Below are 72089 nucleotides of genomic sequence, written 5' to 3' on the forward strand. Positions count from 1 at the left end.
CTTTCATCTGCTTTGCATAAATGCTTTCAAATGCACATGCATCGCATAAACGCTTTAAAATTTACTACATAAATGCTTTACACCATGAATCATGTTGGTTTGAAAAACCTCATTTTCATCAATCATTGGGTTTTAAAGGAAAACCTCATTATGTCAGCTTAGAAAGCCTCATTTTCATAAATCATTCGGTTTAAATAACCTCATCTTCATATCTGGTTTAAGGCCTCATTTTCATTAACCATCGCCAAAGGCATCATTCTCATGAATCATCGGCCTAAAACCTCATTTGCATTAGCCTCAGCTAAGGATATTTCACATCGCTTTACTTCCGATATTTATTTTACTGATTATTTTATCTAGTTTAAGTTTCGCAGGATCTTTAAGCGCAACGTGGAACTTTTTCTTCAGCAGTGAACTGGGGCAATTTGTTGGGAAGGATAATCAGACTTCCCGACAAGGGTCAAGGGTCTACCTTGAACGCTCGTCTCTAACCCAAATATTCCGCTTGCATTCCAACACATTCATATTTCAGAATTCTCAAGTTCGATCGTAATACCCAGTGTCATCATAATTCGACACTGGGACAATATTTTTTAAAGACTCGCACCAATCGGGACTCGTTATTCATTGGTGTCGTAGTCATCCCAGAATTACACACGGCCTGATTCTCGTGCAGCCCGGGATATGTAGGCAACTCGGAGACCGGAGTTCGGCCACAATCCTCTCAAATTTTTTTTATCCTTATCGTCTCCCAAACTCTTTTAGTCGGGACAAAATGGGCTATTAAGTCAACGTCTTTGCCCGAAAATTCTATCATCATTACCGGTCAAAGAGGGACAAGTTGTTGACACCCAATTTTGTCCCGCCTTCCTTCCAAAATATTTATTGGCATTTCTAATATTTTTAATAGCTTAAGAATAGTCATTTATACTTTGCCGCAATTTTAATTAGCTTTCTATTAATACTGCCGTTTATTATCCAACCATAGTCATTGCCTGTTATCATTATTATTACTGTGATCATCATTACCATTACTATTATGATTTGCATTATGATCACTTTTGGAATTTTCTATTTTACCGTCTTATGCACACACGCATCGCATTTATTTTATGCAATTAAACAATAGCATTTACTTACTGTTAAAACTTTTAAAATATTATCGCACGGATATTACGACGTCGTATAATTTTATTTAGTAATAAATATATTTTATAGTAAGTAATATTTTAGCACACGTTAATATATCGTTAATTGAAGGTCTTTTATTTAAATTTAGAAGCCCAAAGCGGTATGAGAAACGAGTATTTTTAGCCCAAGAAGGCCTTCCATCAGCCAAGATTTGGGCCCATCTGTCCCAATCAATTCACAAACGTTTCGTACCAGTCCATTAATAATTAGCCCACACCCGTTTAAAATGGGGTATAACAATAATAACATTCGCAACATCATAACAATAGTCTTTATTCACCTACATTATCTATATTTCTCAATTCACTTCAAATCATCCATATCCATGGTCATAGCACACTATTACGTTCACCCATATACAATGTTTATCCCATGTTCTTAATGTCATTTATAACATAATAATAATCATAACATATCAAGATTCGTGACTCAATCCAAGCTACTACTGAAAAATATCACTATTCTCACATTCATGACCCATTTCCTGTCTCCTTTTACAATCCAAGTCTTTCAACCTCTCAATACCTTAAACAACATGGAAAGACCATAAAACTTACCTTCGATGGCGTAGGAATGAACCTTGAGTGAAAATACTTCACTTGAACCCAAACCCTAGTTCACCCCCACTTGGATTTTCTTGTCTTGGATGAGCTTTAATGAGTTTCTTACACTTGATTCTCTTGGTTTGATGAAGTTGATCATTAATATCTCTTAAATTCTTATGTAAAAAGTGTGTGGAACTCTCTAGAAACCTTAAGAGAGATGGAGAAGTGTGGAAAATGAAATGAGTGAAGTGGGATAACATTTAAGTACTTGAACTTAACTCAACCCGTCGGGACTTCCACGGACACTTATACGGTCCGTATAACATTGTACGGCCCGTATAAGTGGTCGTGGTTCACCATCAGGCAAACACCATCTCTGCTGGGTGTTATACGGACCCTTATACGGATCGTATAAGTCGGTCGTATAACCCCATTTTTCTTGAAATGATCTCCGTCGTCCGTTTGATCTTTAATCCTCATGGAACCTTCTTAACACTTGTTTAGCACCTCATTAACTATCTAAGGGACATTGTCACTCTTCTCCAAAACATCATTAAGTCGTCATTAACTTGTTACTCGTAAATCTTTCCCTATACATACCGTATACCTTGCCTTCCTTAGCAAACTTTCTTCTCTTACTTCAAATGTCTTTGAAATCTCAATTAGGGTCATCAAATGCTATTTCTTACTCATTGAAATATCGTATACCTCGTGCTCTTCGTTATTCTATTCACTATGCATCAACGGAGAATTTTCCGAGTTGTAACATAATGCATTCCTAGGAATAGAAACCTACGTTCAAATTTAGACATCCAATTGAACTCTTTCAAATTTAGATCTAATATTGAATGCAAACTGACCAATATTTGGCACATAGGAATAGACACCTACATTCTGCTAGAGATGTGAAGTTGTTGGGCTATGTTTTCTTGACTAATGCCAACTTGTTTTGGCTTCTTCCTCTGAAATTGAACGGGAACCTCCGAAGGCTCGATATAAAAATGGGTTGGAAAAGTTATATCAGTGAATCATTCTTAGTTCCTTGCCTAATTATGCTTCATTAGCAGATTTATGTGCCTGTTGGCAGTTAAACATTCCAAGATAAGCCCAAATTTTGCAATGACACATCTCTTTTTGATGTTGTGTTAATGTTAAAGCAGTTGTATGCATCTTTCCATATGGTTGTCCTTTTAAGGAATGAGGTATAATAGATACTATACTCCCGTTAAAGGAAAAAAAAATACTTTTAGCTTCTTCCCGGTAAGTGTTATTCAGAAAACCTTTGTTCTTCCAGAAATTCATAGTACTAAAATATTTTTAATCACTTCCTTATTTTTTTTTAAAGAAAAATGTTATCTTTACGATTGTGTTGTTAAAGAGAATATTGATTGATTTAGGTAGTAAAGTTTGGCAAGTAGTAGCAAAAATCACATGGGGTTTGAGTCCTTGATGCATATAGGAATTGAGATAGGATTCATAATTGTTCAATTTTAGACAGTAGTTTTAGGGTCTTCTTGTTTCACTATTGATATTCTTGGATTATGGTTCCTTTAGCTTATGTTTCTGTAGAAAAAAAGTTACATAATTGAAGCTAGCTATGTGGGATTACTGAAAATGGTACTGAAGATCAATTTAATATCATTATTGTCCTAGTTGAGAGTTATTTTTTATTCAATTTGATCTTCAAAATGATTCTGGTTACTGACCACTTATTCCAAATTGCATATGGGATGGATAAATGTATTTGAGTAGAATTTGCATTTACGTTGCAATTACGATTATATTGTCCAATTTATGGAGTATCTTGCATCTGTTTTATAGACAATTGCTTCATATGTTTGTATTTGATAAGGTAGGTTGTGAATACTTGTAGCTCGTTAGATATTACTTGGGATTTATTTGTTTATTATTTTGAAAATATTCACTTGTGTATAAGTACTTTGTTTATGGCTAGTAATAATGCTGATAAGTTGGTATTTTACCAACTTATTTCTTCTTTAATCTTAGATTGTTGCTATGTTTTGATTGAGAAAATAGTGCATTTAATGTCATTTACTTCCATTTTATAGGTTTATGTGATTTAGAAGTGATCGGAAGAAATCAAGTGAAAATAAAGTCAAAAAGAGGCCAAATTGGACAAAAACTGCACAGTTTTGCAAAACTGTCAAAAGTGGACAGTTTTGCAAAAACGGGACAGATTTGCAAATTTGAAAACTTGGGGCTTATTTTGTTATTTTTGGACTTGGAAGAAGTGGGGAACTACAAAAGGAAGACAAGAGAGCAATTATATTCATCTTTGGCCATTTTCATACAAGCTTGGAGGCTAGGGTTTCATCTACACCATTGGAGGAGAAGATTGGAGCACCTTAATGAGATATTTCTTAAACCTTTCTTCAATTCCTTATTTTGTATTGAATATTTAAGTGTGTAGTATTTTCTTCTTTCACTTGAATCTTGTTTATGATATTATTCATTATCAAGTGTTGGATGAAACTCTTGTTATGCTTATGTATTGAATAATTTTTATTTCCAATGAAGTGGGTTTATTGTTTTTCTATTAACTCTTCAAGCTTTAATGTCCTTTAATGGTGTACAACATTATTTGTGCCTAAATACCCATACTTTGCTTGGAAAAGAAAGTATAGGTTAGGAAAAGAGTTAATAGCAAGAATTTGAGTCATTAAACCCATCTAATAACTTGAGCTCGGAAAAGGATAGTTTTTTTTTTGGTAAGTAAGTTTTTTTATTTACCAAGTGATATTTACAAGCTCAGAATTCTCAAAGCTGCAGAACTGGACAATTGCGTCCCAGCCTTACAGAACAGCTACTTTGCACAACCAACATTCAAAGAAATCCTAATAACTTCATGCTACACAGTAGGATAATAATTAAGCTCTTGTAGTCTTCTACTCAACTTCGGCATTCTAGTTCCTCGACAGTGCACTTCTTGGACAATTTTCCGCATCACAACTACAGCTCCTCGTCATTTTCCTTGAAATACTCTGATGTTCCTCTCTTGCCATATATGGTATATGCTCCCAGCTAGCGTCATCCGATAAATCTCAGCCTGTGTACTCCTTCCTCGAGCATGTGTTAGTGCCCACTGTATTTCCTGCTGCCAATACATGGCATGCCTTGCAATCCCTTTCCATTTTAGTAAACCAGTCCAGATCTGTTTTGAGAAGTTACAAGTGAAGAACAAATGCTCACATCCCTCATCATGAGCTTCACATAGTGGGCATTGGACATCGTCTATACAACCTCATTTAGCAAGTCGATCTTTGGTCAACAATATTCCACATATAGCTAAGTATAGTATGAATATCCATCGGGGAGCTCCACTATTATTGCACGTTAGTCGCCGCCAGGATACTTTAGGAAAGTCCCCTCTTAGCTTTAAGTAGATTTGTTTAATAGAAAATTGCTCCCACTTTACCACCTCGTCTTCCATGATCCCTGCTTGCTCAAAGTATTTGTGCGCCTTCAAGATTTTCCTGATTGCCCAGGAAGCTTGGTCAGTTGTAAGTCCCCATACAGGGCTATGTTTACCATAGTATATGTGGACCCATTGAACCCACAGTTTATCTTTCTTCTTGCAAAGGTTCCACAGTAACTTACATATGGCTGCTTGGTTCCAGAGAGTGATATTTGGGATATTAAGCCCCCCAGCAGAACTGGGTGCACTCAATTGTTCCCAGGAGATTAGTGCTTTCTTTGATATTGTTGCATCTCCTGTCCATAGAAAGCTTCTACAAGTAGCTTCAATTAACTTGATCAGCTTTTTGGGCATCACAAACACTTGTGACCAGAATACTTGCATAGAATACAATACCGACTTTATAAGTTGGACACGACCAGCATAAGAAAGGAACTCGATTGTCCATGATTTAATCCTTCCTAGTATCTTGTCTATCAGAGGTTTACATTGGACTAGCGATATCCTCTTTGTGCTCAAGGGAACTCCCAAGTATCTCAAAGGTAGATTGCCTTGCGAGAATCCAAGACTACTCAATATCTCTCTTTGCGTATGGACTGGTACTCCTCCGAAGTAGATTGAAATTTTCTCAGCATTTGCTACCAGTCCAGAGGCTTGAGAGAATTCCTGGAAGCAAGCATGTAATAATTTGACAGATATTAGGTCCCCTCTGCAAAAAAGTAGCAAGTCGTCAGCAAAGCTCAGTTGGACTATGTTCATTAAAGAGCACTTGGGGTGATAGTTGAATGCTGGATTCCTCCTCAAAGTCTTCAGATTCCTTGTGAGATATTCCATACTGAGAACGAATAAGAATGGAGAAAGGGGATCCCCCTGCCGCAATCCTTTTTGCGCACGAAATGGTGGTCGTGGCTGCCCATTGATAATTATTGAATAGGATACTGTAGTGACACAGATCATAATCCACTTGATGATCTTCTCTGGGAATTGTAGGCTCACCAATACTTGCTTCAAAAATGGCCATTCTACTGAATCATAAGCTTTCTTCATATCTACCTTTAGCATGCATCTTGGTGTTATGTTCTTCCTCCCATATCCCTTGACTAGTTCATGACTCATGAGTATGTTATCACTGATCACCCTTCCTGGCACAAAAGCTGATTGATTCTTGTCCACAAGCCAATCCATCACACGTTGCAATCTTGTTGTGAGTATTTTTTATATCAACTTATAAAGTATTGTACAACATGATATTGGTCTGTATTCGGAGATTTTAGAGGGGTTTTCAACTTTTGGAATAAGAGTCACTGTAGTACAGTTGATGGCTTGGTATAGGTCATTGGTTGAAAAGAACCTCAAAACTGCATTTGTAATGTCTAATCCAATAACTGGCCAAGCTTTCTTGAAAAATACCGCATTATAGCCATCACAACCAGGTGCTTTTAAGTCGCTTATTCCTTGCAGTGCTTGGTACACTTCCCCATCAGTAACGGGAGCAATCAATGACTGTTGTTGTGCTCTGTCTAGCAAGTGCCCATCTTTCATAATAACCAGGTTCACGGCAGGTAGTTTCCTTGCAGCTGAGCCCAGTAATTGCATATAAAAACCAATTATCTCCCCTTCAATGTCCTCCTTTTTATGAAGTACAACACCGTTAGCATTAAAAAGGGTTTTTATCCTGTTTTGGCAGCATCTGTTCTTCATACTTGCAAAGAAGTAAGATGTATTTGCATCCCCCAAATTTAGCCAAGTCATTCTAGATTTCTGTCTTACAATGCTTTCTTCAACATCTAACCACTTTTCCAATTGTTCTTTAGTTGACTTCTCCAGCTGAATCATATTTGTTGGTTGACCAGGTGCTCTCATTTGTTCTTGCAAGGTTTGTAGTTGGTTCCTGCATTGTGCAATCTTTTGCCCCACATTCCCAAACTCAGTATTGTTTAGATTTTTCAGCTTCTGTTTGAGTAGCTTAAGCTTCTCCCATATATCTTTCATAATGTATGTTCCTGTCACTTCACCCCATGTGGTCTGTATAATGTCAAGAAAATCTGCGTGCGCAACTAAGTGATTCAGGAACTTAAACGGCTTAGGTCTTCTATCTTCTTCATCACTAAAAGTGATGCTCATAGGTGAATGATCTGAGCACCCGGGGTCTCGAATTATAGCTTCCAGATAATGAAAATTCAGCATCCATTCCGCATTCACTAAACCTCTATCCAGTTTACTGTAAGTATGGCCATTAGTCCAAGTGAACTCTCTTCCCACTGCTTTTAGCTCTGTCAGTCCAGTGTCGTCAAGAAATTTTGCAAAATCCCTGATTTCTGCTTCTTGAACTGTTCTTCCAATAGGTCTATCTGCCTCTGCCAGAATAGCATTATAATCTCCCATTGCCAACCATGGTCCTTGCATTGAGGTGTGTATATTAGTCAATTCTGCCCACAAATTTCTTCTATCCTCTATGGTGTGGAGGCCATATATAGCCGTAAAAGAAAAATTAAAATTCAAAGCTCTATCCTTGATCAATCCATGAATAAGCTGTGATCCCATATGCAGCAGCTCAAAATCCACTACAGTAGCATCCCACATAATCAATATTCTACCTCGATTACTATGAGTATGGTTAGCAACCCATAGCCAGTTTGGCTGTAACTTCCTCATGACTCGAGCAATGTTATTCTCTTTTAGTTTATGCTCTATCATAGCTAACAAACTAACTTTAGTTATACGAATAAAAGACTTCACTTCCTTTTGTTTATACACCTTATTCACCCCTCTTACATTCCATGTAACTAACTTCATGTGGGTATTAGTTGCAGGGTATTTCCTTTATCCACTCCTAAGCTACTTTGCCCACTCATAGTGTTACCTCCACAGCTGGTTTCTCCTTTCGATTGATCTGCTGGTGTTGATATGTTGAGTACCTGATTACCACATAGGATTGTAAACCCATTCTGAGTTTGGACTTCATGCCCAGATGTCTTTTGTGGGCTTGTGTTCTTACCCTTTGCTTGTATCCACCCCTCCCCCTTCGTATGACCTGGGCTATTTGGAGGTTGGAGCACATCAGCCTTTGTTGTCTCCACTGGTTATGTATCAGGAGTCAATGCTTGTGATTGAACTTGTGTCTTAGTCTTACCCCTGTTTTGCCAAGTTTTTTGAGGAGCTTGCTGTTTTTGCTTTGGTGCAGGCTTAGGCACAGTCTGAGGTTTGGGCACTGACTCTGCAGGCTTGCATTTATGACCAACTATGAGACACGAAGGGCAGAACTCAGGCACCCAGTCATAGGTTACTTCTTGTATAAATTGGGTTCCATTAGGATCCTCAACTTTGATTGCTCGGGGCATGTCTCTGGTGACATCCATTTCAATAAGGACTCGTGCATATGTGATACGATCAATTTGGGTGGTGCATTCATCAGCGTACAAAGGAATTCCCAATCGACTACTGATCCTACTCAGTGTTTTCCCTCCCCAGCAATTAAGAGGGAGACGCGGGAATCTCACCCAAATAGGGATAGTTTGGAACACCTCCTTACTAAAATCAAAATCAGCAGGCCACTTTTTCACTACCAAAGGCTTATTATTCAACAAGTGTGGTCCAGAATACAGTACTTCATCACGATCATCGATACTATTAAACCTTACCAAGAAGTAGCCATCGTTATGGTAGAACACTTTAGGTTTGCCCGTGAAATTCCACTTTCCTGCAATAAATCTCTCCATTGCACCGATAGTTGGTTCTGCCCCTACCACATATATGATTAAGGCTTGTCTCCACTGTAGTGTTTCCTGCTCAATTTCCTCTCTGCATAACGTGACAATCGATTCACCGTCTCTGATTGTTGGTGGTATAAAGCTCAATCCCATGCCTCTCGCAGCTAGTCTGTTCCCCTGAAATAGATTAGTCCATTTTGATTTTTCCGGCGCATCAAGGATCTCCGGAAATAGTTCTCTCCTTTTACCCCCATTGGTTGTATCGCCCGTCTTCTTATCAGTGGGTATAGCTACAATTTGCCCTACACTATCACTTACGTTCCCCGTCGCACCTCTAATTTTCACCGGCGTACTACCCGATTTCTTAGCCCCATTAGTTGTATCACCCGTCATCTTACCAGTGGGTATAGAGACAGTTTTCCCTACACCATCATTAACGTTCCCCGTCATCCCTCCAATTTGCACCAGCGTACAACCCGATTTTTTACCCACTCGTTGGTTTGTCAGTGGTGGCCATTGTTCCAATGAAATTCATCCTGGGTCCGGCGAGAGCGACGTTTGGGTGCCAATTTCAGTCATCTCCACCGGTGTCTGCTCGTTCAATTGAACCTACGCCTCCTTCCTAGGCCTTCCCCTTGCCATTACTGGGTGGCACACGATAGCACACTCTATCGATTAGCATCACAGCCGGAGAGAGAAAATTTATGTTAAATCAAATATATGTAGGAAGAGGATAGTTACTTGAGGTTAAATTGATTGTGCCTAATATCACACTATAAGGCTTGGAAAAGCTTAGAGTGAAACTCATTGATTTGGTTGGAAGACTTTCAATGAGATTTTAGAAATCATTATCTATTAACATAAACCCGTTCTTAGTTGTAAAATCGTGAAATACATTGGATCGTTACTTGAGTGTAATTTCCTTTGTATCCAAACTTGTGGCCATTGATCATTTTACTCGCTTTCTAGGTTAGTTTATATTTTTGCATTAGTTATAATTTTAATCAAAAACCAAATATTATTATCAAGTGTTTGGCTCAGCGTAGAAAGTGATAATTCCTTACTTGTTTAAATCGCCTAGCATATTATTCCCTGTGGGATCGATCCCGAATCATAGTTGGGTAAATTATATTGCATACGACCGTGTACACTTTATCTTTGAGGAGTGGATTTGGACGTTATCAATTTTGGCGCAGTTGGATCCCGGTTCATTTGACCCGTCTGTATTAACTGAACAACTACCCATAGGTCACGAGATATATGGGATGGAAAAGACAATAAGGTTCTGAATACGAGGAGGTGTGATGGAAAGTTTTAGGACCTCGTAAAGAAACATCCCATCAAGCCACAAGTTTTAGAAGTGATTAGATTGTCTCGATTGTACGGTGTTTACAGATCTCAGCGGCCTGTTCTTAACCGTAGTTTGATCACTTCACTAGTGGAGAGATGGCGTCTCGAAACTCATACGTTCCACTTTAGGATGGGTGAGGCGACGATCACCTTCCAGGATGTAGAGGTGTTGTATGGTTTACCCGTGAATGGCAATCCAGTACTTGGGATTGAGCAGACAAGGGACAAAGTGCATTGACAAAGTATTTATGCAAGATTATTAGGTTTTTTTCCAGATCCTGGAGACATCAAATATAGTTACCTTAAGTTATCTGCACTTAATACACATATGCAACTTCAGCTAAAGTTGCCTGACATGGAAACACAGGATATAGTCAATCAAATGGTTAGATGTTATATGTTTTGGTTGATTGCTGGTGCGTTGATGGCAGATACATCTGGCAGTTACTAGAAGCTTGTGTACTTGCCTATGTTCGAGGGAGTTAATGCACTTGGGTCTTACAGTTGGGGTAGTGCGACCCTTGCATGCTTGTATCGCTGCCTTTGTAAAGCCTCACAGGGGTAACCAACATGAGATAGCAGGATTTCTACCACTACTACAGGTATACCTAATAAGTAAACAAAATGTGTTTTATATTTCTTCTAGTTTATAATTACCTAATTATATGTATTTTTTAGGTTTGGGCATGGGAGAGAGTTACTATCCTCAGGCCCCAGATGGTAGCACAAAGGGATACACAAAATATTTTTCCTACTAGTTTACCTAGGGGTCCATATGCTACTAGATGGTTTGCGCGTTTTAGTTGGACCGACACTACCAAGCATGTGTTGAAAGTTTTTAGGGACGCACTTGATTCTTTGACGGAGGATCAGGTACAATGTGGTATTAGTTTGATTTTAATTTCATGTATTTGTAATTGTAAAGACTTATTTGATTTTTTTTCATGTAGTTTATCTAGGAACCATATTCTGATGAATTAATTGAGAGTCTTCCCAATTATTGTTGCGATGGAAGAGACATATGGCGTGCTAGAGTTATAATCTTTTGTCGGGATGTAGTTGAGGTTCACTTGCCTGATCGAGTTATGAGGCAATTTAGGTTGATACAGGAGATACCAACTTCGTTTCCATTTGATTCCACACATTTTCACTAGGATCGTCGGGGAGGGCCGAATACAAATTAGGAGTTAGAGCATGCATAATGGTTGTCTTTAAAGTCACCATACGCCAATTCAAATGTGCGTTGATGTCCAAGCCACGCTTTCTTGTATGTCACTTGATGACCAAATTTCTCGTGAACCTGAGTCATGACATCTACTACTAACAACTTGGGATTTTCTCGACTTTTGTTTAGAAATAAGGATGCAATCAAATTGGTATCTAGGTTGGCATGACCTGTCGTAAGCCCTTAAGTCTCACATCTATGATTATCAACATACTTTCCTATCTTCCAAAGGTTATATCCAACCTTCCGGCCTCGAAGAAACCATAGACAACCTAACAATGATTTCTGTTTGACGTTACCATCTCGAACTCTTTATTTTTGCACAATCTCCAAATCGTGCGGCCCGTTTCAACTCTGCTTTGCTGCTAAAATACATATTTTTTTCCAAGACTTTTTTGGCATCCTCGGACCAAATTGAACAACATCGCATCTCAGATTCCCATGTAGAGATGAAAATATTTTCCTTGTTCTCCAATGTCGTAAAGTAGGGTATATCATGGCATGGAATTTTGGACACACCATGACCAAATTGATTATGAGGATTTACACCAATATTGTTTTGAAGTAAATCTCCATATCACCGATATCTTCATCATGTTCACTTTCTATTTCACTTTCTTCATCATCTCCTAAAAGTTTGTCATCCTCTGAACTTTCAGAGCAAATTTCAACATTTGCATCATTATACAAATCAACGTTGGCTTGAGCTTCTCTGTTGAGGAAAGGAAGAAACGATTGTAGGATATATAAGAAAGTTTTTTCTCTTAGCAGAAAATTTATACGAGTACTAACACATTAAAAGTTAAAAAATGGAACAATTTTGGGGTTTCTAATGAACTTGTTCTAGCACTAAATAATAGTGCAACAATTAAAAATATGTAAAAGTGCAACAGTTGGTAGTACAAATACCTTCTTGGGAGTACATATAATTTGGCTAATTTATTTGTTGAAGATATATAAACCCAAACTATCGGAAAAATATAATTTGTTGCTTTACGTGGCCTCATTTTCGCTGTGGCTACTACTAATATGTCTTTGACTACTTGAGCTTTCATTAAATGATCGATGACCATCCCTGCTAGGACCTGCACCAAATGATTGACGGAAACCATGTGTTGCACTATATGATGACACATTGGTGTGAGATTGATTATAGAAATTTGGATTGCCGTGCATCGGCAATTGCTAGAATGATGGTTGAATAATTGGTTCTGCAAAATGAGGCTGACTGACCATAGCAAATCCATAACTTTGAGCCAACAAATTCATGTGATTACCATGTTGACCACTCATTTGAAATACATTATTTTGATTTGTTGCTTTGGTCTTTACATAAATCTCTAAAATATTTATATCGATCTTATCCACAAATTTTTGAGGTATGGCGAAAAATTGTAGCAAGGACTGGTCATTCTTAATTTTAAACTCAATGAACCTTTTATTGTTACCTTGAAATGAGCATGGATATTTTCCAGATATATCGATTTGAATATTTTCACTATCTGTCCCCATTTTCTCATGCAATAGTTCAACCAATTCAGCATAGTTCGTTGAAATAGACATGCTAACAATCATTTTGGCACCTTCAGTATACCTAAATCCGTTCATTTCAGTAATTATTTCGCCACCCCAATACAAAGCAACCATCACATTATGTTCAAAATTGGCCATCTTTACTCCTACACACGAATATAAAACACTTATTATTATTATTATTATTATGGTTGTTGTTGTTGTTGTTGTTGTTGTTGTTGTTGTTGTTGTTGTTGTTGTTGTTGTTGTTGTTGTTGTTGCTGTTGTTGTTGTTATTATTATTATTATTCATATAACAGAAAAATAAATTAAAACTATAGTTTTATTTTAACATATTACAACATATTTGACTTAATTAACTCATACTTGTTGAATTTTTGAATGTTGTTCCAACAATAGGCCACATAAGTAGAAGCTTTGCTGAAAATTTTTGGAATATGTTGAACATTTGTTTCATACATTATATTTTGTAATGATCTATGATTTTGTTCGAAAAGTATGAAGAAGATGGACTTTAGCAGTCTGTCGTTATTGTGTGTCACATTTTACAATTAAAACATAACTGTGGATATCGTTTTATAGTTAAATCATTCAGAAGGATTCCCAATTTGCAGGATTCTCTGCAAGATTCGATTGCCCGTGCCTAGTTTCAGAAGAAACGTTACTGTCAGTTACGTTTTTAAGATCAATCAATGTCAGATTTCGTAGAAGGATTGTTTATACATGGATTCTCTAAAGTCGTTACAGCCAGTAACTTATTAGTCATAATACGTTACTCACGGTAACGAATTATATTTTAACGACGTTAACTCGTAGCTTTTTTTAATAAAATAAGAGAAAATTACACCTCATGTCAATTAGGGTAGCAATGCTACCAAAATTGACCCATTTTTTAAAATCTTACAAAAAATGACCCACTCCCTCCTCCTTCTCTCTCTGCACTCACTCTCACCTCCATCGCCGTCACTGCTCCACCGATCTAACTCCGGCGAAGCAAGCCATCTTCGGCCAAACAACGCCCAGCGATCTGATTGGATTCTCTTTTTAACGTCGTCACCGGTCTAACTCTGGCAAAGCAAGCCATCTCCGGTCAGATCTATATTGTTACAGATCTGACTGGATTCTCTTTTTAATGTCGTCACCAGCGACTTTTTATTTTTGTTTAAATGTTAATTGTATTGTTACAGATCTGACTAGATTCGCATTTTTTTGGCAACCTCCATGAATGCCGGCGAGTGCCCTTTTTGGTGTATATGGTGGTATATGGGTGTATATGGTTGTATATAGGTGTATATGGTGTTTATGTATATAGGTGTATAAATATGGTGGTTGGTGTTGCTTTGGCGATGACTGGTGCCAGGTGTATATGAGTGTATATGGGTTATAATATTGTATATGGGTTATAATATTATATATGGGTTATAATATTGTATTATATTGTATATGGGTGTCTATGAGTTAAAAGCTTTGCAATGTAAGTTTTGGGCTATTTTTTTGCAATCTAAGTGACCAAATTGTATATTTATGAAACTTTCCCATAAAATAATACCTAATACGTTACTCAGAAATACATTTATGCTAATTCTGTTAACTTTCAAAAAAACGTATTATTTTAGTGAATTGACTTAAATAATAGTTTACTTCGGTCTTTTTGAAAACGGTTCAATTGTTTTCACACAATAGTAAGAGGCCCAGCTCATGACTGAGGAGCCCTTTTAATTTGGACCAGTTTTTGGCCTCGAGGCTCCCTTCCTTTAAGGGTCCCGGCTGAGGTATAAATGAGCCTTTTTGCCACCTCTAAGAACTAGACAACAATGCTTCAAGAATTGTCAAAGAGTAATTAATGCAAGTTGAGAACTTAACTCTATTTTGCAATAATTTGTGGATGAAACACACAAATAGAATAATGTACAAGAAGTTGCATTGCTAGTCAAACATTCGACAAACTTTAGGTTCATCACTCTATTTACGAGTCCCAGAAAATTACGAGTTCTAACTCATAAATAATCTCTTTTATGAAGTGCACTTTTTTTTTGTTTGATGGTAAATTTTCTCAGGATAAATTGAAATTAATCGAATTATAACTTGTTTAGCCAAAATCTTCTGAGAAGTAAAAAGTGTTTCTTTTCTTAAAAAGTGCTTATTTGAAAGAGTTGAGGTGTTTGATCAAGTTTTTAGGAGAAAAAAACTTTTGAGTAGCAACAGAAGTTGATTTTTTGAAGCTAAAAAACGTAGCTTTTTCCTAGAAACACTTTTTGAACCTTGATCTAGCATAAATTGTTGCTCTAATATTGCAAAAGGGCTTTTCAAATTTACTAGCCAGCCATAAATATTTTTTCGCCAAAAACTAATTTTTCAAAAAATACTTCTGACAAGCAATACTTTTTAAAATAAACAGATTTAGAAGCTTAACCAAAGACACTGCAACGTCAACTTTTTTTTTGAATTATTTTAAATAATTATTTATTTATGAAATTAACCTAATATTTCAACTTCAAACTAAAGTTTTAGAATTTAAAATATGAAAAATAAGTTTTAAGAATTATTTAAGTTTTCGCTCAGAAAATTCCGACCTTATTTTCATGTTCAAAAACAACATTAACTTCAATTTTAAATATAAATATTAAATACTATTTTTTCACAAGTCTCAACCGGCTACTAAAATATACTCCCTCCGGTCTATTTTACTTTTCATGTTTTTTACACGTCCCTTAAGAAATCATTAACTAAAAGGATAATTTTACTAAATTATCCTTATTCATACTTTGATTTCAATTTAATACTACTCTCTTTTTATCTCTCCGCATTTATTGAGTAAGAGTAGAGGTGGAAATTAATGTATCTTGATTTTCTAAGATGACAACTACTCCCTCCATTCACTTTTACTTAGGGGTGGGCATAGTTCAAGCCAACTCGAAATCCGAACTTCTTAGATTTTTGATTTGGATTTTTGGATTATGGATTGCATTGTAGATTTTATTTTTAAAATTTGTGGATTTCCTAGTTGATATGGATTTTAGTACTATGAATATTTGGATATCCGAAAAACTGAAATTTTTATAACTTATATTATACTCTATCCATATTATATGTGCCCAATAGGCCAATGATACTAATAAATCCAATTTCGGAAGGTCTCATAGATTAATACCCCTCGAGCCACGACCCTACCCATTATTATTGTAATAAGTCCAAATACAGAACTTTCTACTAAATCAAATATAACATAGGATTTTTCTTACATTCGAATACAATCTTATAATTATTTTATCTTGCATTGCCTAGAAAGCTTTTTGCATGGAAAGTGCCACTATGTCAGCTAATCGAACTAGCTCAACTTATCCAAGAAATTCTTTTCTTTCCCCTGTTTTTACTATTACAAATCAATTAAGATCTAGATTCCTCTATGGTACTCACAATTAAAAATATTCTTGTGTTGAAGTAGAGAAAGATGTACTTTTGAATTTATGCTGAAATTATCTTAACTGCATTGGTTTTTAGTTTTAATTTGGTTTCACATTATGTCAAGACGTGTAACTCGATAACTGGAGCACATGAATTTCGTTACAAATAAGTGTGTTTTAAAGGCTCAAAAGTCAAATCCGAAAATCTGAAATATCCAAAAATCCGAAACCGAATTTGAAAGATCCAATCCAACCTGAGCTTATTTGGATTGTAATTTCTTCAATCTGAAAACCGAAAATCCAAATTAACATTTTCGTATCCAATATGATGGCCCGAACGCCCACCCCTGTTTTACTTGTCCACTGTGGACTTTGCACGCCCCTTGAGAAATGATAAATGAAGTCCATAATTTACCATGATACCCACATTAATTAGTGTATAGTCTTATTGATTTTGGAAAATGATTTGGATTAGTAATTAATGCCAAGGGTAAAATAGGAACAATAAATTATTTTTCTCTCGATCTGCGAATGTGGATAAGTAAAAGTGAAAATTTATTTATAAAAGGGCAAAGGGTCAAATTTACCCTCTAAGTATGATTTATAGTTCAAATTTGTCCTCTGTCAACGTTTGGGATCAAATTTGCCCTCTCCATTAGGATACTTGATAAATTTACCCTGATTATTGATAGAAGTATGACTAGGACTCCTTATCATTCCACATAGGCGCCATGTGTATAAATAAATTTATTTTTCCTTTAAATCTTAGTGTAAAAACCATACTAATTAAATTTTGTCATGTATTTTCTTTTTTTAATTATAAAAAAAAGAATACAATACATAATCTTCTTCTCCGTCAAACCACCGCTTCCCCTTCTTCTTCTCCCCCACTATCATCACCGTCCACCGCCCTCCACCATCAATAGGGATCCTGAATTTTTCAATCAAGAACAGAGATATTTCAACACCCATAAATCCCAAAACAAGAAAAGAAGAGAAACCCATGTAGTATTTCAAGAATTTGGTACACCTGAAGTAGAAAAGTAACACCAAAAGAAATGTAACAGCAGTAACAACAACAACAACAAAGACTAAAGCATTCAAAAGGGCACCTTTTAATTTGTCCCAATTTGAGTCAGAGCTGTTTTCAGTATAGGCATCTGTGGCTATAGAGGGAAATGAAGTGCCTGAGGAATCTGACTCATTATTTAGTACTGAAACAAGAATGACTACCAAGAGCATGCAAATTGAGACTGGTTTTTACATGCAAAGGGCAGTGGACGGTGATGATAGTGGGGGAGAAGAAGAAGGGGAAGCGGTGGTTTGATGGAGAAAAAGATTAGGTATAGTATTCTTTTTTTTATAATTAAAAAAAGAAAATACATGATAAAATTTAATTAGTATGATTTTTACACTAAGATTTAAAGGAAAAATAAATTTATTTATACACATGGCGCCTATGTGGACTGATAAGGAGTCCTAGTCATACTTCCATCCATAATCAGGCAAGTTTATCAAGTATCCTAACGGAGAGGACAAATTTGATCCAAACTTTGACGGAGGACAAATTTAAACTATAAACCATACTTACAGTGTAAATTTGACCCTTTAGGGCATCTCCAACCCATTGCATCATTTTTTGCACCAAAATGGTGCAAATTAACTCCAACCCATTGCACCATTTTTTGCACTAAAAAAAGAATATTCCTTTTATATTCTTCTCTCTCTTTTATATTATATTATTTTATTTTACTTAAATTTTATTTTTAATTTCATAAAAAAAATCCTTTTTTTCCTTTTTTACATATTCATCCCATGTAATTCATAATCCTTTGTTATATAATCATTTAATATAAAATTATTTTATACATAAAATTTTAAATAATAAATTGTAAGCAAATATTATACATTATACATATTAATGGATAATTCAAATAAAAGTGAAAACATTTATAAAATATAATTAAATAAATACTATTACATTAAGGTATAATTTATTTTAATTTCTACATAAATATTCAACTTCCATGATTAGTACGTTGCTCCCATAAATGCTCTACTAATGCATTACGAAGTGCAAAATGAGCATCTTTGTTCTTAATTTTTTTGTGTCGAGCTAAAAATTGTTCAAATCGATAATTTTCATCTACTACCATTCTACTGTTGGAGTTGGACCTTCCCAAGCATCTTGAATTGGTGCATTAAGATCACGCTCATCCTCGATTATCATGTTGTGCAGTATAATATATGATATTAATATATCATGTAGCACTTCTTTTCTCCAAAAACGCGACGGCCCTGCAATAATTGCAAAACGAGATTGCAAAACTCTGAATGCACGTTCAACATCTTTTCGACATGATTCTTGTTTCGTCGCGAAATATTTCTTCTTTTGAGATTGTGGCTCATGAACGGTTTGCACAATTGTAGACCATTTTGGATATATACTGTCAGCTAAATAATAACTCACATCATATTCGTTTCCTTAAATAACATAATGGGCGGGATGAGCAATACCTTTAGCAAGATTGGAAAACAGATGTGACGATTCTAAAACATTAATGTCATTATTGGTGCTGGGCATACCAAAATATGCATGCCATATCCAAAAGTCATAATCAGCTACAACTTCAAGAATTATTGTTGGGGATCCACTACGACCTGCATATTGTTCAGCCCATGCTGTTGGACAATTTTTCCATCTCCAATGCATGCAATCTAGACTACCTAGCATTCCTGGAAAACCACGTTGCTCACCGATGTGAAGAAGCCTTGCAACATCATTAGCTGTTGGTGATCTCAGACACTGCTGGCCAAAAATCTCTACGATAGCTCGACAAAATCTCTTCATGCTTTCAATTGCAGTTAACTCTCCAATTTTCACATATTCGTCAGTGGCATCCGCTGGCAAGCTGTATGCCAACATTCTAAACACATCTGTGATTCACTTGCAAAAAATGTCTACCCGATCTACAGGATACTCTACCAATGAAGATATGGTATTATGCCAAGTTTATTTAGATGTATCTCAAGATCCAATAACGGGTATAAATCAATCTAGAGATAATTTTTGGGGTCGAGTGGAAGATGGGTACAATAGTGCAAAGGATGAGTGTTGGGCGTATCGCACCAAAAGATCGTTGGAATGTCGAATTAAAGTTATTGAGAAGGCTATAAGAAAATTAAATGGTTGTGTACGTCAAGTTGAAAATTTGCATCCTAGTGGTGCTTCAGATAAAGATATTGTGAGTATTTATTTTGTAAATTTTTATACTTTATTTGTATATATTTAGTTACAGTTTCCCTTCAATTTTTTTTTTAAAATATTGCAGATTAACTAAGCAAAATGTTTACTTATGCAAGATCCGAACTACAAAAAAGGTTTTAAATTTGATCATGTGTGGGATTTGATGAAGGATTTTGAGAAGTTTAAAGATGTCGATGCTGGAAGTAAAAACGTTCGAAAGCAAGACTCTTCTTATATATCATCGGAGTCTGAGACTCCTACTCTTGATTCACCTCTAGTATCATCTCCTAACTTATCATCATTTTCACTAAATTTGAATAAGGATGTTGCAGGTGATTCCACATCATCACAACGACCTATTGGGGTGAAGAAAGCAAAATTGAAGAGAAAAATCGAAGAAGGTTTTTCATCTGCTATGCAAATGGTCCAATCAGAAAATAATTAACTTGTTGAGTTATTGGCAAAGTCAGGTGCAGACAGGCAGCGAGATTTGGAGATGAAAGATAGAGCTTTGAAACTAAAAGAATTTAAAGAAGAAAATAAAATTTTATTGTCGAATTTAGATTCTATCGGTGATCCAAATATTCGTGAATTTATTCGACAAGAACAAAAACGAATAATGGATAAAAGAAGTCAACAATTTCAACAGCCACAACCACAACAATCCTCCGCCCCATACACTCAATATTTTAATGATATTGGTGGATCTGGAAACGACCTACCAGAGTACTAAATTATTGTTATAATTTTCTAAATTATTATGTTGTTTAATGTATTTTTAATTTTAATGTATTGAACATTGTTATGTTATTGATCATTGTGTTGTTATTGAACATTGTGTTATAATTGTGTTATATATTTGAAATTATTATGTTTTTGAACATTGTGTTATTTATTAACAACATATTATATTTTATATTTGCACTTTTCATTTTTGTGATGGTTATATTTTTTAATACAATTATAACTTATAATAAAATTAACTTACAATTTTATATAAAATAATATATACGAAAATTAATTTATAAAACTTACACTCCAAAATTAAGATGTAAAATTAATATTATAAGACATTACATAAAAAATAATTAGGTATATTAGGAATTTAAATGTAAAAATTAAAATTTATAATATGTTAAATTAAAAGTGTTATATAATAAAATAATAATAATAAATTATTAATGAATAGTAATGGTGCAATGAATAGTATTACACCAAATTGATTCAAATAATAGTGCGAGCTTCAAAATATTATTTTTTATACTAAAATAGCATTTAATGCAAAAAATAATTCAAGATTGAAGTTAGCCTTACCTTTTATAAAATAGTGAATAAGCAAAAATGAACGGAAATAGTATTTTGAACCATCTACTTCCGCTATAAGAATGAGTGATCCGCTATAAGAATGAGTGAATGACAACTAAAGTAGATGGGAGGGAGTAGATTGTTAAACCAAAAGAAAAAGTGGACTTCACTTATCAAAATGTCCATTATACAAGTGCGCGTGGCAGCGCAACTCACGGAGAAATCGCGTGAACGCAGAAAGTAAATTAAAATTAAACATAAATAAACAGACATATAATTCAGCAAGTACTAATAATGGTCAACGGGGCCTATTTGTGGGCCCACATAGTTACAAAAAAGCACAGCTGACGCTACACTTGAAGTAAAATCAAGAAAAGCAAAACCAATATAACCTGTTCTCACTCTCAACACAATACTACATTTTTTTTTTCTCTGCAAACAAACATAGAAAACCAAACAAATCCCAATTGGCTAAGTGACTAAAAAACAGGTATTTTATGTTTATTTTCAATTGTGTGGGGGTGTTTGTTTGGTACTTAATTAATTATTGTGATCAATGGAAAAATATCTTTTTTGATCTAATCTTGGTTTTTTTTTTTTCTTGTGTGAAATTTCAGGTCCCTTTATTCCCATTTTTGGGTTGGGAAGTTTTCTATTTGACTCTATGAGCAAAGAAAGGCCACCAGAGCCTCTGGATTTCTTCATTTGGACTGTTGAGGTATTCTGTTTCTTTCCTAGTTTAAGATTCATCAATATTCCAGATCTTGAGAGTCACTGCTATTTTTTAATGGGGTTTTATATTTATTTGATGTAGAATGTTATTTTTTCGTTGTCTCACTGTTGTAGTTGTTGTATATAATGTGTTTTTTCTTGATAAATTGATGATGGTAGGTGTGAGCAGTTAAAAAAATGTATTTATTTCATCTTTTTTGCCCTTGCTGTTGAATTTTAGGCATATGATAAATTCTGCTAATGCATTTAGGGACTGATGTAGAGAATTGTACTCTAGGAGTCTAGGTTACTCGTGAAGGGAGTGGGCTTGAAATCAGGAGCTCAAAGAATGTCTATTTTTGAGAGAAATTTAATCCTGAGTGCATCGAGTTAGATGAATTGGTACACCACTGTTAAGATCAGTTGATACTTTTGATTGAAACGAAATAACATAATATGAGGATAAAAGAAGCGGTCTTATATATGTGCAAGGTAGGGATAAGGTCTGGGTACACTCTACCCTCCCCAGACCCCACCTATGGGATTACGCTGGGTATGTTGTTGTTGTTCTTATATATGTGCGAGAAAAATAGAGCCGCTTCTTCCTTTTTTCCCATCAAGCATGTATCAAATTCTACTTGAACTGTAGTAAGAAAATCTAGAAAGAAAGAGAGATATGAGAAAATATTGGAACATTGAGTGTTGGGAAACACTGTTTTGAAATTCCTTTTGGAGAATTTGTGAGACATTCTCTTGGCTAATTGTATGTGTTAACTAGAGTGTTATCTCTAATGTTTTTTACCCTCTATACACTTGATATAGTAGAATTGCTCCTCCTAGCCCGTGGGGCATGTTGGTCGAGCTGCATAAATCTCTATCTCTATTTTCCTACTGCCGTTACTATCTTATTTTGTTGTCTTATTCAATCAAAAGAATTAGTTGACATGTCCACGGTATAACAAATGAATCATAAGCATGTTTTCTTTTCTGTAATTAGTTGGACGGAGAAAGAACATCACGGAAAGGGAACGATAATATAAAATAACCACAAAGAAATAAGTGAAAAGATAAACGTAAGGGGAATGAAGTGAAATGCACAACAAACCACAGTATAAGGAACACCTAATGAAGCAACCAAGGGTGTGATGCGGTGGTCAATGAAATGGCTTGAGAACCATGAGCTTTCGGGTTCAAAACCCAGCGGAGGCAAAAACATTAAGAGATATTTTTTCATTGGTCCAAGCCTTGGTGGATAGAGTTACAAGGTACCTGTGCTGGTGGGAGGTAGTAGGTTTCGTGTGGAATTAATCGAGGTGTGCCGTGTGCCCAAGCTGGCCTGAGTACCACGGTTATAAAAAAAAAAACACTTAATGATTTGGAAAGTAGTGAAACCTTTTTTAGCTCTTCTCCTACTTAAACTAGCACAACCATACATCCATTTGTGCAACATTAAAAGACTTAAGGCCCTGGTATTATTTTAAAGCATAATGTATGCAGGTTGTTCACTCTAGGCCTCTCTTGATGAGCATTTATATGACCATCGCTGATTGGAAGCTCCATCTATTGGAATTTGTTTTCGGGTTTACACGTTTCGTGTAATTTTGCTCTGGATTCTTAGAATCTGCGAGTTATGGGAAATTTGAAGTAAGATATGGTGAGTTTGATATCCCATGTAGTACATATTGCAGCTTGTGGGACTGATCTTCCCTTTGCACACAGAGGCAGAACTAGGATTTGATGTATATGGCTCTGAATTTTAAGACAAGACATCGACCTCAAGCTAATATACAATCATAACTAGACTAAGTTATGAGCATCAATATTCAATGTATTTTTAAAAAGTAACGAACCATTTAAACACAATATGAATATAAACATTGCAATTACAATTGTATTTGATGACTTGTCAGGTTTTGAGAACGATCAGTGATCGCATCATTAGGTATACTTTCAAATACTTCATCCTCTATACCAATCAAAACAAAAAAAAATATTTCATTCTCTATATAACGAACTAAACAATCATTCAAAAAGTTATCACCAATTCTGCTTCTCAAGTTTTTTTAATAAACTTCATTGAAGAAAAAACTCTTCCCATTGCAGTATCGACATGTAATATCAAACTTAATTTAACAAGCAAACAAACAAGTATACATATTTTAATGCATATTTGTTTAAGCCAATGTCCTTGAAAGATGTCCAAGTCCTTGCAAGTTAGAGAAAACACTGTCCAATTCATGCACATAGTCAATATAGTTGTCAAGCACAAAACTGAGATCTCCAAACTTTGAAAGGCTGAACTCATTTGGATAATATGTAGAAGTTTCATGATCCTGTTTTTATCATAGTTTGCAGAAGAGTCATCGGGGCTCAAACAAGTCATACCAAGAAGCAGATTAGTATTCACTTCATTATATAAGTTGTTGAGCTCTTGAGCTCTGAGAGTTGCTAATCAATAACAACATAAAAAACTTCTACACGCAAATGATGAGAACATGTAACACTTGAGCTCTTACACAATTTTTCAAGTATATACTTCTCATCCATTTCTGGGATCACAATATCATGCTTGTCACAAAATGAGGAGACATCTTATAGGTCCATTTAGAATCCCTCATTGAATGCAATTGTCCCTTTGTGAAATCAACAAGCTTCATAGCACTTAAATATCTTGATCTTTTAAGCCATATTAAAATCATATGTAATTGCCAACACTTTCAACATCAAATGCAACATATATACAAATTTATACGATCTTAAGTCGTCCCAGACTTTTTGCCATTGCATTCTCATGATAATTTGAACCCTCGTTTGGAAGAACTCCAAGTACATGAACAATTGACGAGAACAAAGAAATAAAGTTATGCACCGTCTTAAAATGAGATTCTCAACGGATATCACCTGCCTTTTGAAGTCCAAGTTCTTGATTTCATACGCTTCCCCTATGAACTTCACCAAGCACTAGTAATTTTTCTTATTTTTCAGCTTGATCATCTCCCTACAATCTCCAGCAATATTCAAAACATTAGCAAAAATATCAAAAAATTATCAACATTAGAATATTTCATTGCAATAGCTACAAGAGTTAATTGCAATTGATGAGCAAAACAATGTATGCAATATGCCGAAATAGTATCTTTTCTATCAAAGTTTTACGACCATTAATTTCTTCTAGCATGTTGCTTCATCACAACCTTGTCCCCGTATTTGAAATGAACTTGATAAATGGTCTAAACGCAAAGAATAGATTGCTTGTTTTGATGACCTTGCAGATGTATCTTTAACATGAACAACACTAAGAAAGCGCTCAACAAGTTTATCCTTTTTGTTAACATACCGCAGAACAAGGGCCATTTGTTCCTTATGAGAGACATCCTTAGACTCATCAACGAATATCCCAAAATAATCCCTATTCAAGTTTTCATAATTGCTTTCACCGTTTCTTTTGCACAAGAATTGACATTTTAATGAATATTTGAACTCATGGTGTTATTTTTTGGAGCTTTTTCTAATATAATATTTTCATATTTTCCTTCCTATCTGCAAACCACTTTAAAAGATCTAAGAAGTGGCCTTTTCTTGTAGAAGTTTCACTCTCATAGTGACCCTGAAAAGGCATTTCTTCTTTCAAAAGAAACCTTACCATATAAATCAAAGCATTCGAGCTAATTCGATGCTCACTTTTAATTATCTCAGGTTATCGGTCAAAAAAAGTTAGAATAGATTGTGCTAGATTTCTTAAATCCCACATCATCTTAAATAACACCATGCCTTCTCCAGATATTCAAAAAGATAGTGTGAATTCTTGTGCAAAAAAAAAACGATGAAAGCAATTATGAAAGACTTTAATTTGAATTACTTTGGGATATTGGTTTAAGAGCCTAAGGATGTCTCTCCTAAGGAACAAATGACCCTTGTTCTGCGGTATGCCAACAAAGAGGGTAAACTTATTTGGTACTTTCTTAGTCTTATTCATATTAAAGATACATTTGCACGGTTATTGAAACAAACAATCTATTCTTTGTTTGTAGATCATTCATCTCAAATACGAGAACACGTTTATGATGGAACAAGTAACATGCAAGAAGAAATTAATAGTCTTAAAAATTATGATTCTCAAAGATACTTCTTCGGCATATTGCATACATTGCTTTGCTCATCAATTGCAATTAATTCTCATAGTTGTTGCAAAGAAACAATCTGATGTGGATAATTTTTTTGTTTTCTTGCTGATGTGGACAATTGCAGGCTCTCTCCTAGGGTTTGTGACAACCCTATACCCACCTCCACCCCCACTCCTCTTCTTCTCCTATCTTCCTTCTCTTCTTTTCTCTTCTCTCCTCTCCTTCCTTCTCTCTGGTCCGACAGATTCGAGCTTCCCGCCGTGAACAATGATTCCGGCGTGAACAGTGTTTCCTGCGTGAACAGTGATTCCGGCGTGAGCAGGTTCTATCTAACTGGAGTTGGTACCTCCGGTTTTTTTTAATTTTTTTTATTCTCTGTCTTTTATCCTTGCAGCTAATTTGCATTCTTGCATTACTTGTTTCGTTTTTGTCGTAGTAGTTACACTTTCATCTAGATTATTGCTAACTTGTGTTTTAGTATTGATTCCTGCCTGGTCGAGTAGTTTATATTTGCTTTACTGGCTTTGGTAGACGATGGTGGACTAGGGTCATGCTCTCGGACGGGGGTGAGGGTTAGAGGGGGTAGGTGGGTTAAGGGAATCTCTAGTCTGCGAGTAGGGTCTTGGAATATTGAGACTCTAACGGGGAAGTCCATCGAACTAGTTAAGATTCTTATAAAGAGGAAGATTAATATAGCTTGTGTCCAGGAGACTAAATGGGTAGGATCCAGGGCTAAAGATGTGGATGAGTATAAGTTATGGTTCTCAGGTAAGTCGAGGGATAGGAATGGGGTAGGCAGTTTAGTAGATAATGACTTACGAGAACAGGTGGTAGGGGTTAAGAGGGTCAGTGATAGGTTGATGACGATTAAGCTGGTCGTTGGAGGGTTTATTTTGCACATTATTAGTGCTTACGCGCCGCAAGTGGGCTTGGGCGAGGAGGAGAAAAGACGTTTTTGGGAGGATTTGGACGAGATGATGGGAGGTATACCGTCCACTGAGAAGCTATTCATCGGAGGAGATTTCAATGGGCACATTGGGTCAATTTCAGGGGGATATGACGATGTGCATGGAGGTTGTGGTTTCGGGGACAGGAACGGAGGAGGAGTTGCACTGTTGGATTTTGCAAAAGCCTTTGGGCTGGTGGTAGCCAATTCGAGTTTCCCGAAGAAGGAGGAGCATTTGGTAACCTTTCGTAGTTCGGTGGCTAAGACGCGGATAGACTTTTTACTCCTTAGGAAGGACGATAAAGGTCTTTGTAAAGATTGCAAGGTGATTCCGAGTGAGAATCTAACGACCCAGCATAAGCTCTTGGTGATGGATTTGGAAATCAAGATGAGGAAGAGAACGAGGGTCGTGGACGACAGGCTTAGGATCAAATGGGGGAGTTTGACCATGACGGGTGCCCTGGAGATGGGGGAGAAGTTGAGGGCTATGGGAGCCTAGGAGAGCAGTGGGGAGGCGACCAACATGTGGGATAGGACGGCCAGTTGCGTTAGGGAAGTAGCTAGAGAGGTGCCGGGGGTCTCGAAGGGTAGCCGTGGTCGGCACCGAGGGGACTGGTGGTGGAATGGAGGAGTTCAAGAGAAGGTGGAAGCAAAAAAGGTGGCGTATACGAAGTTGGTAGACAGCAAAGATGATGAGGAGAGGCGAACAAATTGGGAATTGTACAAGATGGCGAGGAAGGAGGCAAAGTTAGCGGTTACGGCGGCAAAGACAGCAGCTTTTGAACGCCTGTATGCAGAACTAGAGGACAAAGGCGGGGATAAGAAGTTGTACAGACTAGCCAAGGCGAGGGAGAGGAGGGCGCGTGACTTGGATCAGGTGAAGTGCATCAAGGACGAGGATGGCAGGGTACTAGTGGAGGACGCTCTTATTAGACGGAGATGGCAGTCATACTTCCACAAACTCTTGAATGACGGAGGGGACAGAGATATTGTGTTGGGAGATTTGGAGTACTCCGAGAGGTGTCGTGATTTTGGATATTGTAGGAGTATAAAGGTTGAAGAAGTTAAGGGTGCTGTTCGTAGGATGAGTAGGGGAAGAGTGACCGGGCCTGATGAGATTCCTGGGGAATTTTGGAAGACTGCAGGCAGGGCAGGTTTAGAGTGGTTGACTCGGCTCTTTAATGTCATCTTTAAGACGGCTAAGATGCCCGAAGAATGACGATGCAGTATAATGATTCCATTGTACAAGAACAAAGACGACATTCAAAGTTGCAACAACTACAGAGGGATCAAGCTGCTAAGCCACACTATGAAAGTGTGGGAAAGGGTGGTGGAGATGAGGGTGAGGAGAGGCGTGTCTATCTTAGAGAACCAGTTCGGATTCATGCCGGGGCGCTCAACTACAGAAGCTATTCATCTTGTACGGAGACTGGTGGAGCAATATAGGGAGAGGAAGAGGGACTTGCACATAGTATTCATAGACCTAGAAAAGGCATACGACAAAGTGCCGAGAGAGGTTCTATGGAGATGCTTGGAGGATAGAGGTATACCTGTGGCGTACATTAGGGCGATCAAGGACATGTATGATGGGGCCAAGACCAGGGTAAGGATTATGGGAGGAGACTCAGAGCACTTCCCAGTGGTGATGGGGTTGCACCAGGAATCAGCTCTTAGCCTATTTTTATTCTCCTTGGTGATCGATGGATTGACGCGGCAAATTCAAGGTGAGGTGCGATGGTGTATGTTATTTGCGGATGATATAGTCCTGATTGATGAGTCTCGTAGCGGGGTTAACGCTAAGCTGGAGGTTTGGAGATAAACTCTGGAGTCTAAAGGGTTCAAGTTGAGTAGGACCAAGACAGAGTACTTGGAGTGCAAGTTCAGTAATGTAGTGCATGAGGCTGACGTGGAAGTGAAGCTTGGCACCCAGGTCATACAGAAGAAAGATAGTTTCAAGTATCTTGGGTCTATTATACAAGGAAATGGGGAGATTGATGATGACGTCACACACTGTATTGGTGCAGGGTGGATGAAATGGAGGCTTGCCTCCGGAGTGTTGTGTGACAAGAAGGTGCCACCGAAACTTAAAGGCAAGTTTTACAAAGTGGTGGTTAGACCAACTATGTTGTATGGGGCGGAGTGTTGGCCAGTCAAGAAATCTCATGTTCAGAAGATGAAAGTGGCTGAAATGAGAATGCTGCGATGGATGTGTGGGCACACTAGGAGCGATAGGATTAGGAATGAAGTCATCTGAGACAAGGTTGGAATAGCCTCAGTGGAAGACAAGATGCGGGAAGCGAGGCTGAGATGGTTTGGGCATGTGATGCGGAGAGATGCAAATGCCCCAGTGCGGAGGTGCGAGAGGTTGGCCAACGACGGTTTCAGAAGAGGTAGAGGTAGGCCAAAGAAGTATTGGGGGGAAGTGATTAGACAGGACATGGCGCATTTCCTGCTTACCGAGGACATGACCTTAGATAGGAGGGTATGGAGGACTCATATTAGGGTAGAAGGCTAGTAGGTAGTCGCGTTTATCCTTTCTTACGAGTAGTTATGTTGCTCTATAGTTTCTTGTCTCTTGATTTCTGCGAGTATCTGTTGGTTTATAGTGGCTTATTTACTTTTACTTTCATTGTTTTCATTTTCATAATTGCTTTGATTTGTTTGCCCGTATCTGACCTTTCTTATGCTTTTTCTTGAGCCGAGGGTCTTCCGGAAACAGCCTCCCTACCTAAGGTGGGGGTAAGGTCTGCGTACACTCTACCCTCCCCAGACCCCACGTTGTGGGATTCACTGGGTATGTTGTTGTTGTTGCTAATGTTTTGAATATTCTTGGAGGTTCTTATAAGCGTAGGAGATGATCAAACTGAAAAACTAAAGGAATTACTAGTGCCTGGTGAAGTGTATTAAATAAAGAACTTGGACTTCAAAAGCCAGGTGATACCCGTTGGGGATCTCATTTTAAGACAACGCATAACTTTATTTCTTTATTCTCATCAATTGTTCATGTACTTGGAGTTCTCGCAAATGAGGGTTCAAATTATCATGAGAAAGCAATGGCAAAAAATCTGGGACGACATAAGATCGTATAAATTTGTATATGTGTTGCATTTGATGTTGAAAGTGTTGGCAATTACATATGATTTTAATATGGCTTAAAAGATCAAGATATTGTAAGTGCTATGAAGCTTGTTGATTTCACAAAGAAACAATTGCAATCGATGAGGGATTCTAAATGGAATTTTTTGCTAGAAGATGTCTCCTCATTTTGTGACAAGCATGGTATTGTGATCCCATAAATGGATGAGAATAATGGTCTTTTTTTTGAGACTGGTAACATGAGAATAATGGTCTTGAAAAGTCAAAGCGTAGGAGCTCAAGTGCTTACATATTCTCATTATTTGTGTGTAGAGGTTTTTTATGACGTTATTGATTTGTAATTCTCGGAGCTCAACAACCGTTTTAATGAAGTGAATACTAATATTCTTCTGTCCTTTAACTAGCTATATAAAGGAGAGCTGGCCCTTTTGCTATTCTACTTTTGTAACTACTGTGCATCTACTTGATGCCTGCTATGAAATCTTTTACTTCATAAAAAAAAAAAAAATACTAATATGCTTCTTAGCATGGCTAGTTTGAGCCCTTATGATTCTTTTGCAAATAATGATAAAAATTAGATCTTGATACTTGCTACACATTATCCAATCGAGTTTAGTCTTTCCAAGCTTGAAGATCTCAATTTTGAGCTTGACAACTATATTGACTATGTGTGGGAAGTGGACAGTGCTCCTTCTTTCAAATACATTGGTTGAAACAAATATGCGCAAAATATGGAGACTTGTTTGTTAAGTTTGATATTACATGTCTCTGCCAACTTTTCTTCAATCAAGTTTGTTAAAAATGTTTTGCGAAACAGAATTGGTGATGATTTTTTGAATGATTGTTTAGTTTGCTATATAAAGGATGAAGTATTTGAAATTATACCTAATAATTTGATCGTTTTCAGAATATGACATGTCATCGAGTGTAATTGTAATATTCATATTCATACATTGTTTATAAGTGATTCGTTACCATTTAAAAATATATTGAATAACAATACTTGTTCCTTAGTTTAGTTATTATTGTATATTAGTTTGAGGTCAATGTGTTGTCTTAAAATTATTATTGTATATTAGTTTGAGGTCAATGTGCTGTCTTAAAATTCAGAACCTATACTGTTCAAATCCTAGTTCCGCCTCTGCACCAATGTCTTTTTGTCTACTGGTGAAATTTCAGGCAAGAACTTCCGGTGGAAGGTAGTTGTCCTGGTGGTGTGATTTAGGGGGAGAGTTGGGTTGGAATAAGAGTTCCTAAATTTCTATCGTCGTGGGTGTAGGACTTTCTGAGAAAGAGATTTAATCTAAAAAAGGTGGGGGGAACCAGAGGCGTATCCAGGATTTGCAGTTTGTGGGTTCCCACCCATTTCAAATAAAAAGAGACAACCAGGATTTGAAGTTTGTGGGTTCCTACCATCTCAAATTAAAAAATAAAAAGAGATAAATAAAGGCCTAGATGGTGACAAAGGGTATTTGAACCCTTGACCAAGAGGGTAGCAAAGCTTAAAAGGTTTCTTGTCTGTCACTGGACCAACAACACCCTTAGTTAATGTTTCCCAAGTCATATAACTTATATTTACTGGATTTTTCAACACAAATACAGGATTAGCGCAAAAGTTCCCGGGAACCCCCATCTAAAGCCCTAAATCCACCCCTGGGGGAACCTAAAAAAAGGAAAAGAACTTGGTAAGCTAAAGAAAGGTCCTCCAACGACAAAACTAAAAGAAACATATTTTCTTGTTACTATCTCATCAAAAAACCAATCTTCTTGGAGCTACATCCTATATACCTCATTAGGAGCTAATTTATCAACACTTACATCCTTAATATAGTAAAAATACACGCTGTAACGTTGTTGTCCACTATTTCATGGCATAAGAGCACATATATTTAATGTGCATGGACTTCTTATAATAAGAAAATGCATAGAATGATCAGTTGAAGTAGTGAAGACTTCTTAGCTGGATGGTTTTACTGATAGTTTTCAATTCCAAGTCTTTCTCTTAATGTCTAAGGATAGAATGAACAGGAGGATAGACTATACTCTTGGGTCTCTACTTCATAATAGTGTGTGTAGTTTCTCATGTAAAATTAGAAGATTACAGTATTACACTAGGACCCCTTCAGCCAGTAAGAACATGACTTTACATGTGAAATCGTGATAATAAAGAATGCTATCATGTGTAGATGGGGGTTAGCTGCCTGGCTAAGATACACCAGAAAATTTAAATTCTGATAATCAAGAATGCTATCTTGTAGATACTGGATAGCTGCCTGGCTAAGATATGTCAGGAAATGTAAACCTGTTACCTGCCCAACGTGTGCTACATATTAATCCACCTTTTGGTCTTAGCTAGGAATACATTGAGATGCACACAAGAGATGTAGTCATTTTGGGTTGTGTGAGCTTCTAGATAGCAAATGAGCAGCCCTGGTAATGGTCTTATGAAATAGAAGATAGTCGTGAGTTGTTCATAGGAGAAAAATAGTTCTCTTTGGATCTTTTTTTGGGGGATGATTTACAAAGTTATGCTTTGTACACCAGTTTTCAAAAAAAGAAAAGAAAAAAAGAAATAGCTCATTGGACTTCACCATATAAGGTGGCTTTAATGATGATGTGGTACCACTATATTTTCTAGCAAAATTAGTCGAGAAGTTGGGGTGGCATATAAGATACTTTTTGAATCGCTCAGCAGTTAGTCTAGAGGTTGGCGTATCCTGTACGTCTTTTCCAGCTAAAACTATGTAATATAACATTAGTGATTTTTGTCACATGCCGTCTTTTATTTTTGGGATACAATTTTATCATCTTTTATATAATAATTGAGTTATAATATTCTTCCATTTTCTTCGTATTCTTATAGCATATGAATGTATCAAATTAAATGTGCCTTCCACTTTTAGCTCAGTAAATACTTGTATTTGTTGTAAGGTATATGCATGTAGTTTTTCAACCACGAGTTACCCAATAATTACATACTCGCCGCAGTCTACTTTGTAAATTGGTTTTCACATTTAAAAAGTCTATAGGTGAAATGAAACTAATGTGTGTGATAAAATAGAATTTAAACTTGAAGGTATTACTTGGACTCTGGACTTCGCCTTTTAAATGGTGGAGGCATTAGTAGATGAAGATGGTGATTATTTTTCACTTTCTATATCACTAACAAGAGCTACTTTAGGGACCAACTTCCCCTTCAAGGTTGGTAACTCAAAAAGTGATTTGTTGAACCGCACGTCTCTGCATCTAAATTGTGAAAGACATACTTCGGTAGACCAATGGAATTTGTGGTGATGAGCTGATTCTGGTAGAGTTGTTAATGCAGATGCCCTTATTTACCTTTTAAGTAGTGACATAAAAATCATATGATCAAATTCAAGCATGACAGAAACCTGGATAGGTTCATAGGAGTTTATCATTCTTCAAAGAGGACAGACACATAATTGAATCTGGCTTGAATTCTTAGATCTGCTGTAAAATGCTTGAATTCCAATATATTATTGTGTGTGTGTGTGTGTCTGTGTACAAATACAATCTCCACAATGTCCAATGAGCAGATCGTATTACAATGGAAGTCATAACTCATTTGATAAAGGGGAAGCATTAATGAATATCTAAAGAGATCTGTAGTAATTCATCATTCGTTGAAGAGTAAGCACATAAGTAGGCTAGAATTGATTCCTTGAAGTGTCTGATTATTTATCTACTTGAAAATTGAAACTGACTAAGTGACTATTTGAGTAGATACTCTCCTCATTTTTCAAATCTTTTTGAACAGAAGCCACACCGAGTGTGCTTTGAGCTGATGTGATTAGAACATGAAAAGGAGTGTTTAATTCCTATTGCAAGATTTGCACGCTTTCTCTTGTCCTCTTTCCATGTATTATGACATTTAGGTTTTGTTATTCACAACTTCAACTACATGGAACCAGATATTCACTTTACAATTGCTTTCCTGGGGCTATAATCCATACTCATCCAGTTGATGTAGATCTTGAGAAGGGAATGTATCTCGTTCAATGACTGATTTATGTTGTTAATTTTGTTGGCAGGATGTTGGTTTATGGTTGGAAGAAATAAATCTCGGTGGCTATCGTCAGATTTTCAAAGAGAACGGTGTTAATGGAGAGTACTTGGAGGGTATGTCTATGTTCACGACTGAACAGATACTACGGTTTATAAGAAGATGTCACATGAAATGGGGAGACTTCATAACACTGTGCAAGGAGCTCAGGAGGATAAAAGGTGCATCTAGTCCCCTCCCCCTCCCATCTCTCTCTCAATTTTATCCGTAATCTTCTCAGTTTCTTGGTGCAAAGTTTTTCCAGTGCTTTTCCACTGTCTCCTCTGCTTGTCCAACAATGCGATTGAATCTGCTGTTGCGCTAAAGGATGAGCATAATATTATATTTTGTGCTATAGTTTATTACGCTTTTATTGATTCAACTCATTTCATGTAGTGGCTTGCTTGAAAGGGGAACAAAAAGTCCGCCAACCTTGGTGGGCACCATCATGTCTCTCTGTAGTATTTACGAAGGTGGCCAAGCATAACAGGCAGTCTAGAGTGGTTTCATTGAAGCTGGAACCTTGACACTGATATCCTTCTGTATGTATGTTAATTTGTATTTTAAGAGGACAGGAGTAGGAAACTGCCTACATATATTTTCCACTTTTTTTTCGTTCTTTTTGTTGGTTCTTCTTTGGAGAACTTCCTCCTCTGTCCAAGCATTTACTATACATAGTTTTGTAGTCTGCTTTTATCCTAAATTAGTTGTGATGAATATATATTCATATGAAGCAAAAGAGATACAGTTATGTAAAAATCTCTACGTGCACTATTCTTATTGAAAACTCTGATTACTTTTGTGCAAGATTGAATGATGTTATACATATTTGCTTATTTGGGAGTGAGACTGAATCCTTAAGGAGGATAATATCTGCATTATGATCTTCAAGTGCTACGTTTTTGTAATGTCCGTACTACACTGATATTTTTGAGAGATCAAATGTAAAATCACTTGGAAATCATTTTCCAAATCCTCATCTTTACATTGAATATGACAAGTGAAAGCGCTCTTTTTTTTTTTTTTTGTGGTAATTAACCGATTATATTACCAAAGCAATATTTACAGCACAAGCATTCGCAGTAGTTTGGACATCCCCCAAAACACTGCATTCATCAACTCATTCATCTATATGTTCTATTCACCATAACTAATGACATTATTTAAGGGTAGAAACTTAGGTATGTCAATCTCCTATTTAGTCTAGGCATCAAGCCAGCAAAGGCCCTCTACAATGAATTTCCTGAATTGTTTGCCTCCATAGTGGTATTGGAGCTCTACTTTTCTGCTAAAAGTGTAGCGACCCGTTTGGTTGTTATAGTGTTTTGATCCATTTAACCTTGTTGACCCGTCCCAGAGTCCCGTTAGTACGATCTATGACTTAGTGAAGTCACTGGGTTGGTTCTCGCAAGGTTCGAGTGTAAATTGAGTCATTGATGGAGAAGCTAGTTAAGTTAATGAGTTAGAGTTGACCACGGTCAACGCCAGGTTAGGATGACCCCGTGTCAATATTTTGAAAGTTCCAACGAGTTAGTATGATGATTTTGAACTCGTCCACAAGTTTTGGTGAGGTTCCGAAGAGTTTCAGATGGGTTTAGGTTTTGTCACGCTCGTATTCGATGTTTTCGCCGTAGGTCTGTGGATTGAAAGGGGTCCAGATTGATCAAAAGATCTTTGTTTTGTGTGAGGTTTGAACCATTAGATCCGTATCGTAATTACGAAGCTATAGCAAAAAGAATCATCGTGTTTCGCCTCCGTATGAGGGAGTTATGCCCTTTTTCATTCGGGCTGTTCCAGTAGGTCCGCTGTAGCGGACCCATGGCCGCTATAGCGGGTCCGCTGCAGCGACCCACTGACCGCCGCAACAACCAACGGGGGGCGGAAAGCCCTATTTTTATACCTCAACTCCGAACCATTACTCACAAGACCCCAAAGTCAGTTTTCAAGAGAGAAAGAGGTTGTTGACACCCAATTTTGTCCCACCTTTTCTCCGAAATATTTATTTACACTTCTAATGTTTTGGCAACTTAAGAAATAATTATTTATACTTTACTATAATTATTGACTTGTATTAATACCGGCGTTTCATTATCCTGTTGTAGTCACTACTGTTATTATCTCTTATTTTATTACCGTTACTACTACCACTATTATCATTATTATTATTATTATTATTATTATTATTATTATTATTATTATTATTATTATTATTTGTCATTATTATCATTACCGGTATTATGATAATTCACATTTTTTATCATTTCAACATTTTACCATCTTATGCACACGCATCGCATTTATTCTCGCGCGACCATTACAACGTCATATTATTTTATTTTTTATCCGAGCATTGATAAATACATACTTTATATTATATAATATTTTGGCACACGTTAATATCTAATTAATTGAAAAGGGCCTTTTTATTTAAATTTGGAACCCAAACCAACCAAATGCTTCGGACCATCCCATAAGAAATCATTAAAACCCACCCGCCCCAATTAATTCACAAACGTTCGGACCAGCCCATTTAACAATCAACCCATACCCGTCTAAACTACACCCGACCCGGCCCAATCCTCTTATTTTCATCAACCTAACCCTAAGAAAACTCATCCGCCACACACCCTCTCTTCTCTCTCTCTCTCCTCCACGCTCCTCGACCAAACATGGTGAAATCGCAGACCTCTTTCATCCCTATCAGACCATGCATGGTCATTTTGGGGAAGGACATTAATGGTTCATCCTTCCCCCCATCCAGATTTCAACCGTTGAAAGAGGGTGAGATTTGTTTTCTTCTTCTTTCCCCTCTGCTTCAATTTGAAATCCTTAATGAGTTTTGGCTGTTTGTTGATTTCAAATTGTTTCCTTACCAGTTCTTTTTCATTTTCACAGTACAAATTTAATGAATTTTTGTCTTTTATTTCGTCTATTTTTTATCAGAAGAGTTCTAACATTTTGTGTTTGAAAAGATTCAACTTAAATCCCGCCCAATTTCTTCTTTTAAAACCCCAGCAAACCCTAGAAATATGCTATAAATAATCGTTTCTGGAAGTGATGGGAGAAGCTTTAGCCGCCTGGAAAATTCGCTAAAAATTAAGTTTCGAGTCGCCAAAATTCTCCCTATGAAAAGTTTTCTTTTTAGCCGCTTCAATCTCCCCCTAACAAATATTAACTCACTACTTTCTTGATATCCGAAGCGTCGAATCATTTGTTTTATTCTCACTTTTTGCTCCTGTTACTGTTTCGCATACGAGTCTACGCAGACTCCGAGATTTGAAGTGTTCGAGGGTAGATTGGAAATCCCGCACCCGCTTCGCTGCACCCGAAGAAGGCCGGTGAACCCTCTTCCTTTTATTTATTTTAGTATTTTGCGTGTTTCAGTTATTTTGTGTTTGTGTGTTAGTTAATATCTGTGTTGGTGTTTGTTTAGTTTAGTTGAGCTTAGTCTTAGTTAATATAGCATAGCATCAATTAATCATGTAGTTAGTTTAAGAATCATACATGTTAGATTTGTTCATTTATTAACTTGTTCTATGTGTTAGTATGGTCTTAAATCTAGTTAGTAACTGTTAAGCATGTGTCGAGTGAGTTTATCTAGTCATTAGCATGCCTATAAGGTGGTTAGTTTGAACACTAACTGATCATATGCTGGTTTAAATGTTTGCTAGTTCATTTGGATACTTAGTATGGTTCAATGCAATCATGGTCAGTTGTAGTTTTTGTTAGTTTGACTTAATCACGCCTTTCTTATATTAGTTAAGTGGTTGTTTGGTATTTGGTAGCATAAGCTCACCTTAAGCACGTATATGTCTGTATGCCATCCAATATAGATAATATTTCAAGTTGCGTACCAGTTTGCATAAGTCTGCCTGAGTCTAAATTATGTTTATAAAAAAGCAAAGATAAGGGATTTGAGTTGCCAAACTGATCAAGACTGTTTGCATGCTCTTTAAGAGTTCTGTTTAAACTATGTAGCTGGTGTTGTTAATTTGCTATTGGTTTTTAGTGTCTAAATATCTCAGAATATGTTCCTTTAAAATGGGTAAAGGTATTCAAATTTAGTTCTGCCCCTTTTAAAACTATTTTTGCACTCTGTTGAGATTAGTTAGTGAATGCTTTAAGTTCTGTTATGTGATTGAAATATGAAGATTCCCCCTGTTAGTGTGTGAATTCTGAAATTTATTTTCTCCTTAAGAAAATATGGCTAAGACATTTTCATATCTCCCCTTTACCTTCTCCCCTTAGGATTAGGCTTGAAAAGTTAAGAACTGGTCTTATACATGTCTACTTGCATTGGATCAATTCTATTTGAAGTTTGCTGATTCTGTTTGCCTCACTTGTGTCATGCCGCACCTCCCCCTTTCTTCTTAGTATGTTCTGCAGTTTCCAGGCATCTAGCGTATGCCAAGTTGAATATGAATCTAGTATGTATATCGAGTTGACATTTGCTGAATGTTGTGTACCCCTTTCTTTGGAGTGCTTTTTGTATGTCTTGAATGATGTCTTAAATATGTCAACAAGTTGAAATTTGCTGCTGTTTGAGTATTCTGTGTCATCATAAATAGGGTATTACTAAATACCCTTAGTTATTTAGTAAGGGTATTGGTATCACTGTTTTTTCCCTGTTTGAAATTCCTATGACTAGGCAGTGTCTAATTCTCCTCATTCCTGGTATGCTATAAGATGTAAAGACCCTTAGTTAGTTTGCTTAATTGGTGCCAACTGATTTCGGAGATAAATTTCAGTTCTGTAGGCATGTTATGTTTCCCGAATCTGTTAATTTTTACATGTTTACATTATAAATATACAATGTTTGATTAATTATATATTTATGTATATCAATAGTATACTTTTACTGAAGCACGTTAGTGGGGAGGTTAGATCGGTCATTATGGATCAAGCTTGAACCCTCCCCGGTGTTAGCCATGCCTGAGATTCGTGAAATCCTTTGGAACTTGTGCAACATCGGGAAAACGGGGGCAAGAGCTTTCCAATATTAACCTTTTACACATCCTCATGAATGTGTATACATGAGGTATACTTAGATATACATAGTATATACACAACCTACCGATCTATGTTGAGTTTACATTTCATATGCTTGACCTTATTCCTTGATTGTATACTAATCCTTTTTCTTTCATTTTATGAATGACCATCGCATACGAGTCCGAGAGACTCGTTCTTCTTCCGCATTTGGAGTTGGGCTAAAAGCCCAACATGACCTCTCTCCTATCCAGCCCCTGTCCACGGCGAAAATAAAAAAAAACATAAGAATTCTGGGCCAAAGCCCAACAACAGCATGATCATAGCCGTCTTAAAAATGGGCTGAGCCCATTTAACTTATGTGCTCCTCTATTTTATCTTTTTTTGTGCATTTAATTTATATTGTATAACTAATACTTTGTTTTGTTAATTTACATGAACCTTAGTGAAATTAGTGGGGTTTAGTTTAGTAATGGGTAGTTAATTTAAGATTTCATTCTCTCTTTCTTTTTGTTAAATTATTCATAGTATCTACAATATTTATTTTCATTAGAATAATTGATTTTCAAAAAAGCATGACTACATATTTTGAGCTAAAGGAATCATGATTTATTACTACTATCTTAGAAAATTAAAACGTCACTAATACGCAAATATGAACTTAGGTATATACTATAAACAATTTGTCAAGATTTATCCAATTATATATATTTTAGCCAAATATAGTTAAATAAAGTTAATAAAAAAAAAAGAAAGAAACTCACTTCCTTTTGCATCCTATTTATAAAAATAAGTCTAGATTTTTCTACATTACCATATTCATATAACATAATTTTATTCAAGGATCAAATTTGCTAAGTCTTCTCTTAAAACTTCTACTTATATGCAAATTATTACATTTTATGCAAATCTTATTTTAAATCGCATTATTATTTAAAGCCTTAGCAACATTTATAAGTTTATTTTAAATGGCATTTGAAGTCTCCTTTTATGCAAATTATTATATTTTCTACAAGTCTTATTCTAAATAGCATTTTTACTTAAAGCCTTAACAACATTTATAAGTATTATTTTGAATAGCATTATTATATTTTCCTTAGCAACATTTACAAGCTATATTTTGCATCTTTAGCCTTAATTAATTAACCTAAGTTTGGACGGTAATCATGATTAATGGATTCTAAAGGATGCCTAACCCCTTCCCTTTAGGATAATCTAGAACCCTTACCTAGAATCACGCTAATTAAGCAGACCATTAACAGAGGTTTAGTTAGGCTTTACCTTAGTTAATAAATTAGGTGTCCTAATTCACCACTAAATTAATTAGGTGGCGACTCCTTAAAATAAAATAAATAAGGATCACCAATATGTTGTACTCTACTTTAACCCATTTAAATGGGGTATAACAGAGGCAAACAGGCAAACTTCATTACATTCTTCGGTGAAAGCATCTTGGAGGGTAAGTCCCCACCTTTATTTGTTCCTTTTCCTTTCTTCTTCAAATTCCATAATTATTTTAAGGTCCATCAATGATGGGTGGAAATCCTAGAACCCTAGAATTAGTAAACACTTAAATAATTGGTGGGTTGTTGATTAATCATCTATGGGTATAGATTATCACTTTCTAGGAAGGGAATTTGATTTCTCATGGTTGAAATTGCATGTTGAGACTTAGGGTTCTAATAAAAATGGAAATTTTGTCCTAAAATCCGTTTGAAAGGTTAAATTGATTAGAAACCCATGAATTGAAGGTTAATGATTGTAGAGATAGAAGTTATGATAAATTCACCATTAAAGAATGGTTTCATCCATTGAAAAGGGTAGAAGTAAGTGGGTCTTTTCCCCCAAATTGTTGTTCTTGTTTAAATGCATGGTTTGTTGCTTACTTAGCATCATATTGTTAGACTTTGACCGTTATGAGGCGCTTCGGAAATAGAAGACTCGTGTGGAGTAGTTCGTGGCTCCTGTTCTGCATTCGAGGTAGGTTACGACTTACTTTAGTTAGACTTTGATTAGCGAAACGTATGTCTTGTGTAGAATTGATGAGAGAAAGCATGATTAGGTCTTCGGACATGGTGTTTTGGTTGGATATTAGCTAGGTTGGTATGACTTCTGATTTTGTGGGCTCGTCGCCATTACTTTATGTACCGAAATATGAGGTGTACTTGTATTCATACTGTGGCGATTCGGGATGGATTTCTATTAGGTTGATTGTTGTTGATGGTAGCTCGTTGCCCGGTTATTGTGACTAGACTTATTACCTAAATTGTCGTGTTGTACTCAGTTCTCTCTTATTGTGACACATATTATCAGAGAAAGGAAGGATAATGAGTTTAGATTTGAATTGTGATATAAACTTATGACAGTAAGTAGATGAAAGCTTGATGTATGATTTACTGTTGATGATAATATATAGAAAAATGTAGCATCTTGGTGATACAAGACTTAGTTGTGAGGCGTACTTGCTATGTGTGGAAGTAAAGAGGGACACAGACTCTTATGTTGGGTGAGACGGGTTGTATGATTCATTTCATGGTTGAGTTGATCTAAGTCTTGTTATGACTTGTGACTTGTACCTTCACTGTTGCTTTATCGGTTTGCATTGATTTACCATGTTTACACTCATTTATGCATTCATACACTCATACATGATGGAAATGGTGGAAGGTAAGGATTCATGAAAGACTTGTGGCATGATGCGTTGTGTTTGACATTGATATTGCTAATTGTTCATAGTCCATACATACTAATGAACTGGAATACGTGGAGACATACATTGTGATGTGAAATTAGTGAAGAAGTTAATATAATCTTCTTGTTGAACTTGTGATACTATTTGATGCTAATTGTGAGCTCGTGGTCCGAGGTTCGTTCCGGAAACGAGTGGTACATGATGTGGATCCGTGTCCGAGGTTCTTTCCGAAGAGGAGGATTTATGGGTCGGGTCCGGTGAGTATCCGGAACGAGTGGTACATGGACACTATGGGTCCCCTGCAGGTCATGACTTCTAGGCAATGACACCAGTGAGCATGTGTGTACAGTGTGTATTTGGCCAGTGCATTGCATGCACTTCATCATATTTTGCATTGTACATCATTACATTTTATTCTGCATTATGATATGCTCGTTTGGTTCTGATTTTGGTATGGATGTTGAATGCCTATTGTGATATAAATATGACCATTGACTGAGTTAAATTGTGGATTAGTGACTCTACCTAGGGACGGAACTTGGACTTGTGAGTATCAGGTGGGATTATTGAAACTTGACAGACTTGTGGTTTAGAAGCTTCATCTTAGGCTGTGAGCCTGTGACTCTGTTATGGGATATTCTGTGACTTGGATTTGAGTATTAAGTGGCTATCTGTTTATCTTGTTGATTTTATACTTATATGTGTGAACTAATCTTAGTCGGCCTATGATGCTTACCGGTACATAGTGTTCGTACTGATACTACCTTGTTGCACCCTTTTTGAGTGCAGATTGTGTACCAGATATTTCATCCAGACCACATCTCTAGCTTGAAGCTAGTTAGCTTGAACGGATCCGAGGGTGAGCTTCTATCCATGCCATGCCACCTGAAGATCTCTCTTTTCAGATGTCTACTTTCATTCCAGACATTATTTGTTATTATATTTGAGATATATTTCATTCTTTAGACATTATTGGCTAGAGTCCTTGTACGATGACTTTCAAATTTTGGGGGTGTAATAGTTAAGACTTCCGCACTTATATTAATTATTATTTATGACTTGGTCAGACTATTTATTCATTTACTTATTTATTGATTGTTAGAGTATAAATGATTAAAGAAGTTGAAATTGGCTAGTGATTAATGGGTTAACGGGTAAGAGTTCGCCTACTAGTGATAATAAGGTGGGTGCCTGCACGATCGGTAATTTGGGTCGTGACAAAAAGAGTCTCAAATTCCTCTCTTGCCAACAGATATAGGCAACATACTAATTGCTAAGGATATTTTATAGATAATTGCACCCTTTGTACTCTTGGCAGCCCAGCTAAGTTCATCTTGCCAATCTTTGGATGATTTGTTTACTCCTTGCCACTGTAGCAGTTTGTCCAGATAGCAGTTGAGTATATTGGAAGAACAAATGATTAACAGATTCATGTAGTATTACATAAGGGGCAGCAGAAATCACTTATAGGACTCCATTGTGCAATTCCGTCTTTAGTCAACAGCCTTCTATATATAGGTATAGGATAAATGTCCACCTAGAGGAGACATAATTGTTACATATTGTACAATTCTATCTTAGTCAACGGCCTTCTATAGATAGCACACTCGTTTGTTAGTACAACAATCCTCTGTAGATGAACTTAATGAGGATGGTACTGTAGGCGCGTTTCTGTTTACACTACAAGAAAAAATATATTTGGCAACATTTTTTTTTTGTTGCCATAGATTGATTATTGTTACAAAAAGTACTTTTGGTAACAAAAAAAAATATTTTGTTGCATGAACTTTTCCCAACGACTGTTATTGCAACAACGTGCAACAACTTTTTTTTTTTGGTTGCCAAAAGTACTTTTTGCAACAATAATCAATACTATGGCAACAAAATTAAATTTTTTAGCAACAAAAAAAATCATTTGACAACAATAAACCTTAGTTGTTGCCAAATATAATTTTTTTTGTTGCGATTCTATACTTTCTTGTAGTGTTAAGTAGGGGTGTACATGGACCGGGTTGGTTCGGATTTTTTAAACACCAAACCAAACCAATTGCGTCGGGTTTTTAAATTTATACACCAAACCAAACCAATAAAATTTGGGTTTTTCAACCTCAGGTTTTCTCGGGTTATTCGGTTTCTCGGGTTTTTTTTCGGAATAGTTCTTGATACAAAACATATAACTTTTACTTCAAATATTTCTTTAGTCCTAGTAAGGCACAACTATATAATTAAGGTGTTTCTTAAGAAAATAACACAAAATGTGAGAAGAGTGATGACATTGTATTAAAATATTTAACAAAAGCTAATAAAATCGGTTAAAATAAATATTGCTAATTAACAAGCCATAAAGAAAATGACCATAATCTAAAAATATTAAGTCATGCTAAAATAAGTACGACAAATAAGTATTAATTACATGACAGAGAAAAAAAACTTAAGTTATGTATTTTCACTTTCTAAATCAATTATGCAAAACTAAACAATAGATATCCAACATTATTGTCATTCCTAATGGTAAATTGAATTTCTTTTGTTAGCATTAGTGTTGAGTTGGTTTTGGTTTGGACTTTATTTGAGTTACTAACATCCATAGGATATAAAACTTATTGACGTTCAAAATTCTAAGTTCAAGCTTGAATAATATGATAATAGATAAAAAAACTACGAAAAAATTTAAGAAATATTTATAAATTACATTACAAATAAATATTTTTATGTATAAAATATTTTAAATGAATACATGTAATGTCGGGTTGGTTTGGTTCGGTTTGACTTTTTTTAGTTAAAACCAAACCAAACCAATTATGGTCAGGTTTTTTTTTCCAACACCAAACCAAGTCAAACCAAACCACTAGTCGGGTTTTTTTCTCGGTTTGACTCGGTTTATCGGTTTGATGCGGTTTATCAGTTTACTTTGTACACATGGCGTTTCCATTTTGTAAATGTGATATTAATTGCATTCATTAACCATGTATGTTACCTTACCACTATTCTATAGTATATAAATGGTCCTAAACATCTCAGATCATTCATCAAGTGCTTAGCTCTTCTTTGAGGTCACTTCAGCTCAAAACACATACGAGAACAGCCAAGTAAGAAAAGCAGTCCTCATCTTAATTTCCTGTTAATGTTGCTTATATTACTGCTAAATATTCCACACAATTACATCTTCCCATCTTATTTTGTGCTAAGCTAATGTTTAGACAGTTATTTTTTCTACTTCGGGACAAGAAATAATGGGAAGTGCAATTTTGCAATAGAAAAAAAAAACTGAATTTTGTTTCTTTTTTCAAATATTTGTTGTGTACTTCTCCCGCTTTCTGAATAGCACTTGCTGACTAGGCTGTGCTACTTTGTGTTGTAGTGTTAACAGCAAATATGAAGATGACTAGCAGGTTGGTTCTTTTGTTTGTTGTGTGTGTTTTCGTGCAAGCCACATATGCAAGGAAGCTTCTTCAGTTTCCGTCCGGTGACATCCCCAGCTTCGGCGGAATTGACCAAATTATAGGAGGTATCGCTGGCGGTGGAGGCGGCGGCGGCGGAGGAGGAGGAGGAGGTAAGGACGGCGGGAGTGGTTTTGGAATTGGAGGGGGTAGTGGATTAGGCAGCGATGGAGGTGGTGGCGGTGGCGGCGGCGGCGGTGGAGGAGGAGGAGGAGGAAAGGACAGCGGGAGTGGTTTTGGAATTGGAGTGGGTAGTGGAGCAGGCAACGATGGAGGTGGTGGTGGCGGCGGCGGCGGAGGAGGAGGAGGAGGAGGTATGAATGGTGGATATGGTGGAGGATTTGGTAGTGGATCAGGTAGCAATGGAGGTGGTGGCGGCGGCGGCGGAGGTGGAGGTGAAGACCTCGGAAGTGGTTTTGGAATAGGAGCTGGATTTGGTAGTGGATTAGGTGGCAATGGAGGTGGTGGCGGCGGAGGTGGCGGTGGTGGAGGAGGTGAAGACGGCGGAAGTGGTTTTGGTGTCGGAGCTGGTGAAGGCCATGGAGATGATGGCGCGGCTATTGATCCTATTGAAATTTTCCCTTGAAGTTTCAGTAAGGTCCTTATACGACTTTGGTGATCAACTATTTTCATCGGATTTTTCTCAATAGTTTAGAGTTAGAATAAGGAAATAAAGGCAAATTTGTCTCAAACCATATTCTTTAATGAACTCTTTTCACTAAATAAATTGTGATTCATAGTTTTGTCGATTTTGAGAGTTGCTAAAATTATGTCATTGATTATATATGTCAATTGGAGTACGGTTATAAAATAATACAATTGAGAGTGACGGTTATAAAATAATATAATTGAGAGTGAAACAAGAGATTTAGAGAGGAAGCTTAAGGAGAGATTTTATTGTCATATTTTGATACTTTACCGAGGGATAAAGCCTTCCTATTTATAGGAAGATAAATTAACTAGTTAGATTCTAACTGTCCCATAGTTACTATAGGTTATTTCCTAGTTACATTATTCTCCAACCAAATCTTTCTCTCCAAGTATAAATTAATACATATTTTATAATACATGGACATTCACTTTTAATATTATTTACTACATTTCCCCTTGAATGCTCATTAATAGATAATGTGCCTCGTTAAAACCTTAGTAGGAAAAATCATATGGAAAAAAGTCCTAGCGAAGAAATAGAGTACACATATTTAGTAATACGCTTTGAAAGCTGCTTCAGTATATTCTTTCCAGAAAACCTAATTGGACAAAATCTTGGTTAAGGGAGAAAGAGTGCAGCGTGTATTTTACTCTCCCGGATGAAAACTTCACTTGATGTATCAGAGACAACGTATCCCAATCGTGTATACTAGCTTCTCAAATCTTGAGGTTAGTAATGCCTTAGTTAAGATATCTGCTACATTGTCACTTAAAATTTCTTGAATATATTTTCACCACTTCTATGACGATCATGTGTGAAAATAATTTTCGGCAAAATATGTTTTCTTCTTCTTCATCTTCAATGTTGTATCCTTTCAGTTGAATAATGTTCAAGCAATTTTGTCTTCAATATATCATCCTTTCAGTCGTACTTCATTCTTCAAGGAAAATTCTTTGCACTTTTGAAGACTTAGCAATATGGCAATACCCGCATATGTACACATAAGTTGTTCGAGATCGAACTTTATAGAGATTATATAAATGTCCTGCATGTCATAACCAACAAACCTTGATTATATTGGTTAGAATCAATAAATTTATATCATATTTATTTCACTCTAATGTCTCCACGGGTATAAGTGAGATTATATATTGCCTGAATAAAAACATTATCTCATGGATAGTAATAGCAGGATACATTAGTGCACCAATCGCACTAGACATGGTACTTTCTGAACATTTTCATGAGATCCAGAATTGATCTTTCTTTATGTTAAGCGATCTTACAACCATTGAGGTACTCGAGGACTTTAAGACCTTTTAGATCCTTTAAAAAATTTCATATAAACTTCACTGTCCAACTTGACATGACAATATTTCATTATACACATTCAATTTTTTCATGTATTGCAAGACTACATGAAACCCCATTGCATCCACCACAGGATAACACATCTCCATACAATAATGCCAAGATTTTTGCGAAAAACTTGATACCACAAGTCACAAGCCGAACTTTATATCTTACGGATTTATTTTTCATTTCACTTTTCGCACAAAAATTCCTTTATACCCCACTGACATTATACCTTGAGGTCTTTGGACTATAGGGCCAAAATATCACTTTTTCAAGTGAAAAAAATATACTTGAATTGTGTATTTTTATTCGGCCAATCATTTATCTGTCCATACTCTTTGACATATTTGACTTCAAGATCCTCATCACTATTTATAATGTTGAGCGCTACATTATATCAAAGATACCGTTGACAGTCATTTGATATCGGTTCCTATTTGTCAGAACTTACCGGGTTCTGTTCATTTTTCATCATTTTTAGGTACATGAATCTTTTTCAAAGTTTTATGAAGTGTGATGTTGTGGTGCTACTTGCCTCATTATTATGATCATTTGTTCCTTTCCGTCTTCAAGGAATTTTACTTTTGGAACTGATTGGTCTATCGCCATAGACTCGGTCCTTCAGGATGTTAGTTTAGTTGGAGCATTTGTAGATGGAATATGATATTGGGTCAGCAAATGCGCCTGACAGTTTATTTAAATTATATCATACCAGTGATAATTCATTATATATACATTATTTTCCAGCTTCTTTTCATCTCACTCCTTAATGTTAGAAAATCTAACACGCATCACAACCTTATTTGGCGACCCATCTTTGTGCATTGTGGTGGAGAAACTTAATCATATACCGCACATTCAAATCTCTAGATGAGAATTATTTGGTTCCTGACCCTGAACCAATTGTGATAGGGAAATCTTGTTGGCTTGATGCATACAAGCGTTTTGAGAGATTTGTTCTCATAACCAATTGTTTAACTATAACTAAATGCACGCAATTTCTGCTAAACCAACTTGGATATAAATCAGCATTATCAACATATATCCATAGTTTGGAAATGTGCTCTTAATTTACCAATTTGAACAAACAACCTTACGAAAATCAAATTGCAAGTTGATACCAAATGCACGTGTGATCATAACATAAATTCATCTATTAAAATCAAATATAGTAAACCGGTCCCCATGACAGGTGACTTAGCCCTTATATATATATATATATATATATATATATATATCATCTTTTATATGTTCCAAAAATCAGGGGATACAATCTCAACCTTAGCTGGTATAATGATCAACTTGTCATGAGAACAAGCAGCACAAGAGAATTCTTGAAGAATCTTTTGCTTTCTTCAATATATAACTATGTGAATTCTCAATTTTTTTGCATCACATTTGAACCGGGATGGCCAACCGGTCATGCCAACTGATATTTGTTTATGTAAACTTCTAGTTTACTATCACGTGTGATTCCATCATCATGTCCATATTTGTGTACTACAAACATGAGGAAAAGGTGGATAACCTTTCACATAAATATTTATAACCCGCTTCAATTATAGTAAATGAAGATATAAAACTTCCCATAATTTGTAGCCTCAATATAACTCCTTTTTTTTTTTTTTTTTGGCCAGTGCCTTTGAAACTTAAATAAGTTTCTTTTGAGACATACTACAACACTAAAATTATGAATAATTTTCTTCCTCCGATTAGTAACAAATTAGCTCTTTCGGAGCTCTCAATTAATTTTGTGTACTACCACATATTTCACAACACCATCCTTATAGTGAACATCTCCTTTAAGAAGAAAATCTTGTAATTACGGTCATGATAAAAAAAATTATAGACAAGAATTATGTCTTGCTTTTACCCTTTGGTAATCCATGATAAGACATTCCACAATACTTGTGACGTACTAAAAGTATGTCATCAAATGACTGTTTATGCCAAAATAAAATTTCATTATTTCTCTTAAACCTCCCGTAGAGATGAGTTATGGTATTAGCAACCTTACATGAGCACGTCCTCATCCATAATTTTTATCACATCTTGACACATTCACTTTCAAGAATGAACGAGCATTCATGATGCTTAGCACAAGTCACATTCTCTTCAAGGAATGGACGAATCCTGTGCGTGCTTCATAAATTTATTATAAGCTCATTCTCATGCCTTAACATTTATCATATTTATATGATCCACCTCAACATCACTTTGAAAGGTCAAGTGCGTCTCCATTTTGTATTCCTTTCTTTTGATGGAGGATTTATAAAATTTATCAAATCAGGTCGCACAACAATCGCGTGCCCAATAACCTTTGATACCATATTGATGATAAAACTTGCTACTAAAAAGGCAATAATACAGTGTATGAAATTAAAAGCAGATATGTACGTAAACAAATAAGGGAACAAGGGAAAGGATATACATGACGAATAAATACAGGCAAGTAAAATAAAGAAAAATTCAAATAAAGACAACATACCTCGAATAACAAATTGAGTCCATATGGTTAGAACCTAAGTGTCCCCAGCGGAGTCGCCATGTTGTTGCACCCTATTTTTACCAAGGCTAAACAAAGCACAACTTATGGAGCTCTGAAATAATTAATTATGTACAGAGTCGCCACCTAGCATTTAAGGTATACTAGGGTACCTATAAATTATTAATATATGCAGCTTAACATGGTCTGCGAAAATAAGTGAGATTCTAGGTAAGGGTTCAAATTATTCCGAAGGGAAGGTGTTAGGCATCCTTCAGAATCCACAAATGTGGTTCCCGGCTGGACCAATTTAACTATACGAGAGATGTGTAAAAAGGCTTGAAAAAATTAATAAAATTTAGACTAAAGAATAACTAATATGACTATTCACATAAATAATCATGCAATACGTATTTTATACATATGTGATATAATAATTATTTTAAAAAAAAAGTTATGTGCAACTTAGAAGTTTGGGTATGTGAAAAGAGTATAAGGAATGGACATGAAATTACTCAAGCTAAGTTAACTAATTTAACTAGCCTAAGTATGTACGCCTAATCAATTAATTATGAGAGTATATTCTAAAGCCTAAATATTGAGGCAAATCACCCTATTTATTTACTTAAGTGTGCTAAGCTATTGAATTAAAACTCTAGCAAAACATGATAACTATAAGAATATTAGCTACGAAAAATAATAACTGCCTAATATTAATTTGTCTAAAACACATAAAATTTAAATCACCTAAGCAGATCATAAATAAATACCACCAACCTGCACCCTAAAAAGTAAAGTTTCACTATATTTTATGCTTGCATAATTTAAGAATGTAAAAAAAATATATAAACAAAGAATTTAAGAAGCTATTTGAACTTCTTTTGAGTATCATCTTCAAAAAGTAACTCCAGATACCTGTATGAGACTTAATAAAATGTTAGTAAGAGAATAAATAATTATCGGATGAATTAAAAAAAAAACAATGAATAAACTTAAAATAAAAACCCGTCTTTGTACACGGAAGGCCTTGGAAATCGACGGAAATTTCTTCACCGGCCACTCTGAAAATATTTAAAATGCAGTACCTTAAGCAGAAGCTGGTCTCAAATAAAACAATAAAAAAAAATTGGAGAACGACGGTTGCCGGCGACGATCCGACGGCGCGTCGGTGGCGCGTAGACCAAAGAGTGCGTGTTTGAGAGAGAAAGTTGTGGTTCTGTGGAGGAGTGGGTGTGAGGATTCTGGCGCGTCGCCGGAGCACCGAGCTCCGGCGGAAGGCGGCGGTTTTGTGGGCGTGAAAAAAAAATGAGATGGGGGAGAAAATGTTTAGGGTTTTGTATTTTTTAGAAAAGAGAGAGAGAGCCCCCAATCTGAAAATTAACTATTATGGTGTGTGTAAATATGTGTTGGATCCCATCATTAAATTAAACCCCCCCCCCCCCCTTTTTATAATATAAACAAACACTCCTTTTTATGCCAAAAAATAATGAAGTCATACTATTTTGTCCCCAACCCATCATCTCAATTAACTCTTTTTAAAAAAAAAAAAAAAAAGAAGTGTTGAGATCTTGACTTGATCAAATTTTACTCTGCGTTTAAAAATTAATTACTCCGATTTTCTCTGCACTGTCGGGCTGTACTAAAATATAGTTGATTAATACATATATAAATAATAATGTAAGTATAAAATATAAATAGTAATGTATAGGATAAAAAAATGTATTGTTATAAAGTTAAGAAACAATTATTAATTTCACGAAAATGGTAATATTACGCTATACCTGTGCAAAATAATGACTCTTGAAAAAATGACAATAAATTAATAAAATTCCCAAAATAAGGACAATCATCAAAAAATGTAAAAATGTGTAAAAAATGTATTTCGTGCTCTTTAACGAATTAGGGCTCCCAAAACGTTAATTTTAAGCACGTCGAGCCAAAATTAGGTGTCAACAACTTGTCCCTCTTCGACCGGAGACGATGAAAGAGTTTTCGGACGAAGACGTTGACATGTAGCCTATTTTGGCTCGACAAAGAATTGTTAAAAGGATATGTACGGAGAAAGAGGCCAGACGTTGGTAGAGCTTTGACAATACTCTCAGTCTGTAGGTAGGGTTGTAATGAAAAGAAAAATGATAAAACGGGAAGGATTGTTCAGGGCCGAAAAAAAAAATGTTCGCATACCCACGTCGTCTCTTCCAAAATTGCCCCAGTATCGAGCTACGAGATACTGGGAAGGTGCAAGATTGTGTACTTGCTGGGGAAAGAATGATTCTCGCCCTGATGTGACCGAACTCTACATAGGCTTCCTAAATATCTCGTCAATCACGAGAATCAGGTCAATGTAGTTCGAAAGGTGATAACTAATGGACGTGCGTTTGAAGGGTATCTGAAAGTGATAATGCAATGCATGTGCAGTGTGTTTGCGAGCATTCGCAAAGTAATGATGCAATGTATGTGCAGTGAATTCGCGAGCATTCGCAAAGTAATGATGCAATGTATGTGCAGTGCATTTGCGAGCATTCGCAAAGTAATGATGCAATGTATGTGCAGTGCATTTGCGAGCATACGCAGGGCATTTAAAACAAACAAATGCAGGTACGGTGCAATGCGTCTGCGAGCATACGCAGGGGCATTTGAAAACAATAAAACAATGCAGGTGCAGTGCAATGCGGCTGCGAGCATACACAGGGGCATTAAGAAAATAATAATAAAACAAGGCAGATACGGTGCAATGTCTTATGCAGAAATTTTCAAAGGGCGGTGCGCGGCCCGTGCAACATATAAAAGGCGGTGCTCAGCCTTATGCAGAAATTACAAAAGGGCGGTGCACAACCTTATGCAGAAAATTGAAAGGGCGGTGCGCAGCCCGGGCAACATATGAAAGGCGGTGCTCAGCCTTATGCAGAAATTACAAAAGGGCGGTGCGCAGCCTATGCAAAAATTACAAAAGGGCGGTGCATGGCCCATGTAACATATGAAAGGCGATGCTCAGCCTTATGCAGAAATTTAAATGGGCGGTGCGCAGCCCATGCAACATGAAAGGCGGTGCTCAGCCTTATGCAGAAATTACAAAGGGCGGTGCATGGCCCATGTAACATATGAAAGACGGTGCTCAGCCTTATGCAGAAATTTAAATGGGCGGTGCGCAGCCCATGCAACATGAAAGGCGGTGCTCAGCCTTATGCAGAAATTACAAAGGGCGGTGCATGGCCCATGTAACATATGAAAGCGATGCAAAGGGCGGTGCGCAGCCCATACATCATATGAAAGCCGGTGCTTAGCCTTATGCAGAAATTACAAAGGGCGTTGCATGGCCCATGTAACATATGAAAGGCGGTGAGCAACCTTATGCAGAAATTACAAAGGGCGGTGCGCAGCCCATGCAACATGAAAGGCGGTGCTCAGCCTTATGCAGAAATTACAAAGGGCGGTGCATGGCCCGTGTAACATATGAAAGGCGGTGCTCCGCCTTATGCAGAAATTTAAATGGGCGGTGCGCAGCCCATGCAACATGAAAGGCGGTGCTCAGCCTTATGCAGAAATTACAAAGGGCGGTGCATGGCCCATGTAACATATGAAAGAGATGCAAAGGGCGGTGCGCAGCCCATGCATCATATGAAAGGCGGTGCTCAGCCTTATGCATAAATTACAAAGGGCAGTGCATGGCCCATGTAACATATGAAAGGCGGTGTTCAACCTTATGCAGAAATTACAAAAGGCGGTGCATGGCCCATGTAACATATGAAAGACGGTGCTCAGCCTTATGCAGAAATTTAAATGGGCGGTGCGCAGCCCATGCAACATGAAAGGCGGTGCTCAGCCTTATGCAGAAATTACAAAGGGCGGTGCATGGCCCATGTAACATATGAAAGTGATGCAAAGGGCGGTGCGCAGCCCATGCATCATATGAAAGGCGGTGCTCAGCCTTATGCAGAAATTACAAAGGGCGGTGCATGACCCATGTAACATATGAAGGCGAACCAGCCTAAATTGTCCTATTAAAGGCGGACTAGCCTAAAATGTCCAATTAAAGGCGGACAAGCCTAATGTTATAGTAAAGGCGGACAAGCCTAAATGTCCAATTAAAGGCGGACGAGCCTAAATGTCTAATTAAAGGCGGACTAGCCTAAAATGTCCAATTAAAGGCGGACAAGCCTAAAATTTGGTACTTTTGCGAACAATGATGTTGCCTCTGCATGGCATTTGAGAGTGATAATGTAACGCAGGTGTGGAAGATAACGCCTTTGCTTCGGCGCGAATGCAGTGCAGAAGGTAAGGTCCTTGGGCCATGAAATGGTGCCTTTAGGCGATGAGAATGATGCCTTTAGACTATGACGCCCTCGGTGTCCTATTGTGGGGCTGGACGAGCCAATGCAGTGTCCTACTGTGGGGCTGGACGAGCCAATGCAGTGTCCTACTGTGGGGCTGGTCGAGCCCGTGCCTTTTCTCTCGAAATGCGCCATTGGTGGAATTTTTGAGGGCCCCCTCAAAAATTTTGTCCCAGTTTTGAAAACAAACAAAAATTTGCATACTTCCCGCGAAATGCGATGTGCACTTGCGGTTTTTTTTTTTTTTTTTTTAAGCTACTCAAAAAATGTTCTCCCAATTTCATGCTTCAGCGGAGAAATACGAGGATCTTTCATGGTAAGACCAGATGTGGATACCTCATAGAGTTAGTAACAACACAACAACATTGAACTATATTTACTGTGCAACAATAAAAAATAAAAAAAAATTAAGAAAAATAACAAAATCACGAAAGCAAAATTCAGCAATTTTTTTTTTTTTTTAAAATAATCACAATGATTGATATAACATGCCTCGACTTCAGTTGGTACCAACAATTAGTATTGTGCATAAGAATTCACCATTGTTTATCGTCCAACAAACCAAGATCGACTTATTGATAATTCCTACAGCTTCAAGTGGTACCTCAGACATACCTAAGGATCGACAAGATCGGTTCATTTTGTTTCAAACAAAGACTCTGAACTATACCTACCCTCATGTTTCAAGTGCCCTCACTAGAAAGAAAGCCCCTTTTCACACGTATTCAGTATTTTTGAACTTTGGGACGTCTAAACAAGTACACTCAAACTGAGAAAGATGTTCAATGCTTGCAATTGTGATACTATAAGCTTGGCCGTCATGTAAGTATCCACTAATGAGAGAAACCTTAGCATAGAATCACGTAGGACTTGTTATGGGGTTGTAATGTAGGCTTGGGAAAAGGGTAGGATATTATTTGGGTAAGGAGTGACTAATCCTTCCCTAAGCGTTGCGCTATGTCTGTGCTTGGTATTTGTGTGCTCTGACACTTTGTTTTATTGTCCCTTTCTTTTGTACTTGTGCGACCTCTTTTGCAAGTTAAAGCACTTTTTTCTGATTATTTTTTATTTTATTTTTTTAGTTTAGGGTTGCATGCCCGAAACTCTGTGGGGATTAAGAGAATTGACCTGGGTTGCACGCCCGAGGTCTTGATAGTTATTCCAGGTTGTATGCCTGAGTGTAAAAAAATAAAAATAAATAACAGGTTAGATGTCCGAGATCCCGAATGACTGAGTTTTTTTTTTTTTTTTTTTTTTTTTATGTGTGGGCTCCTTCTTGCTTTGGAGGTCATTCTTAGCCTTTGTTTTGCTGGGACGGACGAATCCCCCCCTTTTTTTTTTTTTTTTGAAGCTTCAGCTCAGATCTCTATCCGCAGTTGCACGTTTTTTTTAGTACGCTCAGGGAGGTTGGGCCAAGAGAGAGATAGTGCATGTAAGCACTCAGAAATGGTATAGGCTTATGATGTGGTGACCAAAGAAAAGGCTTTAGGCTCAAAGGGGGAATGCTAGAGATAATGTCATTTGGTAGGCTAGAAAGGCTCAAACGGGTCAAAGAAGGCCTACGATCCTTTTCTATGCTGAGTGTTACTCATAATTTCGCCTCAACAGACATTCAAGCCAAGTTCTAGATCACAATGCAATGCAATTGAACGCTATCTAAAGCTCACCACACAATGCACATGAAACAATGAGGTTGGTTTTGTTCTTGTCTTACAAGCATGTAAGAGAATTTTTTCAAGTGTCACTTAAAGTGTGAATGAGAGGTACCAAAAGAATCTATAGTTTACCACGAAGTCAGTCCTCTCCATCATATTGATTGTTACTTGTTTCTCTCCTATGCACATTCTAACTGTGTTGGTACCAACCAAGTCAAAGATATGAATCTAAAAAAAAATATTTTTTGTATTTTTTTTAATAGGGGTACCGAACCCAAAAGGGTTGCCTACGTATCTCATCTTTGATGAGAATCAGGTGCGCGTAGTTCGTTCAAGTAGGATAGAAAGAAACAAAATATATTTGTGAATTTTTTTTTTCAAAATAAAGATTTTTTTTTGTGACTTTTTTGAATAATAATACCGAACCCAAAAGGGCTGCCTACGTATCTCATCAAAGAAGAGAATCAGGTGTGCGTAGTTCTTGCAAATAGGGTATAAAATGCATGATTGAAGAACAAATATATTACAAAATGCAGGGTTCAACGCAAGTCAACTAAAAATAGTTAGATAAAGTGCTAAGGTAGTGCAAAGCAAATAACAACAATATTTATTTAAAAACAAAACATGTAACAAATAAAGAGTATGTGAAAAATGAAAAAAATGTTCGAAATAAAAGATAAAATTCAACCTAGCTAAAAATAGCTGCAAAATGGGATGTACAGTAACCTAGGAATTCTAAGAGTTGGTTTTCCTATGACACAAGGCTCCCGAGCAGACTACTCGAGTGAGAAGGCTACGCGGTCCCCGTTACTCGGGCACCCCGCGCATACGCCAACTCTCCTAAAATTTAGATTCTACGAAAAAAATTCGCGGGTGCGCAAAACACACCTCGCGTGTACGTGTGATAGTGTGAGTTTTCCAGAAGTGAAGGAAATATGAACGGCATGCCATTTTATATAAACCGATAACACGTATGAATATTAATATAAAACCACCAAAAGATAGCAATCAAAGAGAAACAGTAAAAGCAAGATGCATAATTTACAATAAAGTAAAAAATGAGTATGGTAAATAAAACTTGCTACTAAAAAGGCAATAATACAGTGTATGAAATTAAAAGCAGATATGTACGTAAACAAATAAGGGAACAAGGGAAAGGATATACATGACGAATAAATACAGGCAAGTAAAATAAAGAAAAATTCAAATAAAGACAACATACCTCGAATAACAAATTGAGTCCATATGGTTAGAACCTAAGTGTCCCCAGCGGAGTCGCCATGTTGTTGCACCCTATTTTTACCAAGGCTAAACAAAGCACAACTTATGGAGCTCTGAAATAATTAATTATGTACAGAGTCGCCACCTAGCATTTAAGGTATACTAGGGTACCTATAAATTATTAATATATGCAGCTTAACATGGTCTGCGAAAATAAGTGAGATTCTAGGTAAGGGTTCAAATTATTCCGAAGGGAAGGTGTTAGGCATCCTTCAGAATCCACAAATGTGGTTCCCGGCTGGACCAATTTAACTATACGAGAGATGTGTAAAAAGGCTTGAAAAAATTAATAAAATTTAGACTAAAGAATAACTAATATGACTATTCACATAAATAATCATGCAATACGTATTTTATACATATGTGATATAATAATTATTTAAAAAAAAAAAGTTATGTGCAACTTAGAAGTTTGGGTATGTGAAAAGAGTATAAGGAATGGACATGAAATTACTCAAGGTAAGTTAACTAATTTAACTAGCATAAGTATGTACGCCTAATCAATTAATTATGAGAGTATATTCTAAAGCCTAAATATTGAGGCAAATCACCCTATTTATTTACTTAAGTGTGCTAAGCTATTGAATTAAAACTCTAGCAAAACATGATAACTATAAGAATATTAGCTACGAAAAATAATAACTGCCTAATATTAATTTGTCTAAAACACATAAAATTTAAATCACCTAAGCAGATCATAAATAAATACCACCAACCTGCACCCTAAAAAGTAAAGTTTCACTATATTTTATGCTTGCATAATTTAAGAATGTAAAAAAAATATATAAACAAAGAATTTAAGAAGCTATTTGAACTTCTTTTGAGTGTCATCTTCAAAAAGTAACTCCAGATACCTGTATGAGACTTAATAAAATGTTAGTAAGAGAATAAATAATTATCGGATGAATTAAAAAAAAACAATGAATAAACTTAAAATAAAAACCCGTCTTTGTACACGGAAGGCCTTGGAAATCGACGGAAATTTATTCATCGGCCACTCTGAAAATATTTAAAATGCAGTACCTTAAGCAGAAGCTGGTCTCAAATAAAACAATAAAAAAACATTGGAGAACGACGGTTGCCGGCGACGATCCGACGGCGCGTCAGTGGCGCGTAGACCAAAGAGTGCGTGTTTGAGAGAGAAAGTTGTGGTTCTGTGGAGGAGTGGGTGTGAGGATTCTGGCGCGTCGCCGGAGCTCCGAGCTCCGGCGGAAGGCGGCGGTTTTGTGGGCGTGAAAAAAAAATGAGATGGGGGAGAAAATGTTTAGGGTTTTGTTTTTTTTAGAAAAGAGAGAGAGAGCCCCCAATCTGAAAATTAACTATTATGGTGTGTGTAAATATGTGTTGGATCCCATCATTAAATTAACCCCCCCCCCCCCCCCCCCCTTTTTATAATATAAACAAACACCCCTTTTTATGCCAAAAAATAATGAAGTCATACTATTTTGTCCCCAACCCATCATCTCAATTAACTATTTTTTTTTAAAAAAAAGAAGTGATGAGATCTTGACTTGACCAAATTTTACTCTGCGTTTAAAAATTAATTACTCCGATTTTCTCTGCACTGTCGGGCTGTACTAAAATATAGTTGATTAATACATATATAAATAATAATGTAAGTATAAAATATAAATAGTAATGTATAGGATAAAAAAATGTATTGTTATAAAGTTAAGAAACAATTATTAATTTCACGAAAATGGTAATATTACGCTATACCTGTGCAAAATAATGACTGTTGAAAAAATGACAATAAATTAATAAAATTCCCAAAATAAGGACAATCATCAAAAAATGTAAAAATGTGTAAAAAATGTATTTCGTGCTCTTTAACGAATTAGGGCCCCCAAAACGTTAATTTTAAGCACGTCGAGCCAAAATTAGGTGTCAACAACTTGTCCCTCTTCGACCGGAGACGATGAAAGAGTTTTCGGACGAAGACGTTGACATGTAGCCTATTTTGGCTCGACAAAGAATTGTTAAAAGGATATGTACGGAGAAAGAGGCCAGACGTTGGTAGAGCTTTGACAATACTCTCAGTCTGTAGGTAGGGTTGTAATGAAAAGAAAAATGATAAAACGGGAAGGATTGTTCAGGGCCGAAAAAAAATGTTCGCATACCCACGTCGTCTCTTCCAAAATTTCCCCAGTATCGAGCTACGAGATACTGGGAAGGTGCAAGATTGTGTACTTGCTGGGGAAAGAATGATTCTCGCCCTGATGTGACCGAACTCTGCATAGAGCTTCCTACATATCTCGTCAATCACGAGAATCAGGTCAATGTAGTTCGAAAGGTGATAACTAATGGACGTGCGTTTGAAGGGTATCTGAAAGTGATAATGCAATGCATGTGCAGTGTGTTTGCGAGCATTCGCAAAGTAATGATGCAATGTATGTGCAGTGCATTCGCGAGCATTCGCAAAGTAATGATGCAATGTATGTGCAGTGCATTTGCGAGCATACGCAGGGCATTTAAAACAAACAAATGCAGGTACGGTGCAATGCGTCTGTGAGCATACGCAGGGGCATTTGAAAACAATAAAACTATGCAGGTGCAGTGCAATGCGGCTGCGAGCATACGCAGAGGCATTAAGAAAATAATAATAAAACAAGGCAGATGCGGTGCAATGTCTTATGCAGAAATTTTCAAAGGGCGGTGCGCAGCCCATGCAACATGAAAGGCGGTGCTCAGCCTTATGCAGAAATTACAAAGGGCGGTGCATGGCCCGTGTAACATATGAAAGGCGATGCTCCGCCTTATGCAGAAATTTAAATGGGCGGTGCGCAGCCCATGCAACATGAAAGGCGGTGCTCAGCCTTATGCAGAAATTACAAAGGGCGGTGCATGGCCCATGTAACATATGAAAGCGATGCAAAGGGCGGTGCGCAGCCCATGCATCATATGAAAGACGGTGCTCAGCCTTATGCAGAAATTACAAAGGGCGGTGCATGGCCCATGTAACATATGAAAGGCGGTGAGCAACCTTATGCAGAAATTACAAAGGGCGATGCGCAGCCCATGCAACATGAAAGGCGGTGCTCAGCCTTATGCAGAAATTACAAAGGGCGGTGCATGGCCCGTGTAACATATGAAAGGCGGTGCTCAGCCTTATGCAGAAATTTAAATGGGCGGTGCGCAGCCCATGCAACATGAAAGGCGGTGCTCAGCCTTATGCAGAAATTACAAAGGGCGGTGCATGACCCATGTAACATATGAAAGCGATGCAAAGGGCGGTGCGCAGCCCATGCATCATATGAAAGGCGGTGCTCAGCCTTATGCAGAAATTACAAAGGGCGGTGCATGACCCATGTAACATATGAAAGGCGGTGCTCAGCCTTATGCAGAAATTACAAAAGGCGGTGCATGGCCCATGTAACATATGAAAGGCGGTGCTCAGCCTTATGCAGAAATTACAAAGGGCGGTGCATGACCCATGTAACATATGAGAGCGATGCAAAGGGCGGTGCGCAGCCCATGCATCATATGAAAGGCGGTGCTCAGCCTTATGCAGAAATTACAAAGGGCGGTGCATGACCCATGTAACATATGAAGGCGAACCAGCCTAAACTATCCTATTAAAGGCGGACTAGCCTATAATGTCCAATTAAAGGCGGACAAGCCTAATGTTATAGTAAAGGCGGACAAGCCTAAATGTCCAATTAAAGGCGGACGAGCCTAAATGTCCAATTAAAGGCGGACTAGCCTAAAATGTCCAATTAAAGGCGGACAAGTCTAAAATGCGGTACTTTTGCGAACAATGATGTTGCCTCTGCATGGCATTTGAGAGTGATAATGTAACGCAGGTGTGGAAGATAACGCCTTTGCTTCGGCGCGAATGCAGTGCAGAAGGTAAGGTCCTTGGGCCATGAAATGGTGCCTTTAGGCGATGAGAATGATGTCTTTAGACTATGACGCCCTCGGTGTCCTATTGTGGGGCTGGACGAGCCAATGTACTGTCCTACTGTGGGGCTGGACGAGCCAATGCAGTGTCCTACTGTGGGGCTGGTCGAGCCCGTGCCTTTTCTCTCGAAATGCGCCATTGGTGGAATTTTTGAGGGCCCCCTCAAAAATTTTGTCCCAGTTTAGAAAACAAAGAAAAATTTGCATACTTCCCGCGAAATGCGATGTGCACTTGCGGTTTTTTTTTTTTTTTTAAGCTACTCAAAAAATGTTCTCCCAATTTCATGCTTCAGCGGAGAAATACGAGGATCTTTCATGGTAAGACCAGATGTGGATACCTCATAGAGTTAGTAACAACACAACAACATTGAACTATATTTACTGTGCAACAATAAAAAATAAAAAAAAATTAAGAAAAATAACAAAATCACGAAAGCAAAATCCAGCAAATTTTTTTTTTTTTTTTAAATAATCACAATGATTGATATAACATGCCTCGACTTCAGTTGGTACCAACAATTAGTATTGTGCATAAGAATTCACCATTGTTTATCGTCCAACAAACCAAGATCGACTTATTGATAATTCCTACAGCTTCAAGTGGTACCTCAGACATACCTAAGGATCGACAAGATCGGTTCATTTTGTTTCAAACAAAGACTCTGAACTATACCTACCCTCATGTTTCAAGTGCCCTCACCAGAAATGGTGCACTTGGTTGAAGATTGAGTTATTTACCTAGAGGACTAGGGATCAGTCCCACTTCATACTCTTTTTTTTTTTTTAGTGAACCCATGTTCCAGAAATTCCAGATTCGCCTCTCAGCAAAATAGGCCAAAGTGTGCTAGGACTCGTCTTCGAGCCTTTGAAATATTACCACTTCACCTCTGGGAATAACAGGCCAAAGTGTGCTAGGGCTCGTCTTCGAGCCTTTGAAATATTACCACTTCATGATTGTATACATAAGTGAATTAAGTTTCAACAAGATATATGAAATATAGCCGTTCTTGGGTCAAACTGTTTTAGAGTTCACAAGTTAATAATAATCATCCATGAACATAGTAACAAAAGAAAATAAGCGTTACAAATTGAACATAAGAGAAAGAAGGAATATCTCTTCATACTTACAAATTGAACAAAAGAGAAAGAAGGAATATCTCTTCATATATACTTCAACAAAACAATATCAAATATCTAAGCATGTATGTTCGACTTAGTTAACAATTTAATTTTGGTAACCCAATATTTTTATAAAGCTTACAAGTAATTTAAATTCCAAGAAGTAATATGGGTACATCTCCATCATAGTCACATGACCCGAATACTATAAGTTACAAAATCATTTTTTTCATGGAGCATATTGGCAGTGGTGCTCGCGTTCTATTGAATCCAAAGTCAGCGTAATGGATGAGAAAATTTGGAGCACTACGTGGACCTCTTAAAAGTTCAACCATGAAATATCTCTGCGCTTTTAATATTCTAAATTAAGATAAGAGTGCTTAGATCCTAATGTAACAAATGCACTTAATGATCTAAGGTCCGAACCATTCTATACACTTACCAAATGACCCCCTAGTGTGGATGTTACTTTTGGTACGTTCATGTTCAAACCTAGTGTTATTAACCTGTATCCAAAAATATACTTAAATGAGAAACTGGAAATTTTAGAAAATAAAACTAGAATCTAAAATTTTAGAAGAATAGTATCTGAAAAATGTACAAGAATTAAATCGAGCCCACTGAATGCACAGTGTGTCCTTAAGGAAATTATTCCCCTCAATGTACCCGGGGTTGTGGAATATATCCTCCCAAGATAGAACGATTTACTCACCGTTGTAGCGGTACTGCAAACTCCGACGACAACGAACTCGCTCGAAGGCTGTAAATCACACGAAAATTTAAAGTGCAACAAAAAGAAAAGAGGAGAAGATCAGAAAATCCGTAAGGAATATTCTGAAGATCATCAGGACATATATAGCCATGGAGGCGTTGGTTCAGAAAGGTGCAACTCAAAGGCTGCACCCTTTCAGATGGGCGGGAATAGTTGAATTAATCCGGGAAGGAAACGGGTCACGGATCAGAAACGGATCCGGAAAATCGAGTCACAATTTGGATTTTTAATTAATAATAAAACAATTAACATTAATTAAATTTGGTCCAAAAAGAAATTGACCAAATTCGAATTTGAAGCCGAAGTTGAAGTCGAGCCGAGCGACGACGACGGTGCGAGGGGGGGTCCTATTCTCAACTTTTTATGAGCTAGAAGATGTGCTTCTACATATAAGCACAAGAACTTTTCTTTCCACAACCAATGTGGGAGAAATGTTTCTTTCAATAAGCAAAAAAGGAACAATTCAAAATTTTCATTTTCCCTCCATATTTCTTCCATCCATTTCCCATTCATCTAATCATTAAAACCCAACGATCCCCCACATGAATGGGGAATGACTATAAGATAAAGGAATGCACGGACAAGTGAGTGATTTACAAGTAAAGAATAATTGCATCTGGATAAGTAGGTTTCCCTTTGAACTTTCCGTAGTGAACTTATATCAGATGTACTCGGTCAATCGGTCGATATGATATCTTTGAACCGTCGAGCTTTATTGTACACCTAGACAACATAAGTCACACAATTAACTCTTAACCTTCTATGACTCTCACGGTTGTGTTCGTTTCAGCCATGAACACTGCCTGGTTTCACGAGTGCATAGAGAATTGGCCTTCACTATCATTCGCCTTGAAGCGGCTTAAACTTTACACTCACATAGGTGATTTCTAAACGTGTAATCGTGTAATCCTATAGATACACTATCTGGTCATATCTTGCTAAACTTAGAAACCATTAAAAAACGTTAATGCTTTATTAACCCATGCTTTATCCTTATTTCTGAACATTGTCTTCATCACGAGAATGGGTTGAGTTATTTGACAACATTGAATAGTCATTCATAACTTTGACTGATCTCTTTGAATCTAGCTTTTATCTCTAGTCTACTACGCCATAATGGCTTGTCCTAGGCCTTAACCCTATTCCCCGCGATGATCTTTTAAATGCCTCTCCAGTTAGGACTTTTGTAAGTGGATCCGACACGTTATCGCTCGACTTTACGTAGTCAATAGTGATAACAGCACTAGAGAGTAGTTGTCTAACGGTATTGTGTCTCCGTCGTATGTGACGAGATTTTTCGTTATACATAACACTCCCTACCCTACCTATTTCCGCTTGACTATCATAATGTATGCATATATGTGACAACGATTTAGGCCAAAATGGAATATCTTCCAAAAAATTCTGGAGCCATTTTGCTTCTTCACCGGCCTTGTCTAAAGCTATAAATTCAGATTCCATTGTAGAGCGAGGGATGCATGTCTATTTGGATGATTTCCAAAATACTACTCCTCCACCAATAGTAAATACATATCTACTTGTGGATTTAACTTCAGATGATCCGGTGATCCAATTTGCATCACTATATCGCTCAATTACTGTGGGATATTCATTATAGTGCAAACCATAGTTTTGGGTGTCTTTTAAATACCCCAAAACTTGTTTCATTGCCATCCAATGAGTTTGATTGGGATTACTTGTGAACCGACTCAGCTTACTAATAGCACATGCTATATCTGGTCGCGTACAATTCATGATATACATCAAACTTTCCAATACTCAGGCATAGTCCAATTGTGAATCACTTTCACCTTCATTCTTTTAAAGTGCAAAACTTACATCAATTGGAGTCTTTGCAATATTGAAATTCAAATACTTGAACTTGTCAAGTACCCTTTCAATATAATGAGACTGTGATAATGACCTTGTGGAGTTTTATGGATCCTAATTCCTAAGATCAAATCAGCAACTCCTAAGTCTTTCATGTCAAATTTGCTAGCAAGCATATGCTTAGTGGCATTTTATGTCGGTAATATCTCTACGCATTATCAACATGTCATCAACATATAAACAAACAATGACTTCATGATTTGGAGTATTTTTAATGTAAACACATTTGTCACACTCATTAATCTTAAATCCATTTGCCAACATTGTTTGGTCAAACTGTGCATGCCATTTTTTGGGTGCTTGTTTTAGTGCATAAAGTGATTTAACAAGTTTGCACACTTTCCTTTCTTTACTAGGAACCACGAAATCCTCAGGTTCTTCCATTTAAATTTCTTCCTCCAGCTCTCCATTTAAGAAAGCTGTCTTAACATCCATTTGATGGATTTTAAGACCATACACGGCTGCCAGTACTACTAACACCCGAATGGATGTTATCGGTGTTACCGGCGAATATGTGTCAAAATAATCAAGACCTTCTTTTTGTCTATAACCTTTAACAACAAGTCTTGCCTTATATTTGTCAATAGTGTCATCAGCTTTCATTTTCCTTTCAAAGATCCATTTCGAACCTAAGGGTTTATTTCCAGGAGAAAGATCAAACAATTACCATGTATGGTTGTTCAAGATCTCAAATGGTGAATCTGAAGAAGACATGGCTTCTTTAAATGTTTAAGGCTAATTTTCAAGCAAAAATATCACAAAATCCGGTATAAAGGAAGTAGATGTCCTTTGACGTTTGCTACGCCTTGGATCCTCTTTACTTTGTGTATTTTCCTTTTGTTCTTTCCGTGGTCGTTTAGATCTTTCGCTAGACGACTCACACTCATTTTTATACGGATAAATGTTTTCGAAGAATTCAGCATTATCTGATTCAATTACCGTATTAACATGAAAGTCGGAATTTTCGAATTTGTGAACCAAAAACTGACATGCTTTACTGTTGGTATCATATCCAATGAAAACACAATCCACAGTTTTTGGTCTTATTTTGACCTTTTTGGGTATAGGAACTTGTACTTTAGCTAAGCACACCCACATTTTGAAATATTTCAAGTTGGGGTTTCTTCCTTTCTATTTTTCATATGGAATAGATTGTGTTTTGTTGTGGGAACTCTGTTGAGTATTCAGTTAGATGTAAGGATAGCTTCCCCCACAAGCTCTGCGGCAAATCGGAACTTATTAATAAAACATTCATCATTTTCTTTAATGTTCAGTTTTTCCTTTCCGCAATTCTATTAGATTGTGGTGTGTAAGGGGTAGCAGTTTGATGAATAATTCCATAGTCTAAACATATCTCTACAAAAAGAGATTCATACTCTCCACCCTTGTCACTTCTTATCATTTTTATCTTTTTATTCAATTGATTTTCAACTTCATTTTTGTATTGCTTAAATGCTTTAATTGCTTCATCCTTACTATTAAGCAAATGAACATAGCAATATCGAGTGCAATCGTCAATAAAAATTATGAAATACTTTTTCCCACCGCGAGATGGTATTGACTTCATATCCCAAATATTTGTATGAATTAAGTCTAAAGGATTGGAATTTCTCTCAATAGACTTATAAGGGTGTTTAACAAACTTAGATTCAACACATATTTGACATTTTAATTTATTACACTCAAATTTAGGCAATACTTCTAAGTTAATCAATTTTCACAAGGTTTTGTAGTTGACGTGTCCTAAACGAACATGCCATAAATTATTTGACTCTAATAAATAAGACGAAGCTGGAAGTTTATTAATACTGTCAACAACTATTACATTGAGTTTGAAAAGGCCCTCTGTGAGGTAAACCTTCCCCACATACATATCATTTTTGTTAACAACAACCTTATCAAAAACAAAAACACATTTGAATCCATTCTTGACTAATAGTGAAGTTGAAACTAAGTTCTTCCTAATTGTAGGAACATAAAGAACGTTGTTGAGCGTCAACACCTTGCCGGAAGTCATCTTCATGAATATCTTCCCATATCCTTCAACCTTGGCTGTTGCAGTATTTCCCATGGAAAGCTCTTCTTCGAGTCCCCCGGGAGCCTACGTAGCAAATGCTTCTTTGACAGCACAAATATGTCGAGTGGCTCCAGAGTCAATCCACCACTCCTTTGGATTTCCAACAAAATTACATTCCGTGAGAATGCACATAGATCATCAATTTCATCATTCTTTCCCACCATGTTTGCCTAATATTTTTTCTCATTTTTCTTAGGGGCCCGACAATCTGGAGCCTTATGTCCAGTTTTCCCACAATTATAGCAGTTGTCTTTGTATTTTTTCTTGTTCAGCTCCTTATTTTGCCCAGACGGCTTCTTCCGTTTCTATTATTTGGACCAGCTTCCTCAACAATGTTTGCTCCCATAATCGTTAAGTTTCCACGCAATTTCTTTTCGGTGGCTTTGTTATCCTCCTCGATCTTCAGACGAATCACAAGATCTTCCAGTGTCATTTATTTGCGTCTGTGTTTTAGGTAGTTCTTGAAATCTCTCCATGAAGGAGGCAACTTTTCAATCACCACAGCCACTTGAAAGGCCTCATTAACTACCATACCTTCAACAATTAGGCCATGGATAAGGACTTGGAGCTCTTGAACTTAGGTTCCAACAGTTTTACTGTTCATCATTTTATAGTTTAGAAACTTGGAAACCACAAATTTTTTCAAGCATGCGTCTTTATACTTCTTTTCAAGTGCAATCCACATTTCTTTTGAAGTCTTCGCAGTACTGTAGACGTTGTATAGGTCATCCTCTAAACCACTAAGGATGTAACACTTGCACAAGAAATCTGAATGCTTCCAAGCCTCAATAACCATGAAGCACTGATTTTCTGACATTCCTTCTTCAGGAACTGGAGGATCTTCGTTTGTGAACTTTTGCATGCCAGCCAAAAGAACATTCTTTGCTACCATCCTTTGAAGTTAATTCCAGAAAATTTCGCTGGTTTCTCTGCCGGTGCCATTACATGTGCAGCAGTTAAACAACTTGATGATGCAACTGTCGTCGCCGCAACAGTCTCCGTTCCAGTAGAAACATTGACATCCTTTTCTATTGCCATTTTTTCACTTTCAATAGTTGATAAACAATTTAATCAATGGCAAACAAAATAGAAAAGTAAACAGTGAAGGTTTATATGTTCAAACTGTTTCACAAGTTAACGATGAAGTTTTTATGTTCTTCAAAACATTTCACAATTATGAACTTTAAGAATTGGACGAAGTTTTTATGTTCTTCAAATCGGAATAGAAAAATTCAAACGGAGTAGAAAACTAGAATGGTTTTAATCTCTAGAAACAAAATACAAATTATAAAAAAATACAAAACTAATTTACTTAAGATAGTTATTAACCTGTATTCGAAAATATACTTAAACGGGAAACTGGAAATTTTAGAAAATAAAACCAGAATTTGAAATTTTGATCATCAGGACATATATAGCCATGGAAACGTTGGTTCAGAAAGGTGCAACTCAAAGGTTGCACCCTTTCAGATGGGTGGGAATATTTGAATTAGTCCGGGAAGGAAACGGGTCACGGATTAGAAACGGATTCTGAAAATCGGTCACAGTTTGGATTTTTAATTAATAATAAAACAATTAAAATTAATTAAATTTGGTCCAAAAAGATTATCAATCAAATCATCCGAATCCGAGCCGAGCGACGATGACGCCTCGAGGGAGGTCCTCTTCTCAACTCTTTATGAGCTAGAAGATGTGCTTCTACATATAAGCACAAGAACTTTCCTTTCCACAACCAATGTCGAGAAATGCTTCATCCAAAAAGCAAAAAGGAACAATTCAAAATTTTCATTTTCTCTCCATATTTCTTCCCTCCATTTCCCATTCATCTAATCATTAAAACCCAACACCTAGTTCTGAAATCGATATCTTGAAGGAAAAAAATAACCTTTTAAATGGACATCCACTTTATGCCAAGCAGTTCTATAATTCTGGAATAATATTAAAAGGTCCTATGTATGAAGTATAAGAAGATTTAATAAGACTTCCGTATATAGCGTTTGGTTTTCGATATATAAACATCGTATAAATAATAAACCGTTTGGTTTCTGATATTAAATTCCGTATAAGTTATGTGCAGTTTGGTATAACTTAAACGAGAATCTATGTAATATTTATTCGAGACAAAGTACATCAATAAAACTATTTGAAGAAAACAATGTTTTTAGATTAGGCAATCTCTACAAAACAATATGTATTATTATTATTATTATTCATTGCATAACCATTCATACATTATTCACCGGATAACAGTCCCTACATTATTATTCACCGGATAACCATTACTTGCATTAATTATAATCTTCATTCTTCATGTAAGTAGACCTTTTGCCAAAACAACCCAAAGTAGAACTGGGGATAGTTTTCAGGTACTGAGCTATTTCATCATACTATTACTAGTTCTTAATAGCTCTAACGCAGTAATGCCTAATAAAACATGTAAGTTTTACTCTCACAATTAATTAATAACCATAACTCAAGTCTTCTTAGTCACATTCAATTTTATGCTTCTGGCGTTTCCATTTTGTAAATGTGATATTAATTGCATTCATTAACCATTTATGTTACCTTACCACTAATCTATAGTATATAAATGGTCCTAAACATCTCAGATCATTCATCAAGTGCTTAGCTCTTCTTTGAGGTCACTTCAGCTCAAAACACATACGAGAACAGCCAAGTAAGAAAAGCAGTCCTCATCTTAATTTCCTGTTAATGTTGCTTATATTACTGCTAAATATTCCACACAATTACATCTTCCCATCTTATTTTGTGCTAAGCTAATGTTTAGACAGTTATTTTTTCTACTTCGGGACAAGAAATAATGGGAAGTGCAATTTTGCAATAGAAAAAAAAAACTGAATTTTGTTTCTTTTTTCAAATATTTGTTGTGTACTTCTCCCGCTTTCTGAATAGCACTTGCTGACTAGGCTGTGCTACTTTGTGTTGTAGTGTTAACAGCAAATATGAAGATGACTAGCAGGTTGGTTCTTTTGTTTGTTGTGTGTGTTTTCGTGCAAGCCACATATGCAAGGAAGCTTCTTCAGTTTCCGTCCGGTGACATCCCCAGCTTCGGCGGAATTGACCAAATTATAGGAGGTATCGCTGGCGGTGGAGGCGGCGGCGGCGGAGGAGGAGGTATGAATGGTGGATATGGTGGAGGATTTGGTAGTGGATCAGGTAGCAATGGAGGTGGAGGTGGCGGTGGCGGCGGAGGTGGAGGCGAAGACGGCGGAAGTGGTTTTGGAATAGGAGGTGGATTTGGTGGCAATGGAGGTAGTGGTGGCGGTGGCGGCGGAGGTGGAGGCGAAGACGGCGGAAGTGGTTTTGGAATAGGAGGTGGATTTGGTAGTGGATTAGGTGGCAATGGAGGTGGTGGCGGCGGAGGTGGCGGTGGTGGAGGAGATGAAGACGGCGGGAGTGGTTTTGGTGCTGGAGCTGATGAAGGCTATGGAGATGATGGCGCGACTATTGATCCTATTGAAATTTTCCCTTAAAGTTTTAATAAGGTCCTTAAACGGCTTTGGTGATCAACCATTTTTAACGAATTTTTCTCATAGTTTAGAGTTAAAATAAGGAAATAAAGGCAAATTGTCGCAACCCATATTCTTTAATGAGCTCTTTTCACTAAATAAATTGTGATTCATAGTTTTATCGATTTTGAGAGTTGTTAAAATTATGTCATCGATTATATATGTCAATTGGAATACTTTTTATTTGGCAAAAAATGTATCTACATTCTACAATACTCTTTAATTTAATCAATGAAATTTAAAAGTCTTAAAAAGTGCAACTTACCTTAGCTACTGCTTATTACAGAAAAGATTGTTTACCCCTTAAGGCAACTTTTATATGGCTTCATAAGTACGAGGTTTATAAGCTTAATTATTCAAAATAACAGATATAACTAAACCAGTAAATGATGTGACATCATCATCATTATGCATATTCTTCTCGACAAAAACATTAGACTCATTAAAAATGACATAAACAATTTTTCACACTTATCATTCATGATCAAATACACTTAATTTATAGAGTGGAGAGCGACCTATCTATCTCAATTTTTTCAAAGAATATATCTTTCTTTTTAAATGTCACAAAAAATTTCTTCATTTACCTATCTCAACTTTTTCAATGAATATATCTTTCTTTTCAAATGTCACACTCTCTTCCTCGAAGATTGCTAGTGAGAAAAATTTCTTCATTTACCTATCTCAACTTTTTCAATGAATATATCTTTCTTTTCAAATGTCACATTCCCTCCCTCGAAGACCGCTAGTGAGAAAAATTGCTTCATTTACCTATCTCAACTTTTTCAATGAATATACCTTTCTTTTCAAATGTCACACTCCCTCCCTCGAAGACTGCTAGGAGAAAAATTTCTTCATTCATGTGCCTTGAGCAACCACTATACAAATTCAAGTACTATCATTGGTTGCTCTGTCTCACCCTAACCTGCAAATCTAAATTAAGTATTAGACTTAGGAACTCAAACTTGTTTGGGTCCCTTTCCTCGTGAAACATTATAAAGCATATCTTTTCTAACCCATTTAACAATGTTTCATTTTTCTCAAGAGCTTTTATTCTGGCTAAACATTCATATTTATAGTGTCCTGTGTATTCATGGTGGTGGCTACATAAGCTATGTTCGGGCAAGCCAATATATTTTCTTTTGATTTTGATGTCTCATCTCACCCTCTTGCTTTGTAACCAACACGACACCTATTATGATGTTCATTTAACCTGCTTAAAGCTTTAGTGAATTTATTCTACTTTCTGGTCATTGCAAGTTCAGAGTTAAATATTTTTCAAAGTCTCTTGAAGCTCTGATTTTTTTCTAACTTCTTTATAGTAATTTCATATTCAAGATTATTTTTTATGGATGTCAACTTGACTCTTGCTTGTAGTTTGAATTTTCTTCCTTCAGAGATGACAATGTTCCATCCAATTTGTTGCTTTCATTTGTGACTGTTCCATTAACGTTTTCAAGTTCAGTTTTATACTTTTTAAAAGCTTTACAATCAGATTTTAAACTTAAAAAGAGTTTTAGCCAGTTCATCTTTTTCCAACACTCACAAGATGAAGGTCATTCTTAATGAAAGTACAAGGTTCACTACTTTATTCTTAGATAAGTTCTGAACCCGGGCTTTAAATTGTTCGAGACTTACCTCAGAAGATTCATCATCAGACTCGGAGTCGATCCTAGTCATGAGAGCTATCATTCCAATACCTTTACTTTCATCACTTGATTCTTCATAAGAGGTTTCTCCCCAAGTTTCTTTCATGGCCTATTTAAAGGCCTTCGAAGCAAATCTTTTGCTGCTTCTTGAAATTTGTACGTTCCTTCTTTTGTTCTTTCTTCTACACAATTACCATCATTAGTCACTTCCACCACCACCATCACTATCAGGATCACCCATCTTTACTGTCAATCACTGCCAATCATAAATGTGATCAGTCAGTACCGCTCCAACTACCTTCATTATCACAAACTATAACTATTACCAATCGCCTCCTCCATCACAACATCCACTCTCTATCACTGCCAACCACTATCACTATCA

General features: G+C 36.6%; 4 protein-coding genes across 4 annotated transcripts; 3 read left to right on the plus strand and 1 right to left on the minus strand.

Annotated features, from left to right (window-relative positions):
* Window positions 1-18543: 18543 nt before the first annotated feature.
* Window positions 18544-19320, minus strand: LOC132619574 (uncharacterized). The gene is made up of 2 exons (XM_060334433.1): window positions 18912-19320; window positions 18544-18692 (listed from the first exon to the last, which is right to left on the minus strand). Exons 1-2 carry the CDS (start codon window positions 19318-19320, stop codon window positions 18544-18546), a joined length of 558 nt encoding a protein of 185 aa, XP_060190416.1.
* Window positions 19321-21283: 1963 nt separating this feature from the next.
* Window positions 21284-34693, plus strand: LOC132617215 (uncharacterized). The gene is made up of 4 exons (XM_060332174.1): window positions 21284-21436; window positions 21564-21664; window positions 33876-34068; window positions 34283-34693. The coding sequence occupies exons 2-4, from the start codon at window positions 21611-21613 to the stop codon at window positions 34411-34413; spliced, it is 378 nt and encodes a 125-aa protein (XP_060188157.1). The 5' UTR covers window positions 21284-21436; window positions 21564-21610; the 3' UTR covers window positions 34414-34693.
* A 9914-nt stretch (window positions 34694-44607) lies between these two features.
* Window positions 44608-45687, plus strand: LOC132616881 (putative glycine-rich cell wall structural protein 1). The gene is made up of 3 exons (XM_060331639.1): window positions 44608-44656; window positions 44929-45378; window positions 45469-45687. Coding segments are annotated over exons 1-3 (576 nt in total). The 5' UTR covers window positions 44608-44655; the 3' UTR covers window positions 45594-45687.
* A 23466-nt stretch (window positions 45688-69153) lies between these two features.
* Window positions 69154-70169, plus strand: LOC132616909 (putative glycine-rich cell wall structural protein 1). Its single transcript, XM_060331667.1, has 2 exons — window positions 69154-69202; window positions 69475-70169. Coding segments are annotated over exons 1-2 (546 nt in total). The 5' UTR covers window positions 69154-69201; the 3' UTR covers window positions 70020-70169.
* Window positions 70170-72089: the final 1920 nt, after the last annotated feature.

The sequence above is a fragment of the Lycium barbarum genome, chromosome 11 (genome assembly GCF_019175385.1).
Source record: "Lycium barbarum isolate Lr01 chromosome 11, ASM1917538v2, whole genome shotgun sequence".
NCBI classification, from domain to species: Eukaryota; Viridiplantae; Streptophyta; class Magnoliopsida; order Solanales; family Solanaceae; genus Lycium; species Lycium barbarum.

Excerpts from the sequence above, each read along its gene's own strand:
- LOC132619574 (XM_060334433.1), bottom strand. The coding sequence starts at position 19,320 with ATGTTGGCATACAGCTTGCCAGCGGATGCCACTGACGAATATGTGAAA. Across the intron at positions 18,693-18,911 it reads GTTTTCCAATCTTGCTAAAG|GGCCGTCGCGTTTTTGGAGA; the intron begins GTATTGCTCATC and ends CAATTATTGCAG.
- LOC132617215 (XM_060332174.1), top strand. The coding sequence starts at position 21,611 with ATGAGCAAAGAAAGGCCACCAGAGCCTCTGGATTTCTTCATTTGGACT. Across the intron at positions 21,665-33,875 it reads TCTTCATTTGGACTGTTGAG|GATGTTGGTTTATGGTTGGA; the intron begins GTATTCTGTTTC and ends TTTTGTTGGCAG. Across the intron at positions 34,069-34,282 it reads GGAGCTCAGGAGGATAAAAG|TGGCTTGCTTGAAAGGGGAA; the intron begins GTGCATCTAGTC and ends CATTTCATGTAG.
- LOC132616881 (XM_060331639.1), top strand. Across the intron at positions 45,379-45,468 it reads ATCAGGTAGCAATGGAGGTG|GTGGTGGCGGCGGAGGTGGC; the intron begins GTGGCGGCGGCG and ends GTGGCAATGGAG.